The sequence below is a fragment of the Miniopterus natalensis genome, chromosome 4 (assembly GCF_054644295.1).
Source record: "Miniopterus natalensis isolate mMinNat1 chromosome 4, mMinNat1.hap1, whole genome shotgun sequence".
Classification (NCBI taxonomy): domain Eukaryota; kingdom Metazoa; phylum Chordata; class Mammalia; order Chiroptera; family Miniopteridae; genus Miniopterus; species Miniopterus natalensis.
The window spans coordinates 79,512,144-79,584,232 of record NC_142084.1 but is presented as its reverse complement, the minus strand read 5'-3'; the positions used below and the strand labels follow the sequence as shown (position 1 = coordinate 79,584,232).

General features: G+C 38.7%; 1 protein-coding gene across 2 annotated transcripts; it reads left to right on the top strand.

Annotated features, from left to right (window-relative positions):
• The first annotated feature begins 24,630 nt into the window (after positions 1-24,630).
• On the top strand, positions 24,631-66,976 carry CSNK1A1 (casein kinase 1 alpha 1). Of its 2 annotated transcripts, none has more exons than XM_016210609.2 (10): positions 24,631-25,165; positions 25,786-25,892; positions 41,043-41,169; positions 44,626-44,724; positions 50,928-51,067; positions 52,322-52,400; positions 53,627-53,701; positions 56,241-56,347; positions 57,528-57,640; positions 64,282-66,976. In XM_016210609.2, exons 1-10 carry the CDS (start codon positions 25,043-25,045, stop codon positions 64,287-64,289), a joined length of 978 nt encoding a protein of 325 aa, XP_016066095.1. In that variant the 5' UTR covers positions 24,631-25,042; the 3' UTR covers positions 64,290-66,976. The 2 variants fall into 2 exon arrangements, with proteins under 2 accessions (XP_016066095.1, XP_016066093.1); XM_016210607.2 differs by having other exon boundaries at positions 57,528-57,676.
• Positions 66,977-72,089: the final 5,113 nt, after the last annotated feature.

Genomic DNA, 72,089 nt, shown 5'->3' with positions numbered 1-72,089 from the left:
TTTAAAATATATTTTTATTGATTTCAGGGAGAGGGAGAGAGAGAGAGAAACATCAACGATGAGAGTCATTGATCAGCTGCCTCCTGCAAGCCCTCTGCTGGGGATGGAGCCCGAAACCTGGGCATGTGCCCTGAATGGGAATCCAACTGCAATCTGGATCATAGGTCAAGGCTCAACCGCTGAGCCACACCAACCAGGCAATATATAATATTTTAAAGAAATAAAATGTTTTCTTCCATTACATGGGCTATACACTAAGAGGGAACAAAATGCTGCTATGGAGAGCTTTTGCCAGGCCTGCTTGGAGGTCTAGATTGCAATTAACCTAAGTACAAATGAATGCTATTTTTCATATTTAAAAGTCCCCTATAAAGTATTATGTATGCTTTTTGTTTATTTAGCAACAATTATAAGTAGTAGCTCTCCTGAAATCCTATTAATATCTTTCTAGAGAAGCTGGGCACAGGGTGGTGAATGTCAGCGATTCAGGCCAGGGAGAGGTGAACAGACCACAGGCGGTGTTCCAGGGTCTTTTTAGGCCCTTTGCCTTCTGAACAACCTCGCTCTCCCCAAAGACTTTACATATTATCTGATCCATGGGTCAGTGTTTATGGCACAGGACAGAAACTTCTACTGCTACTAATACATCCAAAAGGACCGTCTATGTACACAAATATGTAGTATCGTGAGGCACAGAGGAGGACACAAGATGAACTGGTGCTCATCTTATCTCTAAGAGCTTAGCATCTGGCCAGGAAGATGAGGCGTAGCCTTAAATAACCGAAGTACAAGGCTGAATGGGATGCATGCCACTTTAAATATTAGGAAATATTTTAACCATCAAGAAAAGAACAAAGAACAATAAACAAATGCCTTTGCTCTTACCACCTAGCTTTGTTGAATTTTAACATTTTTGCCATATTTACTTCAGTTTTTTAAAAACAAATAAAACATCTCAGATACTCAGCAATAAAAAGGAAGGAACTATTGATACACTCAACAACTTACATGAATCTCCAGGGAATGCTGATTGAATAAAGTCAGTCCCAAAGGCTCCATACTGTGTGGTTTGTATATATGTACTGTATGATTTGCATACATTCTTGAAATGACAGGTGATAGAAATGGAGAACAGATTCCTGGTTGCCCAGGGTTAAGGATGGGATGGGGTTGGAGCCAAGGGTGAAAAGGCAACATGAGATCTTTGTGATGGAACTGTTCTGTATCTTGATTATCAGTGTCAATCTCCTGGCTATGATATTGCCTTTTTAAAAATATTTTTTTTTAATTTTTTGCCCTGACCGGTGTGGATCAGTTGGTTGGGTGTTGTCCAATGCACCGAAAGGTTGCTGGTTCGATTCCCAGTCAGGGCACATGCACCGGTTGTGGGCACAATCCCTGGTAGGGGGTATAGAACCTCACTGTACCAGCCTTACAACTTCATGTTGATCTATATAACTGTTTCAAAATAAGTTAAAAACAAACAAAATCCTATATAGCTTAAGTGATCCATTATCTTTGCAACACTCTCAGACAAATGCAGCTTAAAAGCCCAGGAAAACAGGCTGGGTGCCCTTGTTCCATTTCCTGGTCTGGCCTGATAAAGAGGCTTGTCTTGGAGAACACGCTCAGGGAAACGTGGCTTCCCTTACAGTCCAGTCCCTGCTCGGTCCTGAGACCGCCTTGATGCCCTGTGATAGCCAATTAGGAACTAAAAATCAGTCTAGCACATGGTCAGTGCTAAAAAAAAAGTGTCCACTGAATGTTCTGCAGCAACTGCTACTGACACTAAGATAGGATAAAACAGTTAATTCTCTTCTCCTCTGTCCACACTAGCACAGAAGAATTTACAACAAATATTTGGAACAGCTATGTCATGCCAAGCATTTTCCTGGATTCTGAAGATAACAAAGATGAAGACAAAAATGGCTTTACCACAAGGATGGGACATTTAAAATATCTGGCTGTTTGTTCCACGTTTCATGCCTCTGAAAGAAGAGTAACTTAATAAATGTTATGGGCATCTTGATTATTTCACCCCTTTCAAGAGAAAGGAAGTAACAGGGGAAAATAATACCCTGAACCTAATTCTGATCAAGTAGAAAAACTGAAGAAATGAAAGTAAGAAGATCTATAGGGAGAAGTGAAACTATCATCTTAAAGTTCTTTCAGAAGGTAACATGTCATGGCAAAGAAAGCTGAACATCCATCATCCTTCTACCCCAGGTTTTAGTAGGTCAATTTAAACATTTAAGAGGAAAAAAAGTAAAACCTCTGGTTTGAAACTCTAGGGATTAGGGAAGGCTGTCAAAGATAAAGTTCAAGCATCATGATAGCCAAAGATCCTGTTAAAGAACAAAGGGAGGGGCCCAGGCTGTGTGGCTCAGCGACTGAGCATCGGCCTAGGATCCAGGAGGTCACTGTTTGATTCCCGGTCAGGGCACATGCCGGGGTTGAGGGCTCCATCCCCAGCAGGGGCTGTGCAGGAGGCAGTCGATCAATGACTCTCTCATCATTGATGTTTCTCTCTCTCCCTCTCCCTTCCTCTCTCTGAAATCAATAAAAATATTTTTTTTTTTAAAAAAAAAGAAGAACAAAGGGAGGAAACACCTACAGAAACAAGACTGGCCACATAGGGATCCTGGTTTTAATGAGCCTGGTTTATAAAGATATATACACTAGCCAGAGGGCAGGGTCCTGAGTACAAAGAGCTTCCAGAACTCTCAAACCCAGAAGGATCTGGAATGGACAAAATTGTAAGAACCTCCAAAGCTCTGCCTCTACCGTGACTGCCAACTATATTTTGCGATTCATGTTCAGAAAAAGTAAAAAATGGGTATGCTTTGATGGCTTTGCTTTCCTCTTAGCCCTAAAGAGTGACTATAGGAGGTGCTGTGAAGGTTCGGAGCCCAGATCCTGGAACCGGAAAACCTGATTTCAAATTCTGATTCTGCAATCAATTGGCTGGCTTTCCTGGGATTATTATATAACCTTTCTTATAATTAAATAATCCATGTAAAGTGTCTAACAGAGTGCCTGGTATGTTGTAAGCTCTCAATAATAGTAACTGTTGTTTTTGTTATTGTTATTGTTAAACTGGAAACCATTACATTACCATAGATCAGATAGATAAAGAAGTTATCTAAGGACACTTGACCGATCGTATTGAGGCAGATGGTGAGAACAAGTAATCATGACAATAATAATAACTATACACCAGAGCCTGACTAAGAACACAGCTAACACCAAAGAAATGGAGCTGAGAGAGAGAGACCATGAGACTGAGCCCTAAAGGCATTACTCAGTCCAGCCAGGATAAAATCTGATTCCCTCTGGACTTTTTCACATTTTCATCCCCCAACCTGCTTTGACGTAATCCACGCTGAGTTGGGTTTTGGCCACTTGATTAAAACAGATGGTCTGTCAACCTTTGGAAAAGGAAACAGAGCCCTTGGAGCCAGCATAGGTTAACAACAACAACAACAAAAAACAGGTCATGCCAACCTATCCTCATTCCCTTACTTAAAATTAACTAGATCAGTAGATCAAAGGGATGCTGTAAGCTAGTGTAACTGGACCAGCAAGGTGCTGACGTCAGTCTCTTGTGACATCCTTTCAAATAAGGAATAAGATGTGGTGATGGAGGCTGAAGGTGGGCAAGGCAATCGCACAGTAATGTGGACTAAAAACTGATAAAGCCACAAATTCAAAGAGCATTGCTCAGTATCAACCTCTGGGATCTGTCCTGTCTTATTACGGATATCCATTAGTTCTTTCAGTGCTTTCCATCTCTAAGACCACCTGAGTCAAGCCTCTATCACCTTTCTCCTGGACCAGTACAATAGCCTCCTGAATGAATGCACAGCCCCAGAGTGGAGTCGTCATTCAAAACCATGAACCTGACTGCTTTACTTCCCTGCTGGAAACCCAGACAAGCCCTCCCTGACTCCCAACCCCTTCCAAAGAACCACCCCTTTTCTCCCAATAGTTTTTTTTCTTATGCTATTTGTTTTACTGGCTCATTCAATAGAGTGTAAGTTCACAAGGGCAGGGGTTATATCTCTTTTATTCATCAGCACATTACCTAGCATCTACTCTAGATCTGGCACATAGTAGGTACTCAACTAGAATTAATGAATGAATGACATGGATAAATACTGGCAGAGTAATGATCAAATTGCTGATGACACTATTACAAGTGGAGTTAGACTAATATGATCATACACAACTCTTGAAAGTCACCAAAAATTTGAGGTAAGAGACAGCAACTCTCCTTCAATTTTATATAAATGGAATTATACAGCATGTACTTTTTTTTTTTTGGCTTCTTTCAGAAAATTTATTTTGAGATTCATCCATGTTGTAGGATGTATCAATAGTTCATTACTTTTTATTGCTGTGCAGTATTCTATCATATGGATATACCACTGTTTGCTTATCCATGCACATTGGTCATGTCCTGTTTCTCTATTACAATAAAACTGGACCTAGGAATGGAATGCCTGTGTCACATGACAGATACATATTTAACTTTTTAAGAAAATGTAAAAAAAACCTTTTTTATTCCTCACTCGAGGATATGTTTTATTTATTTTAGAGAGAGAAGAAGGGAGAGGGAGAGAGAGAGAGAAACATCGATCAGTTGCCTCTGACAAACACTGACCAGAGATCAAACCTGAAACTGGGGTATGTGCTCTGACTGGAAATCAAACCTGTGACCCAGGATGGTGGTCTAACCAACTGAGCCACACGAGCCAGGGAAAAATGTAAAACTTTTTAAAGTGGTGGTACCATTTTACATTCCCACCAACAGTGTATGACTTCCAGTTCTTCTACAACCTCATTAACACTTGGTGTAGTCAATCTTTTTAATTTTAGCCATATCTAACAGGTATGAAGCAATATCTCATTGTGGTTTTAGTGTGTGTTTCTCCAATGATTAATGATCTTGAGCATCTTTTCAAGTACTTATTTGCTACCCGTATACCTTCACTGGACATGATGGGTTGTTTGTTTGTTTGTTTGTTGAAATTACAAAAGAGGCTTTCACTCATTACATAACTAGACAAACAATACAGAAATTTAAAAAAATTAAAGGTGCCCAGCTGGGCGTGGCTTAGTGGTTGAGCGTCGACCTAGGATCCAGGCGATAGGGGTTTGATTCCTGGTCAGGGCACATGCCCGGGTTGTGAGCTCAATCAATGACTCTCTCATCATTGATGTTTCTATCTCTCTCACCCTCTCCTTTCCTCTCTCTGAAATCAATAAAGATTTTTTTTTTTAATTTAAAAAAATAAAAGAATTAAAGGTCCCCCACTACTAATTCCCATCCCACAACACAGGTAAAAACCACCAGGAGCACTCACTAGGCATGCACCTTCTTGTCCCCAGCTACTTGTCCTAAGCCATATTTCCCTGGCTATAACTGCAAGGCCTAAAGTGGTAGAGAAAAGAAACAACACTGTATTTTTAAGAGCAGTTCTTTTTATAGATAGGCCTGCCCAGGCCCTGTCCTCATAATTTTGGGTCCATAGATTTTTTGAATTCTTAAGCTTGTCAATAAACAAGCAATAGACTTCGGAAAATCACGGTCAACAAATGCCATTTTGCTTCAGTTGCAGCACCCAAAGACACACACTCCCATTAGTTAAATAAAAAGCCATTTATTTGATCTAGAGCAGAATCAACCAAGGCACTGTTTACCACAGCAAGCAGCTGATCCAAGAGGAATGGGAGCCAACTGCCAGCAACTCCTGTACCCTGGCAGAAACTCAGCTGAACCTCCACTGCTGGGCAAGACTGGGTATTGACCAGATTCCCACGTATGTCTTCCTCTCTCCTTTCATTCAAAAACAAACTATACAAGTACTGACTCCATTCAAAGAGAGAAGTGAGGCCCACTAAACAGTCCTTGTTAGAATGTCTGGTAGTGTTATGGGGGGGGGTATTTGTTTGTTTTGTTTTCTCTTTTTTTAATGTCTAGTAGTTTCTACTTTCAACATTTGATCTGGGTCAAATATTAAGTGTAGTGCTTTATCCTAAACAAATGCACTCTAATTTAGATTACTACCACCAAGGTATGTGCTGCCATTTGTAAGTCATAACAGGGTTGACTTTATATTTACAGGTTTATAACTTTTTAAAGTTTGTTTTATTTGATTTTGGGTACAGCCCAATTTCCTCCAGGTCCTCACCCTTTCCAAATGGCACAGCTGTGATTCACTGGGTATGTACATCAGTACTTTTATTGAGCACTTACTAAGAGCTAGGCACCAAATTCCATGTTCATTCTTAAGTCTGACAATAGCCTGAAGTATAAAATGTCCAATCTTATCTTCATTCTACAAAGAAAACTGGGCCTCAGCGAGGATGAACTATGTGTCCAAGATCACATGGCTGGTAACACCGGGACTCTGTCTGGACTCACAGCAGAGCCTCACTCTGTAACCAGCTGTTACCCTTTAAAGGAGAAAATAAACTGGCCTGAACCTGTGCAGCTGAATGACAGCCTTTAGTCAGCAGGAATGCTTCATGTCAAACCTTAAACTATGTGCAAGGTTATTGTGAACCCCTCCGCAGGCAGGCTGTGGCTTCCCCATTCCCCTCTAAGGCCCAGGGGCTCACTGGGCAGGGAGCACTGCGGCGGGTGCCCAAGGCTCTGGCTTCCTTCCAGGCCCAGTTTGGCTCTATTTTTCTGAGGGCCCTTGACCAAGGCAGCTCACCCGACGGCCATCAGATCTCCCTTCTCTTGTCGCCTGGCTTTGACTATTTATAATCATACTTTCCTCGGCAAGAATTCCTTCGCCTTGGTTGTATGATTCCATTGTTTTCACACACGGGCGCTTACTACAAGTCGCCCCTGCAACTTCCAGTAAGAATCCCGCACCGAAGGAGGCGGGGATAAGCAGGCACCAGGCCCGATGAGCTTTCACCAGGCCGGCTTACCTCTCTTGGGCCTCGGTTCGCCACCTGTAAATCGACTCGGTTGGGTCACACGGATCAGGTGGGTCACATGGATCGGGTTGCTCGCTCTACCTTCGGCTCAAGACACAAAGCTACCTAAGCGGACAGCAACCCGGCACCGGCGTCGTCGCTCCTGCGCTCCCCACCTCCCTTCGCAGCCCTGCCAGCAGCTCCCCGCGCGGTCCCGGCCCCCGTCCCGCGGGGCAGACTCACCGCGCGCCAGGTGCCGGGCTCAGGCGCGGAGCTCGGCCGCCGGTGACCGCGCAGCCCGGGCGGCGGGCGGCGGGCGGCGGGCGGGGGGCGGGGGCCCACGCCGCTCGGGGCCTCGGAGCCGCTGCCCACGCTCTGCCCACGCTGCGCGCTCGCCGGGGCGGGGCGGCCCCGGCCCCGGCCCCGGCCCCGGCCTTTGTTAATTGTCTCGGCTGCAGGTTGTTTACCTCCTGCCGGTGCCAGCGGGGAGCCGCGCTGCAAGCGGGTGTTCGCGCCGCGCCCCAGGACACACCCACTCGTGGCTTCTCCTGAAGCAGCCTTCTGGTTCAGGCTGTCACCCTTAAAGCAGGGGCCGGCACCTAGGCCACCCCGTGGGAACGGGGACGCCGGGATCGCCAGGTATCTATACTCCGGCCCGAGTCACCAAACTTTAGGGCTGGACTTGGATTGAATTCTGCGTGTCGCCTGCTCAGTTCCTCTGGTTCTTGTCCCCGCTCTCCTGGGAGTCCTCTGCACAAGCTTGGACACATCTGCCAGCCCCCCTGCACCCCGGTTTCCTTTTCTATGCTAGGAAGGTGTTTCCCATTCTCTCACGACTGTGAGCCCTACACTGTCCCAGGCGCTAAGTGTTCAGCCGTGGGGGTGGGTCGGACATTGAGACACAATCGAAGGTGACAATTGCTGTGAAAAGTATGAGAAGTTTCATATCAGAGCAGCCAAACCTTATTTGTGGAGTCATGAATTGACTAGATTAACATTTTTAAGTCCTCCAGGTTCTAACATTTATTCTTATTCTCATTATTAGAGCTTCTATATTTATTATTCGGGACAGCAGTAGTAATATTGCCAGGTACTGTACTAAGTATTTTACTTGTTTTCTCCGTCATCTCTTTCACAGCTTCTCTAACAGCTAGGTATGCTCCTGATTATTATTATTATTTTTATTACCCTCCTTTTGCAGGAGGTGGAGAACCTTTTTTCTGCCAAGGGCCATTGGAACATCTATAACATCATTCACGGGCCACACCAAATTATCAACTTAAAAATTAACCATGAAAAAAGCTCCTAGATTTATTGAATTTTGAGTTGCCTTGGCAGGCTAAGACCAGATGATTTCGGCCCACCAGCCAGACGTTCCCCACCCCTGTTTTAGAGAGAAAATCAGGCTAGAGAAATGACAGTATCTTGCCCACTGTCACACAGTTAAGTGACAGGATCAGTAAATTCAGACTGACTGAGGCCTCAGAGTGCTTAACCTCTACTCTACATCCATAAGAATATGAAGACCAGAATGGTGGTGCTATCTTGAACATGATGGATGTGCCCTAGCCAGTTTGGCTCAGTGGTTGCAGCATCGGCCTCGGACAGAGGGTCCTGGGTTCGATTTTGGCCAAGGGCACGTACCTCAGTTGCCGGCTCAGTCCCCTGCCCCGGTTGGGGTGAGTGTGGGAGGCAACCAATTAATGTGTCTCTCTCACATCCATGTTTCTCTCTCTCCCTTCCACTCTCTCTGAAAAGCAGTGGAAAAAATATCCTTTGGTGAGGGTTGGAAAAAAAAAAAAGAATTGATGGATGAGAACAATGGAAGAGGAGGGGGTGGTTGTAGCCTGTAGAGGAGAAAAGCGAAGGAAGTTGAGAGCTTCCTTAAAGAGCTGTCCGTGGATTAGACTTGACCTTAGAGGGTACTACCATGAGGAAAACTATAGGGAGACACATTGCAAATATGTGAGAAAGAACTTCTTTAACAATCAGAGCATTTTAAAAATGGTATTAGTCCCCTGGAGAGAGTAATCATCCTTTCACTAAATGTCAGCATTCAAGCAGAGAGGCTATTGGAGATGCTTCAAAGAAAAGTCATGTAAAAGTGAAGGACTGATTTAGATCATCTCTGTGTTTCCTTCCGATTCGGAAGGAAATCTGAAGGGAAATTGAGTCCTAAAGTGGTTCAGTGACTTGTCCAGTCACCCAAGGAGTGATGATCTGACCCCAAAAGCAAGTCTGACTTCTAGATCAAACTTCCTGTTTGTGGGTGAGGGTCTTGTGTAAGCTCCTGTGAAGTGCGGTGTGTGTGACCAGTCTTTTCCTGGGTTTGTGGAAACATCTGCTTTACCTGCTTTACTGATGTGTGCCCTTCTTCCTTGACTGTGCTGAGTGTGCTGTGTTTTCAGATACAAGTGTCGGCCCTCCTGGGCAATTGCTGTATTATAGGGGTCCCAGAGATAGCAGGGTCCCTACTCCCCTGGGGAAATATTTATTTGGTAATTTAAGGAAAAGGAGACAAACTGGATAGTATTTGCATGTGAAACTGATGTTTATTTGATTCTATTTTAGGACTCTGCGTTATCTGGAATTAAATTTCTAATGCACTGGCACTAATTCTCCATCTCTCATCTGCATCACAAATACTTTGATGAGCAGCAATCTAGTTATCAATTTCAGAAGAGGGATTCTTGCCCTGGCCAGGTGGCTCAGTTGGTTAGAGTGTGTCCCTTGCACCAAAAGGTTGTAGGTTCAATCCCTGACCTAGGTTTTGGGTTCGATCCCGCATACAAGAGGTGGCCGGTCAATGTTTCTCTCTCTCTCAAATCAATTTTTTTAAAAAGAGGCATTCTTTTCAGTGCTCTAGAGAGCTACTTATTTCTTTTCTTCTAGAAACCCCTGACAAAAGAATCTAGTTGCCTTTGGGGATTTATTTCTGGAACATTTACAAAGAAATGGACATCACCTTGCCCCCAGTAATACTAAAACATTAAAGAGTTCCCTTTCACGTCTACTCTCAACAAAGAGATCAATTTTTAAATTTACTTTCGAAAATAAAATATATTTACCTGGTTCAAATTTGAAAATATATGTCAGGGCTATAGTTTATTGATCTTGGAGTCTGCTCAGTGCCTGGCATACTGCTTTGTATATATAATAGGTGCTGAATAAGTGTTTATTGAGTGAGTGTGAATTAAGAAGTTGTGGGAGACAGAGAAAGAGGTGGTTTAGGATGGGGCAGCAGACATTTTTACCTGAGGTGCATGGGTTTAAAGGAAACCCAGACAGAACTGCCAGACCAATTGCAAATTTCTTTTTGAGACTTTTTATTGATTTTTAGAGAGAGAAACATGGATGTGAAAGCAAAACATCTATTGGCTGCCTCCTGCACGCCCCCCGCCGGAGATCAAGCCAGCAACCCAGGCATGTGCCCTTACTCGGAATCGAACTGGCAACCCTTTGGTGCCTGGGACGACGCCAAACCGACTGACCACAGCGGGGGCCCAGTTGCACATTTGACCATGACTTTATCCAGCAGCATCAGACTCTTTTGGGTTGAACGTTACCTAAAGACTGTATTAGCCAGAGTCTTTTGGTTGCAAGCAACGAAAACTGAATCTGGTTAACTAAAGCAGGAAGAAATGTTTTGAAAGAGTAGTGGGAGCTCAAAGAATCAATGAAAAGGCTGGAAAGCCGGGCTAGGAATACAGGCAGGCACCAAGGGTGGCTGGGTGGCCAAACCCACAGAGGAAACCATGCCACAGGAAGGCTGCTGCTGCTGCACACTGGCAATGCCCTGGGAACTGGGTGCCATAGCTGACCCAGCTGCCATCACTGCTACTAGATACTGAATGTCACCACCACCAGAATAAATTTTACACATTGCCTGCTTTTCTTGACTCCAATCTACAGCATCACAATCCAGGAGGGATTGGCTCATCAGTCATGCTTGGGTTCCAAGCAGTCAGCAATCAGGAAAAACTGGTATCAGGGCCTTTGGCTTCCTTGTATGAGATGCAGGGCCCTGCCTCACACAATGCCCTATTCCCCAAACTTATAAAGGCAATTTGGGGACTGGGCAACCAGAAATATGACCAATGTCCACTGTGCAGTCATCTTCCAATCATTTGCAGGTCAAAAAACGGAAAGAATTAAAGGGTATAATTGGTATAAAGTGCTTCATACAGCACCTAAACTGAACTCCCAAAATGAGAAAAGGTGTCCAACTAGGTGGTTCAGTTGGTTGGAGCATTGTCAGTGGGCTTGATTCTGGTCAGGGCACATACCTAGGTTGCGTGTTCGATCCCCAGTTGGGGCACATACAAGAATCAACCAATGAATGCATCAATAAGTGGAACAACAAATTGATGTGTTTTTTCTCTCTCCCCCTCTTTCCTTTCTCTCTCTCTAAAAATCAATAAATTTAAAGAAAAAAAGATTTGGTGGGCAGGTGCAGAAAACTGCTTGTCTTACAGTCACCTAAGATAAGCCTCCTAAGTTCACTTGCTTATTAAGCCTGCCACCTACCAATCTGGAGGGATCTGCCCTTTTCTTAAGTCTCTCCCTGCCCTCTGTGCATGGGGGCTGGTTTCAGATTACACCTGGGAAGTTCTGGAAGAAGTTGCAACCCAACAACCTGTTACCACACGATTTTTTAGCCCAGTTTGGGGGAACTTCTTTGCTTTTACCATATTCCTTGTTTAGTAAGTACTTCTTCAGTCTCAGTGCCAGAAATGCAGCTCACCCAGAAACGATAATGTCCATTAGGGGACCAAAGACCATCTCTGCCTGTGTGTCTCTTCAAGAGAGCAAGCCCCCCAAAAGCTCTCCAGTAGACTCTTCCTCCTGTCCCATTGACTAGAAGAGCAGGTCTATACCTAACCATACCTAAGCCAATCACTGATTGGCCTGGATGGATGAAGACCCAACCTTGGGCCAGCCTCCTTCTGAAGCGTATGTAGCCTTAACAAAATTAGAGCCTTGTTGGAAAAGAGGAAGGACAAGGGGGAATGCTGTTGAGTAGGTGACAGAGAGTATCTGCTGCAGGAGGGAGTGGGCAATTCTACAGCTAAGTTGGGGAGCCCCTCAAATATTATTCTAAGTTCCCTGACTCCAGCCCTTTCCTGGGCACTTAACATTGACTGTTCAGATTCAATTGGGCATTTCTGGCCACTCATGATCCTAGGCCACAGTAGCGGGCTCAAGTAGTAACAGCAAATGAACATATCCACAAGATGGCAGCATTGCGTAATTATTGAAAGCCATGATGTGGCCCAGGTTCTCGAACATGCCCCTCAGTGGCCTATTCCGTGATCTATTAAGCGGATGCGTTTTTATAGCTCCACTTAATAGTGAAATACATGAGCAGTTTCCCTCCCAGGGTGTTTTACCCTTCTGAGATGCATGGACCGGAGAAATGAAAGAGCAGTTTCTTTGAGAGTCAGAAAAACCTGAGTTCCCGTACAAGATATCCCCCTGACTCATTTAGTGAACTCGGGTAAGTTAACTAAGATCTCTGGGTCTCAGTTGCCCTTTCTAAAAATTTAAAATAATGAAATTAACTTTCCCCACAAAGTTTTTTTTATGACATAAGATAATGTAGTTGCCCGGCAGGGCGGGGCCCAGCGCTTGAGCATCGACCTAGGATCCAGGAGATCTGGGTTCGATTCCCAGTCAGGGCACGTGCCCAGGTCGAGGGCTTGAAGCCCACCCAGCCGGGGGCGTGCAGGAGGCAGCCAATCAATGACGACTCTCTCATCATTGATGTTTCTCTCTCTCTTTCTCTCTCTCCCTCTCCCTTCCTCTCTCTGAAATCAATAAAGATATATTAAAAAAAAAAAAAATGTAGGTAAGAAGAATATAGTATAAAATGCTGTATAAATATTGAAAGTAATTATTACCTTAGCAAAATCAATCAGGGTAGATTCCACCTGAAAATTCAGTATCTTCAAGTTGACTGGAAGAAAGGTTCTGAGACCTTTAGAATTTCCTAGAATATTTGTTGTGTTTCCTGTGATACATCTTCAAAGCCTATGGTGGTGACCTTGTCATAAGGAATAATCTACATAATTCAGTCTGAGGTAGTATCATAGCTGTTACACTCTTAGTTGTTATACTTCTCTTATTATGGCTTTGGACAATAATTGTAAATTCCTACTTCAGATGACAGCCTTTCTCCCTCCACCAGGAAGATTAGAAAAGTCACCTTGAATTGCCTAATAATAGCTGAGCAGAGTATATTTGTACAAGGGTTATGGCTTAAACAAAGTGCTTTTAGATATCCTATTTCAACTAGGGTAGAACCTGTGGCGATCAATGGTTGTGTGGGGCAAGAAAATATAGGCTAGGAAGGTCAGTGACTGAAATTCTAAGCAATAAAATATTTAAAAATATGAGTTTCATATAGGTTACAGGGGGCTGAAAGGTAAGTAGAAAGGCCCATATGTCTGTCATTTGCCTAACCTTGACAACACAGATAAGAAGCATTCTTAGGAGTTCAGCTCAGGTTCAGAGTCCAACAGGAAGTAAAAAGGGTCTGGCAAGTCCAGTAGGTAGCTAAGGTTATTATTAAATAGATCAGTTGGCTTCAGAATCGGAAAGGAGGAGAGACAGGAGTAATTAACACTGGCCAGGCAGGAGCAAGCAACATTGTCTAGGAGGGATGGCTGGTGGGGACGGGAGGACAGAGGTAAATAACTGAGATCAGGTAGCTGGGATCAAGGAACCAGCTAGAGAGCAGGGACTGCTGGGCGTGAGACTCAGCCATGGAGGAGGTGGATGTCAGCCCTCAAATCTGTTGACTACAGAAAGTCTTTCTGTGGTGACACTGGGCTTAGCCAGGATCCTATGCAGCAGCTATTCCATTTTCTGTGATTGCTATCACTGCTTTCCAGCATTAGCATGGAGAGCGGAGAGTTAATAGGACGTGCTCTCAGGAACGGCAACTCAAGCATCTTCCAAATTTAGTCTCACAAGGAAGAATAGATTACTATAGTGAGTAATAATGAGTCACAGGGAGAACAGTTTCGTGCCCTTGCTAATGAACAATGCAGAGAAACAGAACAGGAGCTGAGAAAGAAGCGGGGGTGGGGGGTGGGGGGGCAGAAATTGCAGAAACTCCAAAGCACTAATAAAATTCTTCCAAATAAAAATAGCCAGCACAAGTGTCCCCAAATGCCATGCATGACAGTGCATTTCCAGGAATTAATGGTTCATGTGATTCAAACAGAAATTTTAAAGTACAATTTGATTATCTAAATTCTGCCTCATCAGACAGACTGACCAGAACAAGATAATAGGTTGGAGTGGGAAACACAAGGGAAATGCAGGCATTTCATCTTTTGTAGTGCTTTTCTCAAGTCCTGGCCTTAGCAAGCTTCTCAGTTGAGTGCAGGGAACAGCAATGACTGGAACTTCCTTCCTCTCCCTACACTGCAGAATGTTCACTGCAGACAAAAGAGTTAAAGCCTCAGGCATTATTTCAATGCCACTCCGGGAGGCAGGGGTGGGGCTCGTGGAAACAGTCATATAAGTGGACAAAACACTAGCTTTGCTTGATTTTAACTATCGAATCTCATCCCTTGCCAAGAATAAGGCTGTTGAAGAGTAAAATCATTTCATAATTTTCCCCTATGAGAATCTAAGCAAGGGTGGTTGTTTTTCTAAGACTAACAAGGACCATGGAGGAGATGGGAATCAGCCCTCAAAATTGTGGGAGTTCAGACACAGCTGGAAGACAGAACCTAGACCCCGACTGAGCACCAAGCTGCAGAATATGGACACTGAGAGGTCATTTTTAAGTGAGGCCCCTCCCTCACCTCCAGAGAGAGCTATACCTAAAACTAAGATACCATTATAGTTGGCCCTCTGTATCCACAGATGCCTCATCCACATTCCTGAATTCAAACATGTCAAAAATATTCGGTAGGGGGAAAGGGGGAAATGTTACGTTGTTGCTGACTTGTACTATGTAATTAGGCCTGCAATAGTTGTATGTATTGAACAAGTACTGACTCTTTTTTCTTATCATGATTCCCTAAACAATACAGTATAATGACTATTTACATAGCATTTGCATTGTATTAGGTATTATAAGTAATCTAATGTGATTTAAAGTATACGGGAGCATGTACTTAGGTTATATGCAAATATTACACCATTTCATATAAGGGAACTGAGCATCTGTGGATTTTGGTATCCTTGGGAGTCCTGGAATTGTTAGCAGCGATTGGCACCAGATGTTAGACCTTGGTCCTTGAGTTTGGCTGAGAAAAGAATTCAGAGCCAAGGAACTCAAATGCAAATGAAAGTTTATTTCGAAAGTCACAGAGGAAGAAGTGAGCCATGGAAGATGTGAGCCAGCTAGGCTGCCTGGACTCAGGAAGCAAGTTACAGAGGCAAAAGAAGGGCCCTGGGAGCTCAGGAGAAAGAAAGGCAAAGAAAATACACCTGGGGGAAGGAAAAGGAGAAAGATCCTTGATTGCTCCAGAGAGAGCTTGCCTGGGGAAAGAAGGGGGTGGGGAAAGGAGTGTGCGGGAGAGAGGGAGGGAGGGAGAGAGAGAGAAAGAGAGCTTTGCCCTGTGGACTAAAAGGGACCACATGCTAACCTGACTAGCTGAGGGAAAGCCCGCATGGCGACCTTGCAGACTCAGAGACCTAAAGTAACCACAAAGGATGGTCTGAAATTAAAATTTTTTAACTAAAAGCAGTTTATGATGGGTAGTAATGTCCTAGGCCTGTATCTTCCCTGACAATAGTCAACCTTTACTTTAACTGGGTCTGTCTGTGGTCTTTTTGCATCTACGATAACATATTGTTGGAATGTCAAAGTAATTTTCCTTTTTCCAAACCCCTCAAAGCACAGGAACTGCTCTACAGACACCACGAATCCCCTCGTTGTTATTAAGTTAATTGTTGACTATTAACTATCCTGCACTCACCTAAGTAAAAAGAAGTGTGTGTTGCCCGGCCGGGCGTGGCTCAGCAGTTGAGCATTGACCTAGGATCCAGGAGATCACGGTTGGACACCCAGTCAGCGGCATGCAGGTCATTGATGTTTCTCTCTCTCTCTCTCTCTCCCTCCCTCTCTCTGAAATCAATAAAGAGAAAAGAAAAAAAAAAGTGTCTATGATTTCACTTTTTATCCAATCTCAGAGGTCCCCCCCTTTGCCTTCTCCCACCTCCCTAATCTGTCACCAATGGATTTCATGTGACCCACTATGTCTCCTCTTTTGATTGCAGTGTATAAAACAAGGCGCAACACTGCCATTCTCCGGAGCATTATCTCAATCCACTGAGACTCTGCTTCCCGGGATTTGTCAACAGTTTGGCTCAAATAAACTCACAAAAAATTCTTCACAGGTTTGAATGTTTCTTAAGTTGACAGTTTTGAGGGTTTTTAGCTGGGGGATCTCAACAGAATATTCATCAGCTTTCCAGGTGTGTCCTTTCAGGGTTGTGGTCTCCACTGATTGGTGGGCGTCCAGGCAGGGGGTCATTAGTCATGGCAGCTGGTCCAAAGGGCAGCCATGGCATCGCCCTGCCTGGCCTTGCTGTTTTTCTGGGCCTGGAGCTGAAACACAACTGAGGTCTAGATGTTATCTCTAGGGCTTAAAAGCTTAAGGGAGTGCTGGTGCAAGGGCTTTTATGGGAGTAGTATGAGGCTATTCTCTGGCTGACCAGTGAAATGAAAGATCGGGGCTCTAAACCACATGACCAGAGGTATGCTAGGGGAGACGAGGTCACCCTGGGGGAGAGAACTCAACTTACAATTGTCCCTTGCTAGGCATGGGACCTTCCATACCTGGCTTATTGTTCCTACTCTGCTCTTGTCCGTCTAACTGCATACTACCGAACCAATTACCCAACCCACCCATGGCTACTGAGGGATGACTGTATCATCGTTCTTAAATATTTCTGATAGTTCCAAATCTTTTGTAATTTGGGAGTCCAAAGTATAGGAGTCATCTTCAGAAAATAGCATAATATTTTTAAAGCTAGATTCTGACTTTTTTTAAAATATATCTTTATTGATTTCAGAGAAAGGAAGGGAGAAGAAGAGAGAGAGAAAAACATCAATGATGAGAGAGTCATTGATCGGCTGCCTCCTTCACGCCCCCGACTGGGGATCAAGCCCACAACCTGGGCCTGTGCCCTGACTGGGAATCGAACACCGATCGCCTGGATCATAAGCCGATGCTAAACCGCTGAGCCACACCCGGCCGGGCCTGACTTCTCTTTTAAAAGATTACAACATTGACGTCTAGAAAAATATTTAAGGTAGAGTTGTTACCAGAAAGAGGACCTGACCCTTGGAGGGTCTGCCTAGGGCCAGCTGGTAGTGTGTGAGTTCTTCGTGCTGGAAAAATTTCACAACATGAGTCCAGGTGAATTTTAGAGGGCGTTTTTTAAAGCTGGGGACAGTGAGACAAGGGCGGACCGGGGAAATGAGCCTAGACTGGGCTGCTTTGGCTCACTGAGAAGTCAGAGAAAAGGGCCTTGGCGACAGGTTCAGGGGGTTGTTTGGGATAAACTGCTGCTGCCCATTGCTGCCCTGGTTGCAAGCCTCACGGGTTTAGGAGATGCATGCCGGTGGGGGAAGGAGGGAGAAGGGGGAGGTGTGGGTGTGCTCCTCGGAAGGGGACCCTATGCTGGACCTTCTTTAGAGGGCTTTAAAGGCTGGGTGTTTAGGGCAGGGCTTAGGGGAGGATCTCATTAGAATATTCATCAGCTTTATGCTGATGTGCCAAAATGGGGTTTATTTTCTTAAGTTCCTCTGTCCTTGGGTGTGGTTGGCAAATGGTACAAATTAGATTTCTGCTCTCTGTCTCCCTGAGTGATTTAAGCTATTTACCCTCTGGTTGGAGAGGATAAGTAAGTGTAAACCACTTATTCTTAATTGTCTCTGGTTTAGAGAAGAAAGGATTTACAGATGGCTGCAAACTGCTATTCAACTATCTGGTCTCAGGTTCCCGATTCCACTCATCCTGGCTTACTGGCCCGTCTCAGAGCCACAGCTAAAATTGATTTCTTGACTACTTAGGTCAGCATACATTTCCTTACGCCATTTAACCTAGCCCTTAAATACCCAAATAAAAGATAACTTGGTTTCTCTTCTTCCACTCCAAACTACTTTTAAAAAATAAATTTCCACTACACTAGTATTGTTTGCATGGGCTCTTTCTTAAAGTTAGGAAAACTTCCTGGTCCTCTACTACTATAAATGGAGATGGCAACATTTTATTTGTAAATAAAAGGTAGAAAAGGGCACATTCTTATTTAACAAAGTACACCGAAATGCCTAACTCAAAAATGTAAAAGACTGCTGTAGTCAAGCCTGGGTTAATCTCAGCTTGGAACAGTGACAAGCTGCATTCGTCCCCGTCTCTAAGACCTTGAATAAACATTTATTTCTCTGGGAGTACTTGAGCTCATACACAATATGAGAATGGGAGATCTGAACATACATGAGATTATTCCATTTTCATATTCAACTGTATTCTTGATTTTGAGGGTCCTTTCACTTCTTACAGGAAACTAATCCACCCACCCCCCCACCTACCCCCGCCCTCTTTCAACTAAATCTAAATATCTGTAAAACACAATTGTTTCACTAAGGACCAAGCCAACAAATGTGTCTTGTTAGCTGTGTCCATAAAAGGGACATTTTCAATTGCATGAGCACATTGCAAACCACAGACTTGCAAAATTCTTGAGATTTTGAAATGTGTGGGGAAAGGAATAGGGGAGTTGCAAAGAGTTCTTCTAAGTTTATTAGGTTTTACAACCATGGCTGGTCAGGAAATAAAATCTAACAACCACTTTTAAGAAACTGAAGGATTAGAATTTAAATTTAAGAAAGGAGAAGATAGGATAGCTCATAAATATGGGTTTAATCATCACAAACAGTACCAAAACAGAATCAGAAGTTGGTGTTTATCGTACAAGGGACTTTAAGAAAGAGCATTTCTAGAAATATACCCTAACCAATTAATTTTGGATGTGAGCAAAGATTTAGCTACAGGAATATTCATTAAAGTATTGTTTATACTACTAGCAAAAGTTTGAAGATAACTGGAATACTCAATTGGGATTGGTTAAATGTTGCTCCATCAATACAATACATTTAATATATAGACATTAAAAATGATATTTAGGAAGACTATTTACTCATATGAAAATGTTGTAGGGGGGCAACGGGAACAGCACCAGGTGTTAGACCCGTGGGGTTGGATAGGACGTGGGTTCAGCAGCCTCAGTACTTGGGCTCTGGCTAGGAAAGAATTCAGAGCCAAGACCCAAACTATAAGAGAACATTTATTTGGTAAATCACAGAGGTAGAAAAAGTAATTCCTAGAAGAAATGGGCTTAGGAAACAAGTTATAGAAGTAAAGGAAGGGCCCTTGGAGCTCTGGAGTGAAGAAGCTAATGATAACATACCTGGTGCTGGAGAAGAAGGGGAAAGAGAACGACACTGGCCTGCTCCCCGGAGAGAGAGCAAGATGGGTCCTCCTCCTAAGGGATTAAGGGTGAAGATTTTAGGGGCTGTCCCAGGGGAAGATCCAAAGAGAAGATGCAGCAGCTTTCCAGGTGTGTCCTGATTGATTGCTCAGCCACAGGACACGGGATCATTATACAGGCAGCTGGTCCTGAGGTCAGCTGTGGCTGGTTTTGCTGCTTTTCTGGGCTTGGAGCTGAAATACAACTGAGGCCTAGATGTTATCTTAGGGAGGAAAGGTCAGGGGGTCCAAACCATAGGACCACCGATATGCTAGGGGAGGAAAGGTCACCCTGGGGGCAAGGTCCCACTCTACAATTGTCCTTTACTAGGCACCTGGGGCTTTCCACCCTGATGACCTTCTGTACCTGTCCCATCGTCCTTTCTCTGCTTGCGTCTAACTGCCTACCACAGAAACATGTCTCCGACAAATTACAAAATGAAAAAAGCTCGTCTTAAAATGGAATGTGCACTATGACTACTTGTTGCAAGTTTTAAGAAGTAAAATTAAATATATTATACATAGATATATACTGAAAGATACACATAAAACACACATACAATATGCACAGAAATATTGTACGTTTATGTAACACAAATGTTAACATTTGTGGGGTTTTTTTTGTTTTTTTAAATATATCTTTATTGATTTCAGAGAGAGGAAAGGAGAGGGCGAGACAGAGATGGAAACATCAATGATGAGAGTCACTGATGGGCTGCAGCCTGCAACCCGGGCACGTGCCCTGACTGGGAATCCAACTCCGATCGCCTGGATCCTAGGTCGTCGCGGTTCCAGGCCCGGCCGGGCCAACATTTGTTGATTATCCCTAAGAGATATTTGTTTTCTTTTTTCTGATTTACCTAAATTTTTCAAGTGAATATTTGTCATTTTTATAAGGAAAAGAACAGTATATATTTTATATGTATATGATTATTAAAAGATCATTGAGTGGAGGGGGAGAGAGTAACCAAAGAATTTACATGCATATATGCACAACCCAAGGACACAGAGAATGGTGGGAAGGGGGCTGGGGAGGGGAGTGGGATAGGGTGGAATGGGTCATTGGGGAGATAAAGGGACATTTGTAGTATTTTAAATAATAATAAAAAAAGAATAACTACAATAAAAAAGACATTAAAAAAAAAGAGATCACTGAGTAGCATAGGCATGGAACTTATCAATAGAGTCTTGAAGCCTTATGGGTCAAAAGCACAAGTTCAAAGAATAAAATTTACTGAAATAGATTTACGGTTAATGACTACATAAAAAGTAAGAAATGTTTATGGAATATCCCAAATGTGTTTGAAGTTGCTGTCATAGATGCAGCAGTCCTTTCACAAAACCCCTCGTCAACAACAGAGGGGAGAACAGGAACTGAGACAAGAAAGGGACACAGAAATTGCTCTCCCAGTCAATGACTGGAAAACAGACTGAATGGACTATCACTCTGACTCAAAAGGACATTTCTGAAGTTCCCACCTCTTCAATCACTCTCCTAACTGGCTCATCTGGTAACTGATTATGCACAAGGCTGAGTAACAGTTAAACAGCACCTGAAACAGTGACATATTCTAAGGCATTCCATTTTTTCTACTTATTCACACCAAACAACTCTAGAGATTGGCAGGCCACCCTTGTGTTTTATTTTTATTTTCCTCCTTACAGCATCCATCCATCTATACTTCCTGTGTTTGTCCTATCATTTTACTCAAAACATATTCTGGTTACCAGTGACCTTTTCTTGGATAAACACCAGGGCTTTAAAAAAAATTTAAATTCGTCTTGACCTCTCTATGAACATAGAAGTAATCACTGTGGCATGATTGTCCCAATTTGTATCCCACCCTTTCCTGTTTCTCTTTCTTTTGGTTAGAGGTTGGGGTTCTAGTCTTTTCTTTGCCTCTAATATCTGTATGATCTTGGGCAAGCCACTTTGTCCTAGTAGGGCAACCACTCTGTAAATTGCAAAGCATTTAAATATACGATTATTGAACTAGATGTGATATCTCCTTCAAAGTCTAAAATTTTATCCTATACTTTTTTTAAATTGTTGACAGTATCACAGATGTCCCCCCATCACCCTCTTTCCCCCCCTCCACCCAGCCCCTACCCCACCCCAAGCCTATACTTTGGATTATATTTTTGTGAATTCATCTGATCCAGGAGTTAAGAATTACATTTTGACACATTTTAGAAGACTCTTTCCATTACACCAAAGCTGCTGCTGATTCTGTAAGTACAGAATGACTTGTAACTTTAAAATAGCAGCACCTAAAACAGGTAATTCCTCAATTGCTGAGGCTGAAAGTTACCACAAATGACACATAATTTTAAGGAAAAAGCTGAGTCATAGCCAACACCTAAAAACTTCATTTTCTACTTTAAAAAACTCCAACTTCTGTCCTTCTTAAATCTGACAGATTTAAATCTTAAGATGGAACCAAATGAAATCACATTTGAAATGGCTATGATCACTCAGATACCATTTTAGTACATTTTGGTGGGTATTGTCAGTGCTGGAATAGTGACTACAGCAGGCTGGAGACAAACAAGGAGACACACCAAATATATAACAAAGTCATAGAATCTCAGTCAGAAGGCCGCCTAAAAGTCATTTAAACTAGTGGGTCCCAGAGTGTGGGATTTCAAAAGCTTATAAAAGTTCAAAGAAAAAAAAAAAGAGGCAGATAATATGTCAACTTTAATTTTGCCAAATAAAGATATTAACAAAACAGCTACCCACCATTAGCATACTTTTATAAAAGGGCACTTTAATGACACATATATAGGAAGATAAAATCTCAGAATCAAGTACAATTTTAAACTAGATAAACCAAAGAATAAAAGCATTACACTGCTCTTATTTCTCTAATATCTATCTCTATGGAAACCTTTGTTAGGCTTGCCCCTGTCCATACACAGACCTTTGGAAATCCCTCATCTAGTTCACTCCATGCACCCCTCATCCCCAATCCAGCATTTGTATCCTCTCCCCAAACTCCCTTTAAATGTATACCTCTCCCCTTTTTGGAGAACTCCAAAAGCTGAGGGACCTATCAAATTTTGAATGGATTACACTTGGCTTTTTTTTTGTTTCAAACCAGAATCTAACAGCAGAAATTTTCAAGTAGGCCAAACATGCTTTAGAGTCACCAAAGGGGAATGTCTAATAGAGCTGACTTGGGAGCCAGGCAGCTGGAGGTTTGGTAGTGTCTCAAACATTAGGGGAGTCTCTTCCCCTCTGTTTTTAAATTCAAGGGTAGAGCTTTAATACAAACATTTAAATCAGAATAGAGTAACATGGAAGAATTTGTTAGGGTATCTTCCAGGATAAACTCCATTACTAATTACTTGATCAATTTTTTTTTTTTAATTAACTTTAGAGAGATGGGGTGGGCGAGAAAGAAAGAGACTTGTTGTTCCGGTTATTTATACTTTCATCGGTTGATTCTTGTTATGTGCTCTGACGATCAAACCTGCAACCTTCACATATTGGGAGGATGTTCTAACCAACTGAGCTACCTGGTCAGAGCTTGATCAGTTTTCAAAGTTGCAGTTAAGTCTACAGTTTTTCCATTTCCATTTTAATAAAATTACTTTGAGATAGATTTTTCTGTTTCAATTTTTACAACTGAAGATTTAATCATTCAGGGTTGAATTCATTCATCAGGGTTTGATTGATATTAGATAATAGCATCAACTGCGGAATTTTGTTTTGTAATCATCGTTACTAACAAAACCGATTTTCCCAGGCCAAATTTTGTAAACCAAAACGTGGTCAAGATCTGATTCTTTGACAAATGTTTAGTGTATTTTTAAAAAATATTTTTGATTGATTTTATTATTACTTTTAAAAAATATTTTATTGATTTCAGAGAGAGGAAGGGAGAGGGGGAGAGAGAAATATCAATGATGAGAGCCATTGGTGGGCTACCTCCTGCACGCCCCCTGCTAGGAATGGAGGCTGCAACCCGCTCATGTTCCCAGACCCAGAATGGAAGGGAGATCTACCCGGATCATAGGTTGATGCTTAACGAACGCTAAGCTAGGCGCCCTTGGCAGTTTTTATTGACTTTAGAAAGGGAAAGGGAGAGAAACATCAATTGGCTGCCTCCTGCACGCCCCCTCCTGGGGATGGAGCAGGCGTGTGCCCTGACCTGGAGCGGAACCAGCGACCTCCTGGTGCACCGGCTAATGCTCATGACGCTCAACCAACTGAGCCACACTGGCAGGGCTACCGTGTAAAGTTTTAAATGTTGTCAATTTTATTTTGTAATAGTTATTTCTATCCTGTTTTTTGGGTCAATGCTGCAGTTTTCAACACTACTAAGATATTATTCTTTCGAGGTCTTTTGGGGGGGGGAGAGACATAAGAACTTTTATGTGCAGGTTTTTTTCCAAGGTTATAATTTTATTTTCTGTTAATCATATCTGCCAGTAAAACTATGCATAGGACATTAGGTTCTTTCTTGGGGATGAAACGTACCAGTGAGGCAACAAGGACATAGGGCGGCAAGGTAATTCCTGCTTTCCCACTTTTCCCCTTCTGTAAAAAGAGGGTCTCCAACACTCGGCAGAGAGCAGAATTCTAATTATTAAGACTAATCAGCTAGATTTCGCAAAAATCGGGAGCCCTGAATAAACCTAGCCAGCCCAGGGCTGCTTTTCTCTTCCTCTCCACCAGAGGCGACAGCTTCTTTCAAAACAGAAATTGGGCTGGAACAGGCTGGTCGCGGGGCCGGGGGAGTGGCGGAAAGATCAAAGGTTTAAAACCGCCTCCAAGAGCAAAGGTCAATACCCAACCCCAAGACCTGAAGAGTACATCTTAGACGAAAAATGAAGGCAACTCCTCTCTAACTGCGCCGGAGGCCTGGGGCGCGCGGCTTCCAGAGGTGGGCGTGACCGAGGTCGGCAACAAACAGGTAGCAAGAGCGCAGCACCCGACGACCGGAAGTGAAATGAGCCTGGGGCGCGGGTGAGGAGAGGCCACGACCCGCCTGCGCAGTCAGCAGGGCTCCAGTGCGCATGAGCAGTTGGGCGGTGCCGAGGTGACGTTCGGAGCGTGAGCCCGGACTTTCGCGGGTCCGGTTCCGCCCTCTTCTCGCTGCCGACCCTCCCAAGCTAGTGCCTGAGATCTCTTTCCCAGACTGCTCTGCGCCGTGAAGAAGCGGCTCCCGGGGACTGGGGGCATTTTGCGTTGGCTGGAGCGGGAGTAACAAGATGGCGGCGTCGGCGGAGTGACAGGGGTCCCTCCGGGCGGGAGCCGGCGGCAGTGGTGGCAGCGGTATCACTGCCTTAACTCACCGCGCCCCTTTTCCAGCCCGCGACGTCGCCGCGAAAGCGAGGCAGTGGTGGCCGCCCGGGAACAAGTGGCCCAGCCTGGGAACTGCGAGAACCCCTCACAAACTGCAACCTGGCAAAAAGAAACCTGACTGAGCGGCGGCGATCAGGTTCCCCTTGGCGGATTCTGGGCCCGCTGACGCCAAAAGCCAACGTTTTCCGTTTCCTGCCGCCCTCCTCCGCAGCCTTGCTCAGGGGACGAGCCCAGAGGCCTCTGTCCTCTTCTCAGAGGTGTCGGGGCTTGGCCCCAGCCCCCGTCTTCGTCTCTCAGGATGGCGAGCAGCAGCGGCTCCAAGGCCGAATTCATTGTCGGAGGGAAATATAAACTGGTGCGGAAGATCGGGTCTGGCTCCTTCGGGGACATTTACCTGGCGATCAACATCACCAATGGCGAGGTAATCTCTTGGGGTGGGGTTCGCGACGACGCTTCGCCTGCCCTCACCTCCCACCCCCCGCAACCGCTCGAGCCTTTTCCCACCAAACACACGCACTGGGGGAGTCCAGAGGGAGCCAGTTTCCCTGGCTTAGGAACCTCTCCCACGCTCTTTCCCTAAAAGGGAAGGAACACGATAGAAAGCTTGGGTGAATTAGGAAGTTTCCCAGCTCGTTAAAAATGTACCAAAATCTAACTTTTTTTTTCGTCGTTTAAGGTGAAAACGGCAAAATCCTATTTCTGTGATCCCTACGTATACGTGTATATATTTAATACAACTGGGCTTCTTGTTCCAGTAAGGACGGTTTCCGATCGCCCGGTTTCTTCATAACCTCTCATTACATTTTCTGGGTGAATCATTTTTCTGCACTTTAGAGGACTAGCCGATTTCGTCACTACTCCCTGAAGAGGCCTTTGAGGCTGGAGCCTCCTTTTATAATTACAAAGAGAGCTTTCTCTTCTCAGCCTCCCACTTTCATCTTCTAGGCGCGAGTCGGAGCTTTGCTAATGTGTCCCCTCCTTTCCCAAGTGACATTGAACCCACAAGGATGTTGATGCCATTATCCCCTCTTTCCCCTGCAGGAAGTGGCAGTGAAGCTAGAATCTCAGAAGGCCAGGCATCCGCAGTTGCTGTACGAGAGCAAACTCTATAAGATTCTTCAGGGTGGGGTTGGCATCCCCCACATACGGTAAGAACCCAAAAGCACACAGGCGATCTTCTGAGGGAAGTCCGGAATGGGGGAAATGGGCCGAGGCAGGTAACAGGACCAGTTGCATCCGGGTCTTGGTGTTTGAGTTACCTGTATTGCCTTTATCCGGTGGTTTCCTTTGAACCGTAAGTCACCACAGTCACTGAGTAAATTGCAGTTTGCCAACTGAATTTAGACTTTCAGTTTGTTACACTCTGCTCCGTTTGGCTTCCGTCATTCTTCCCGAGGCTTTCATTTGCAGTTAAGTAAGTCTGCGGGTCATCTTTGATCCCTACCCGGAAGGGTTAGAGGTTGCTTTCTTTACATCGGGCACCTCTGATGTGCTTAAGTTTGTCCAGTGAAGTGGATTTGGAGGTGCCGACGTGACCCGGCTCAGTCAGTTCGGGTTGCTATTGGAGCTGGCTTGGGAAATGGCTGCTCTTTTGTTGTGTTTTTGTTCCAACATGTCTTCCTCCTCCGCTTAGAAAATGGCGGAACGACGTGACTCAACCGCATTTTCCTGCCCTTTTCTGTGCTTGAGTTCTCAAGTGAAGCTTCCTTGGTTACCCCTTTAGCAGCTCGAGTGGAATAAACCTTTGAAAAGCCAAGAATAAAGCCGCAGGCGGTGGTGGGGTTCAAGGAAGGAGATGGCATAATGACAGTCTGTGATCTCTGCAGCAGATGCAACGTGAAATTATTAAATTATACTATGCAAAGTCCTTCAGAGTCCTTTTAAAGGTGTTAATTACCCTTTCAAGAATGGCAGTGTTGGCTACATTTCATTGTGCCCTAAATATGTATGGGTAATGGCAAAGGCAGTTTGAGCACAGCACTATGTTGAAATTTACTCAGATCTCAGTTGTATTAAAAGAAAGCTTAATCACGAAAACAGTTTGATAAGTAACTTTAACCTGTTGAGTTACTTGGTCAGTTACTCATCGGTCACATCAGGGAGGCTGAGGCCTTTGGGGAGGGGCTGAAGGCAAATGGTAAATAGTAATCAATAAAAGTTAACCAAATAAAGAGACTGGATTCTTTTAAATGTTTAAAGGATTTTAGATTAGTTGGGCTTTTGAGATCAGAGTCCTTTCCTAGAATAGAGACTAAAATATAGCTTAAAGCCCAGCGATTTTCCAACTTACTCAATAACAAAGATCCAGAAATAGTTGAGAAGTGGAATTGGTATTTACTGTAGCCTCTTTTTCTATTCCGATTTCTATTCCTCCAATCTTGAATTACAGACTAGATTACATACATTCATTCTGATGTGGAAACAACAAAAATAACACTATCCTCAAACAATTTCCAATGCTGATAGACATTTTAAGTGGAGAAATTGAATGATGAAATGTTCTATTGGTTGTTAAGTGATAAAGTAAATTATTTGGAAGAAAATCCCAGGTTTATCTTTTGAGATAAAGATGAATGTGAAATCTGAAATGATCCAGATTTGAGATTTTAAATGATTCCCATACCTAAAAACAAAACAAAAACCACTCTGCATTGTGGGAAAATAAATTGGTACTGTGGAAGAATGAAAGTTTTGATTAAAATACCTAAGTTTTTCCTTCTCAAAGAAAATGTCAGTTGCATTAGCTTAAAAATTTTAAACTCTTTTTCCCTTTGCATGTAATCTCCATCCTTGGCCTCCACTGATTTGCTTTTTTTCATCACTAGCTTTTCCGAGAATTTCATGTAAATGCAGTCATATATGAGGTAAAATTTGTGTTAGATTTTATAAATTTAACAAATCAGGTTGTATTTAATATATTTGAAATCATTTTCAAAAGGCATTAAGGGGAAAAAAAGCATTAAACACCTGGCATTTTCAGTGCTAAACCCAAGTTAAATACATGCCCTTTTATCCAGTAGCTTTTATTTAATAACAACACTGGTACAGATCAACAAGGGCAATAGATAATATGCTGAATAAACAAAGAATAAAGGAAATTAACTTGTGAACAAACTAATAGGCCTCTGTTATTAGATGTGCACAGAGAGTTGTGGTAGTTATGAACTGTCTGTGGGTAGAGCTAAAGAGATTAACCTGGCTTTCAAGTTAAGGCTTTCTGAGAGAGGAGATGGGATTTCAGGATCTGGCTCTAAGGAAGAGAGCTTGGTGAACTGGTTGGGGCAGATGTCCAAGAATAGTGTGGCTTCTGGGAGTAGTCTCAGGCAGAATGTAGTAATTGGGTGAGGGTGGGGAATGAGTAAATTTGTTTTAGGAGTGGTAGTCAGTACATAGACACAAAGGTGGTTCATTGGTTGCTGAAGCAGAAAGGATAAAAAAGATTTACATAAGTCCTTATTTGGGTGGGCAGCATGTTCCCATCCCGTGCTGCTTCCCCACTATTTCCACATCACCTACTTATCATATACACGCAAATATTTACTTAGTAAATAGTGAATTAAATTGATTTTAAGGCAATCTATATCTTATCCATTGTTTAAGGCGTGTTGACACTAATTTTAAAAATTTAGATTTTGCTGCATTTATACTTTAATCATTCCATTCCCCATTCCCACTTCATCCCTCATTTTCTTTAATATACTTTGATAGATCCTTTTAAAGGGGCTGAAAACTACCTGACTTACATAGCAGACCTGATTCATCCATATTGAGAGGTTTTATAAAGTAAGATTTTACCTAGTAAGGTTCTTATTAAGGTATCTATTGTTACCTGGAGACATAGCATCCAGTGTAAAGAGCAAAAATGAGAGGATTACCAGTCTCTTAATATTTTTAAGAAACTAAAATCCTTGGACCTTGTGAATTGGCCTCTGGGAGCTCAATTAAAATTACTGTATTTCTTTTACAATCCTCCCTTTCTTTGTGGCACTCTATGAGTTAATGTGTTCTCTAAAGAAGCAATTATGGTATAACTAAGCTCTAGACCTGCCATGCAGTGATGACTGGGGTTAGTCAGTCCCTTAACCTCTTTGAGCCTATCATTTTCCTCATGTATGAAATAAAAAGGATATTACCAACTTAGTAATTTTCTTATTTTGTTGGAGTGGGAAAGGAGAGTGCTGGACAGAAAGGTTTAGGGTTTCCTACTCTTCTGAAAAAACCATTTTGCATATGAGTTTTTGGGGTAGGGATTTGTTCAAACAAGTTTCCTACTTAAAGAAAAGTCACTGCTCAGCCAGGGCTGGCTCAGCGGTTGAGCATTGACCTAGGATCCAGGAGATCTTGGTTGGATTTCCGGTCAGGGCACATGCCCGGATTGTGGGCTCCACCCCACTCTGGGCGGTGCAGGAGGCAGCCGATCGGTGACTCTCATCATTGATGTTTCTGTCTCTCTCCCTCTCCCTTCCTCTCTCTGAAATCAGTACATATATTTTTTTAAAAAGAAAATAAAAGTCACAGGCCTAGTTGATATCATAAGTTTCACCTCTGACATTTTAAGACTTGTTTTCAGATAGTAGCTAGAAAGCATTTCATCACAGTTTGATGTCATGTCTCGATCTTACCTTTGAATGTTATTTAGTAATGAGAGGTCACTAAAGATTCTTTAAAATGACATCTCCATCAGGGAAGCCATAGGTTATCATTTAGAAGGAAGTAAATTAATGGAATTTTATAAGAAAATCGTGAATAAAGAAGTTGGGAAGGGCATGGGAGAATTGTTACCTTGTTTTTTAACTTTTTTTTTTTTTTTTTTTTTTTGGCCCTCTGAATGTCAAGTATTCTAGAAGATATTTTTAAGTACTAGTTAATCCTTCCTCTTCAGTGTTTAAAAGCAGCTTAAATTTTAATCTTAGCTTTTTGGCACTGAGGATATATCTTGTAAATAAATTCTAATGCTGTTATCAGAGAACGAAGATTACATTTGTACTGAGTATGTCTTTATTAGATCACTGAATGCACGAGAAATGTGATTTTAATTCATAGGGTAACTGAATCCACAGTATACTAAGGATGCTTATATTTGGCTTATAATGGAGTCCTAGTTATGGAATGATGTAATGATGCTTAGGTAGCATTTTTGAACTGGTTGAAACCTGAGAGATATAGCCCAATACCTCATGATACAAATTAGACTATTGCCTTTCAGAGGGTACTGGAGTCACCTAACTGAATTTTCCTGTGAACCATTTTCACCTTTATGTCAAGGTCAAATCATGCCCACTCACATGCCCTACACCTTTTCATTTGATGCCTCAGAGCCATACTTTGCCTCCTTCACTTTGTGGCATTTGGCCTCATACAGAGAAACTGAAAAGCTCTCCTATAAATGTAAGTAATCTGTTGCTTGTGTTATTATTTAACTAGATGCTTATAATTCTTATTCTCCCTTTTGAGTCCATGAATTGCAGGATGAGAACTTCTGTTGGACATTGTTAATTTGTATTTTAAATTGGAATAAATACTTGTGAACCCATGTGTAGTATAGTGCATGGATCTTACTACCTTGGTTTATTTTTAGAGCTAGATCGTTTTGTTTCAAAATATATTTAAGCTGTACCTAAAGTAGCATTTAGTAAGGTTTTCTCATCTATCAGTGTTTATAGTAAGAACTTTAATGTCAAGAACAACAAAACTAGAATTCGAAGCACTTACTACAAATTGAATCTTTTACACTTGTTCTGTTTATATTAAAATTAGTCCTTGAGTTTAACAGAAGTTTTTCTGAGATTAAATGAGTACCTTAATAGCAAATGAGATATAATTTATAGAGTGAAATGCACAGATTTTAATGTGCCATTGAGTTAGTTTTAACAAATGTGTGCACTGGTGTAACGCACACTTCCTATTGAGATAAAGAATATTTTAAAGTTGGTCTTTTGGATTAGTTACATATTTTTCTTGGATTTGATGTTATTAGTCTATGCATGACTACAGGTTAGTAATCTGTTTATGGACATGAAATATACTATCAGATTTATCTAATAAAATAATCAGGTGGGGTGGTGAATACTTCGTGGCAGTTGAGCTCTTTGCCTTGTTCTCTTTTGAAGAGCTAGAATACTGCTTTTTTCTGATCTATAAGTTATCAGTTAACTATGGAGTGTGTTTTAATGAGGACTTTGGAAGTGCTGTACAAAAAGGTTTAGCTGAAGAGTGCATTCTGATCCTCAATATAGTGGGAAATGGGAAAGGTTACAATGAGAGTTATGATTCTGTCAGTGATGTCATATAGGTTTGAACCTGGAATGAAGTCTAGAATTTGTAATGTCAGCATTCATTTATAAAAGAGATTTTGTAAGACCAACAAGGTCTTAGAGGTGTTTTTTTTTTAATGCATTATGTAAATTGATGGGATGATAGGATAAAAGATGTCTCATTCTTTGATGCAGTCATGATGTGTTCTGACTTTAATGTATAGTTACCTTTTATTCATCACATTGACATATACTTTTGAAATAAATGGGTAGTTGGTTGAATTCAGTGTGGCCAACATTCCTTTTTATGTCTACATGCAAGAAAAAAATAGTTGACCATTATTCAGGCATTGTCCTGGTCTCATTGAATCATTACCGCAATCCTCTTAAGTTGGGGTTTCATATAAATTGTGTGAGTCAGAGTGGTTCATTTGCTTAAAGTCATATAGCTAATGTGTTATTTGAATAGATCTTGCTGCCTTTCCATTGTACCAATGATTCCCAAACTTTGCTGCATATTGGAGGACTTGAAAAAAGTACTGATACCTGGCTTCTAACTAACCTGAGCTGCTTATTTTGATTTAATTGGTTTGGGGTATGACTTAATCATCACATTATAAATGCTGTGTTGTTTCTGGTGTGCAGCAAAGTTTAGTAGCCACTGTACTGCACCATATTTCACAGATTAATAACAGTGCTTCCCTGTTCAGACACACCAACCCCAATCTTATAACTATAATTTGATAAGGCTGGATTCTTATTTGCCTCCTCCAATGAATTAGGAGGTTAATACAGGAAACCCTATACCAGGAAACAGTACTGGAAAGTACACTGTAATCTCATACAATCAAATGCTTTGATTTCTGAAAACCAATATGTGAAATCGTTTATTCACTTCTCAGATGCATTCCTACAAGGAAGCATTCTAGAAACTTTTTGAGGGAAAGAACCATGTCTTGCTGTTGGAAGTATCTTTTATGTGTTAGCATAGTGCTGGGTAAACAGGCATGATTCATAATATTTTATGGGGGGTGAAAAAGTAACTTTTCTCCCACTTCTAAGTTCTGGCTGAGCTGATCATCAGGTTAACATGAGACAGATTAACTGGAGAAAATGTGTATCCAGGGGTGCCATAAAAATATGATACCCAAAGATGCACTGGGCTGTTGAGGTTTTTATATGACCTTTTGGACAGAGGAGAAATGGGGGCAGGGCCTGGGATCTTAAACCCACAGTTGGCAAGCAGATGACAAGAGCAAAGGTGGTAAACAAATTCTTGTTGGCCACCCAGAAACAATGGTACACAGAAGAAAGTTCAAACACACTTTGCTAGATTTCTCCCACTGCCACATTTTATATTAGGATGCTAAGATACTGTGCCCTTCCTTTAAGCAGGTGTTTCTATCTGCATTTCTTTAGGCAGGTAAAGGGGAGGGTGAAAGGTTCATTCTGAGTCTTCTTAATAACCAGCTTAAATCAATATCCCCAAAGGCATATTTTGGGGTGGCAAAACTTTGGTTCTTAGGTGGCTTTTATGAAAAGACATGTTGAGTTTAAAGTGACAGGATATCCCAAGTTTAGCTCTTATATAGTTAAGTTAGTAGCAGAAAATACAGAATTAAACTTATGCAAGGGTTTTTTTTTAGGACCAGGGTTAGATCTCAACAAGATCAGCATAGAAGAGATAGTAGAGAAAGTAAATTGAGAATGACTGGTGGAATTCAAAGTTAAGCAAGAGGAGAGTTGGGATAATGGGCTGTGGAAGTCAAAAGAAGTCAGTTTTTAGGAAGAGGTAATATACATCCAAGAGACAGACAGGAAATGAGATTTTAAAGGGTTTGGGGTTTTGCTATGGAATGAAGCCCAGTATATAATGATGCATAGTGAATAACTGTTGACTCAAGGGCATGGTCTGAGGGCAGTCTGGTGAGGGGATAAATGTATAAAATTAAAGAATCTGATAGAAGATATGAAACTTTTCCCCTTTTTGGTAGATGGTGGGGTAGGAACATTTGTTTTCATAGCAGAGAAATGGTTCCATGAAACCATAGGTTAACTACTGGAACTGGTTAAGTATTTAGGAAACTAACACAGTAATTCAGGCATCTTTTAAAGTTTAACTCAGGTACTAACTCTTCTAGGAAATCTCCCCTTTTATCTTCTCTGAATAAATTGCTCCCTCTTCTATGTTTTGTATTTACTTTGTTGTTGCTTTCACATTGCTTTTGTCATTTATAGTTTATCTGTTCTTAGACCTTAAGATACCTAAGCACTTTTCTGCAGTATCAGACACATAATAGGTGCTTAATAAGTATTTGGAGACTGGAGGAACACAATTTTGGGAAAATTTTTACAGTTTTATTGAACAATTTATATACATAAAGCTTAACCCATTTAAAATGTACAAGTTATTGGTTTTTAGTATAGTTGCAGAGTTGTGCAACCACCATAATCTGACTTTAGAATATTTTCACCATCCCTAAAAGAAACCTTGAACTCATTAGCAATCTGTCTTCCATATTCTGCCAGCCCTATACAACCATTAATCTACTCTCTGTCTCTATATATTTGCCTATTAGAAAAGATTTGATCAAGTCTTTATAATTGGTATTGTTGAAAACTATAGGTCTATTGTCCATTTCTTAGTGGGAAAGTGTGTGTGTGTGTGTGTGTGTTTTTGAAAGCCTAATCTTAAGAATTGAAGTAGCTGAGGTGTTTTTTTGGTGTGTGTTTTTTTTTTAACTATATCTTTATTGATTTCAGAGAGAGGAAGGGAGAGGGAGAGAAACATCAATGGTGAGAGTCATTGATCGGCTGCCTCCTGCACGCCCCTGACTGGGGATTGAGGCCGCAACCCCGGGCATGTGCCCTGACCGGGAATCCAGAGATCTCCTGGATCCTAGATCGATGCTCAACTGCTGAGCCATGCCTGGCCAGGCAGGGAAAGTATATTTTAATACTTGTATCCTCCTGAAGTGACTAGTTCTCCACATTCCATCTTCCATACCACCACTGCCAATGTTAGAGCAATGACAACAAAGACTGACAAAAATCAGATTATTTGTGTCTTTGAAATAAAATTTGGGGTAGTATGATCATGATTAACCATTTTACTGGAAACCAAGAAAAAAAATAGAGAGTAAGATGGTAGATATAAAGTGGGTTTTAACAAGTTAATTGGTAAAGAAGAAAATAAGGTGATCTTGTTTCAACTATGTATCAGCCATGCTGGCTACTTTCCGTTTCTTGTGAATACCAAGCCTCAGGTAAGCTAACCCTCACCCAGCCCCTCACCTGGCCTCCTTCCATTTATGCTTCAAGAATCAACCATTCTTCATCAAAGACGCTTTCCCTAATACCTCCCTTTAAAAGATAGATTGGGTCCCCATAATTTTTCCCTCTCAGCACCAGTCTCTCCATCACAAATAAATAGATGTTATTGAGTAGTGGGTAGTGAATTTTTCAAGTTAAGGAACATTTGTGCATCTTTGAAGGCAAAGGGCAAGGAACAAGGAGACAGAAATGAGAATGTTGCAGCATAATTTAAGGATCTTAGGGATGATATTTTGAGCCAAGGATTAGGAATGACAATTAGAAGGGTTAGGATGAAGAAGGAAAATGAATCATACTAGTTGACAGAATTCTGTGTAAATCATACACAGATGATGATGCCCAGGTTTTAGGTCTGATTCTGCAGTCTATTTACCTTAAAAATTGGTTTAGAGCATGATTTCTTAATTAACCTGGTTCAGAGATAACCCCCCACTCCTACCTTCTAAGAGGTCAGTGAGTTTGGATAGGAAAAAAAGTTACATCTTTATTTTCATGAGCCTCTAGCTGAATTATTTTTATTAGAGATGTATGCAAGAAACCCCCAATCTATGGCTTTGTGTCACCAATGGAAATCACAGATATTTTTATATCACATTGTGACAGGTATCTCAAAATGTTGTTTACACTTGTCACTACTTCAAAATTACAGTACTAATTAGATCTGCCCTTATATCTTCTTAATGCATTAATAAACTACATGTATATTACTATATAAAAGTTTGTTTATTTTTAATCCTCCAGAGGACATTTTCTCCATTGATTTCTAGAGAGAGTGGAATGGGGAGAGAGAGAAATAGAAACGTCCATGTGAGAGAGACATGTCTGTTGCTTTTAAAGTAATTTTATGGCAGCTTGATTTTTACATATAATTGGTTTCTTTTATGTTTCTGTGTATTTTACTTTCTGCATTTAAAACATTCTGAGAAAGGGACCTATCTATAGGCTTCATCAGACTGCAGAAGGTGGGGGAAAAGAGAAGGGTCCATGGTACCCAAAAGATTTAGAACTCTTAGTGTAGAATAAGTTACTACAACCCCCACCCCCATGGCACAAGTTCTTAGTAATTGTGGCTAAATACATTTGATTGGTCTCACAGTTAGTGGATTCCAATATTTTCTTTTCCTTCCTAGTCTTGTTCTGTTTTAAATTACTTCCATGCTTGTTAATGTCTTCCCCAGGGGTGTGAGATTATAAAGGTGAGAAAATCAGCTAGTTAAAAAAGATTGAACAGTTCTGGGAAAGGTTTGGTGAAGGAGAAGATTGAATTAATACCTAAAATTTCATGAAGTTACCATGTTGTTAGAATTATTACTCTGAACAACATACCAACAGCTAAAACTGGCTTTTTTCCGACAGTTTGTGTCTAAATAAGTTGTCACTGTGGATAAAGAAATCAATTTAATCTGTATTTGTATTTATGGTTTTAGTTGCTTGTATTCTACAGTGTCTCTTTTCTTTATTACACCTGATTTTTTAGTTCCTGCAGTAGCCAAATAGCAGCATTGAGTGTCTTTTTCTAGTGAAAATGTTATGGATCCCAAATAATTTCAAAGGTATTTTTGCAAGTTATAAATCCAAACAGGATTATGGATGAAAAATTACATGTTACTGACCTTTTAAAATCTGAATTATATTTTAAGTGTAAAATTGCAAGAGGAGGAAATTGATGCTCTTAAATTTTTATGGCAGGAGAAATCAGTTTAGATAATTAAATTCTAGGTTCCTTATGTTCAAAATAAAATGAAGGCCACAAATCTAAGGAGCAAATATGGGAAGGGAAGCTTAAGGAGAGTGAGTTACACAGCAGTTTTGTTTACCAAGGAATAGTAGAAAACCAGGAGGTAACTCCCATTTAGGCTGGTGTCTAGTTGTCTTTCAGAAGGGCTGAAGAGTTACCGTGAATGGAAGTGGAGTTGAACCTGTCTTGCATTATGGGTTCTGTTTTGATGATGAATGCCATTAGTAAGATGGAGCTTAAGTTCGTAGATGGCTTGCAACTTTCAGGAGTAATCAACAAATGACTGCAGTACTAGAAGGATTGGTGATTTTAGAGACTCAGGAATTTAGCTTGAGAATAGATGGCCATGTGTTGTGGGTGAGGGTTCCTTACTTTTGGGATCTGGTAATTTAGGAGGGGAGGGGGGATAAGGAACTGCCTTTAATTGCTATAAATGACTTGTTAACCACAAAACACAAGCACACACGCATAAAAAAAAAAAAAAAAAAAAAGGAAAAGCCAACATGACGTCATTACAATAAGAAACTGGAAGAAAGAGTGCTATAGGAAAAGATTAGCAAGAATTGCCTGTAGGTAATTTCTTTGACTCATGGTAGTTTGGGCACTGTTTAAGAATGAGAAGAATGAGTATCCATAATTTTAGGACTGTATCTCTATCATGAATGGCCAAATTATACTGTTAAGAATGGCACACATAAATATTAATGTATAGGAGCATTAAAAGAAATACAGATAAAGGAGAGCAGGTTGGCTGGAACTGTTAGCAATAGCAGCCTAGTGGAATTGAGCTAGTCCTTAGAGTTCAACAATATTGTACTAGACCAGGTCCTTTAGATTCTCTACCCTAATAAAAAGGAAAAATTTAAGAGACAGTGTCTTGAAAATGTAGATGCTGTGAAAATGGGTACTTACGGCACTGATTCAGTGCTTATACTTTTTAATTGTTCAGTGAGGACTGACATTAATACCCTAAAGATGGGAAGATAAATGGCATAGGAAAAGACATTTGCCTATTAATACTGTCACTTTTCAACTTTTATAATTATTTGGCTTATTTGAATCAAAGATGAGTAGGTGCTTACTGTTGTCTTTAAACTTTCAGTGCTGGGAGTATTCTGCATTCCTCTTGTTTTCCTTATCTGTGACATTAAGCACTTAGCATTTTAAGGGCCTCTTATTTGGCTTTTCATTCTTTAATTCAGCAAATGTTAATTCAGCATTTCCTGTGTATAAGGCATTGTGCTGGATGCTGGGAATATAGAGTTGTGAACAAGATAGATACAGTGTCTGCTTCTGTTGTATTAGGATTTTCTAGAGAAACAAAACCAATGGGTTATATATAGATATACTGAAAGAGATTAGGAGGGATTGGCTCACACAGTTAATGGAGATAAGTCCTGTGATCTGTTGGTCTGAAAGCTGGAGGCCTAGGAAAACCAGTGTAGTTTTAGTCCAAACCTAAAGGCCCGAAAACAGTAAGTGTGGATGTCAGGAAGAGTGAATGCTCCCTTCCTCCACCTTTTTGTTAATTCAGCCCCTTCACTTGAGGGAAGATGATCTTCTTTACTTTCAAATGTTAATCTTCTTGATTCACATGCCCATTGTCACTGATACCCCAAAATAATGGTTTACTTAGTTAGCATCCCTTAGCCCAGTCAGGTTGACATAAAATTAACTATCACGCCTATCAAGATGGTAGAAGGAGAAGACCTGCATTAAACAAATGTATTTTTTTCTGTTATTATTGTCCTAATCATAGGAATGGAACTTAATTGGGTGTTTTCGGCAGAACTGCATACTAATTATACTGATTTGTTGTTCTTGGAAGACTTCAGGTCTTATAGCAAAACTTAAAATATTTTATTTTAGTAATTTCTTTTCTAAGATATTTCCATTTTTATAAAGAGAGTTCTCAAAAAAAGAAACCCCTTGCCTCAAATCTCCAACTGGAATATATATAACACTTCTAATTGGTCCCCATGTCATTGTCATTTCTTCCCCTACTTTGGATTTTCATATTGCATACTGATGCCAAGGCTAACCCTAAAATAATTATATTATGTTCCAGCCACACTTTATTGACAATTCCCCCAGTTATTTGAAGAATTTAAAAACTTTGGCCTGGCATTTAAAAGTCTATAATATAGCCTGAAACTATGCCACCTTGACTCTCCTTTCTATAGGTCTGTTTGTGCTCCTGCCTAGCACGCCCTTTTCTACCTTTCCCTTTCAGAATATTGTCCCTCCTTCAGGCTGTGACCTGTAATAGATCATTTCCATGAGGCTTCTTTGCACAAATTTAGTTCCCATGATGTTTTGGTTTTCTGAATTCTGTTAACATTTTTGTCTGCCCCAGTGACTGGTGAATGTATCATCTTACATTTGTGCTTTTATGTGTGTCTTAATTTTTAAACTAGATTTAGTTTGGATAGAGGTTGAGGGGAAAGGAGATGAGAACAGAGAAGTGGACCTTGCCTTCTCTTAGCATATTCTTCAGACCGTAAGGTACTTTTTTGGTATGCAATAGAAAGTTGGAAGCTCTCAGAGTAGAAGTGGGAAGCATAGAGGTGAAGGTAGAAACTGAGTAAGTAAGATTTGGATAAGCAGAAGACTGTTCCTGGCTTCTAATCTGTGTACAATAATGTCTGGATGAGTTAGACAGGTGGAAAGCACACATGGGGAGGATATGAGGTGTTAGCTTTAGAGAAATAAGCTGTATTACATATTCCTTGAGACCAGAAGGAAGTATGAACAATATACACAGAGCAGGAAGCTCTAATTATTTTAGAAATGCATGGTTATTCCATGGAGGAAAAAGCCTTTGAAACATTTACTTTTTAGCTATTTTTTTATGGCTGATTTATCTTCACATTGAGAATAGTGGATATGTCTGTACACTTAAGCAAGTAAGGAGAAAAATGTACCATAAAAACTATTTTTTTTAATGTGTGTTTTTAAAATTTTATTTTAAACATATCTTTATTGATTTCAGAGAGAGGAAAGGAGGGGGAGAGAGAGATAGAAACATCAATGATGAGAGAGTCATTGATTGGCTGTCTGGCCCGCAACCCGGGCGGGTGGCCTGACGGGGAATCGAACCCCAATCTCCTGGATCCTGGGTGGATGCTCAACAGCTGAGCCACGCCCAGCTGCGCTACATTTCAGGCTTGGATTTAGGCTTGGGTGGTTGCTTTATTGCAGCTTTGCCAGCAAGCCATTGGTGTAAGTCTGGTGATGTAGAGAGGAGATGTGGTCTTATCAGAGTTGATTTATGCTTTCCCTTTTGCTTTGATTTTGCTCACTGCCTTCACTCTCTCTGGATTTGTTGTTCTTGGATAGAATAAGTTCTCTTTTTTTAGAACCTGGATAAACTAGGTTTATGTTTAAATTTTGCTACAACTCTTATTGGGCTTGTATAGTTGCAAGAACTGATTTTTGAAGTTCCTGACAGCTCTTGAGCACAGATTTGCCTCTGTGATTATGTAATAGAAGAGGAAAACGAGTGGGAAAAAGAAAAGGAGAACATAACCTATTCACTATTCATCATTTACCTTTTAATATTATCATTTGTTATGTTTTATTCACCTCTTCCTATTTCACCACTGCAAGCTTTTCTTTCAAGTTAAATGTTTGAACAAATGTGAAGCGTTGAATTCCCATATGGAAAATAAGGATGGAAGAGGGAAAATTATAGAACATCCTTGTACAGCAGATTCTCAACATTTTATTCAATGTCATTTTGTTAAAACATTGATGAGATGTCATAGGAACTTACTAACTCTTGTTTATATCAAGAGTTAAAATTTGTGTCATTACGTCTTTTGGTTTTTTGGGGGCAAAGTTTTGTTTTGTTTTGTTTTGTTTTTTAACATTATGTTTTGTTTTGCTTAATTCACTTAAACTCACAGAATCTGTTCACGATATTAAGTGAGTACTTACCGTACACAGTTTTGGGTACAGTAAGGGCAGACCAACTGCCATTTCCACATCTTTTGCTTTTCTTAGGCCAGTAGGCAAGATTTCTAGAAGGTTAAACAGAAGCTTGCCCCACCAGGATACCGGTTTCTTCAAAGAGGGTGTGAAATGAATTTCTTCTTTGTGTTTGATGGCAGTTATTCGTGTATCATGTTTGTGGAGTAGTTTTAAAGTTCTTTATTTTTTTTATTGATCAGAGAGAGAAACATCAATTGGTTGCCTACAACACACGCCCTGATTCGGGACTTCCAACCAACTGAACCTGAGCCACACTGGCTAGGGCAGCAGTGTTGATTGTTAAGGAAAGTAAGAATTACAGTCATATAGAAACTTGAAATCATTTATTGCAGTGATTCCAAGTCCTTGAAGTCTCTGAGATATTCCTTGAGTTATTGGGGACAAAGTGTATATCTATCCACAGTAATACAGCATGGGATAAGGAAAACATGATCCTTATAGAAAACAAGTGTCATCTTTGTGGTAATACTGATTATTTTCTATAATCTGAAACTAAGCAAAAATGTGACTCCTTTAAAGAAAAAGGACAAGTAAATATCAATTAAATTCAACTTGGTAGGGAACGGGACAGGAGATACAATATTAGGGATCTTGGCTTTCTGAAATGTTTTGAAATGACTGATATGCATTGCGCATTGTCTTCTTCATTTCTTCAATTAGGAAGTAAGACCAGGTGAGATTAAATAATTTGCCCAAGGTCACAGGAATCAGTGGCAGATGGGTATAGACTTCAGCTGCCCTGGTAAGAGGAGTGTTAAGGCTACCAGGCAAGTCTTGTCTTAATAGGACAGTGGGGTCATGTGACAGAAGAAAAATCTCCTTACCCTTATTTTGTGTTCTGCAGTGTAGTTGGTCACTGGTTTCATCACCTGAACCAGAGAGGGAAAACTTGAAGGTTTAAGATTTTTTTAATTTGGTGATATTGATAATCAGCTTTTTATAATGCCTTTGCTTTTCCTTTTCCCCTTTTGTTTTGTTAGGTGGTATGGTCAGGAAAAAGACTACAATGTGCTAGTCATGGATCTTCTTGGACCCAGCCTCGAAGACCTCTTCAATTTCTGTTCAAGAAGGTTCACAATGAAAACTGTACTTATGTTAGCTGACCAGGTATGTGAAATTTTGATGAGAATTAAAAAACCGAAAATACAACTGTTCACCACTATTTAATGATAATTTAAATGTTTATAAACCCTTGTGTCACTGTTTAATCTTTAGGATCAGCAAACAAGGTAAAATAGTGGGGTGTATTCATTCAAGTGTACTCTTCTGATATGACTTGTACATGTTGTTCTGTGGGTATTGGAAAAAAACAGATTATACTGGTTTACCACTCACCTCTAGACTAGTAGTTTTCGAGCTGCTCTGTCAGATGAAGTGTGTTTTAGTGTTGAATGAAGCACGTTTCCTTATAAGATTGTGTTTAAAGAAAGGGTTCAAAGTATCTGCATATAAATAGAGATAAATGTATATATTGAAATTTTGGTTAAAAAAGTTGAATGCTATGTGTTATGTGTGGAACCTTATGAAAGCTATATTTTTTGAGGAAAATATGGTACTGAAATAATTTAATCAAGGAAGATTTTTTGAAGTGATGGAAACGTGGCCATTGGTAGAATTTAAGCAAAATCGGAATTTTTAGAGATGCTGTGAATTCGATCCATGCATTGGCTAGAGGTTAGATTAAATTGTTGTAAAGCCAGAGCTTAGAGTTTTGTGTTTTTTTATCTTAGAGAATAAGAAAGAAAATTTGTTTTAAAGATGTGGGAATGGGATCAGAAACAAGCCTTAAAGAAACAGATAATACAGTAAAAAATAATAGGTAAATGTCAAGAAATTTATAATTTTAAATTTTGGTCAAGATACCTTTAAGGGAACGAAAGTGGAATTGCTTCAAGTTAACTCTGTGTGTAAAAATGCTGTGGAAGCCCAGCTGGGTGTGGCTCAGTGGTTGAGCGTCCAACTGGGATCCACGAGATCCGGATTTGATTCCTGGTCAGGGCACATGCCCGGGTTGCAGGCTCAATCAATGACTCATCATTGATGTTTCTCTCTTTCTCTCTCCCTCTCCTTTCCTCTCTCTGAAATCAATAAAGATATATATATATTTTTTTTAAAGGGTAAGATTTCCTTTTTTAAAAAATGCTGTGGAAGAGAAAAACATTTTAAATATTTAGATCAGATATCATAAGAAAATTAAAATGAGATGATAAATAGAATTAGCAATTGAGGCGGAATTTTAGGAAGTATACATTGAGAGGATTAGAAAGTAGTGCTCATTTTTTGTAATCAGCGCCTGATATTCCCTAAGCTTAAACATATTAGTAAATTATAGGGTGCTATTTGTGGCATGTTACGGGCTCAAACATTAAAAGGTTCAAAAACCTTTTAATGTGTTTTTATTGACATATAGGTGAATCCTAATAAAAGTTTTATATTCTGTAGGCGCAGTAACACATAGGCATTTGTACAGTGAAATATTTATTTAGGGCTTGCTATTGTAATTAGCTTTGTGGGGAGGGGGGTATGAAGAAATATAACTAGTTCCTTCTTTCTAGGAGCTTAGAGTTTAGTAGAGAAATGGAAAAATACGATGTTCTGGGTTCTGTGTTAGAAGTCTATTCTGGGTACACTGGTTGCAAAGGATCTGAATAATTCAGGGTTGTATGAAAACATGTTTTAGGAGGTAACAGCTAAGTCCTGCTCTGTAAATGATAGGCAACACTTGAAGTATTCTGTAGTTTGTGCCATTGTCTTTTGCCCAGTGACTTAATAGTCACAGTTTAATGAAGGGTATTATTTACCTAGGACAAATGTGTACATTAAGTGAGCCAAATGTTTTGTTTTACTTCCTTAATCAATAAGGTGGTACTTGGACATTGCATACATCTACTTCCTTGAGAGTATAAATAATTTAAGCCAGAGATTACAGATTTGGCTTCAAAAGATATTTGTCAGGGTAAATGAGGAAGATTTAAAATGTATATTCATGGTAATAAAAGAGCTCAGGGGAAAATGAGGACAAATAATAATAAAAAAAAAGAATCTTGATACATACTACTGAGAAGATCAAGAACATTTGGGTAGAAAGATAATATTGGCAGTCTTTGGATATGGAAAACATTGTCAAATACAGTTTCTAACTATCTTACAGAAAAGGTAGGCATACTTGATAATTAGAAAATTTAAAACTATTTTGGAAGAGATACTATAGTTAAAAGATAAGTTTTCAAAAATGTAAATCTATTTGCATAACAAATGACAGATAAAAGATTGTTGTATACAAAGAATTTTTGAAAAATTGACAAGAAAAGAACAAGTCAGAAGAATAATCGACAAAAAAATATATTTTGACAGTTTATAGAAGAGTACATTGAAATGGTCAGTACAAATGAACAGATTTCCAAACTAAATATATTAGGGGGAATATAGAAATGTAGAAAGAACTGAAATCACTTTGCTGGTAGGAAAAAGAATACCCTCAAATACTCCTAGTCAAAAAATGAATTGCTTATGACCTGTTTTGAAACGCACCTATCAAAATTAAAGTATACATACCTTCAACCCAGCAACTCTCCCTGTAATTGTGTGGAACTTAGAGTCCGTAGAAATAAAAGCACTAAAAGGTAGGATATATTTAAGTTTATTAATAGCGTTACTGCTTACAGTGGGGCAATACTGTGGGTTGGGGATGATTTGGGAAAACATCTCCATACCATAGAATATTTGTAGCCATTAAAGAATGCTAAGACCTATACCATTTGACCTGGCAGAATTTTCAAGAAAAACTTGTCAGAATGACATGTTAACTATTCAGATTTTGAATATGATTAAATTAGTGTGGAGAAAAAATGTGGGGGAGTCCAGAAAAGGGGAAATATCCAGCATATATATGTCCTCATTTATATAAAAGTTCTATGCTTATTTTGTATGCTACCAATTTCCAGGAGTGTTTTGGATATGTAGTTAAAAAGAAATAGGCAAACAAAAGTAAAATGAATAAAATACTTTTATTTCAGTTTAAAGCAATAACAACTTACAGCTTTATCTATTGATCAACACTCCTTATTCCCAAGTACATGTATATGTCTGAGTTTGTGTGTGTATGTATGTAAGAACATGGAAATAGATCTGGGTATACCAGGCTGTTTTAACGTAGATTACCTCAGGGTGGGGCATAGATTGGAGGTGGAAAGTAATGATTTAGCTTTCACTTCATATAATTTTTTACAATGGAAACAATTCTGAATTTATTATCTTTGCAATTTAAAAATTGCAGGCTAGATGCTGCCTTGTTTATTATAATCATTAATATTGGAAGAACAAGCCAAAGGACATAGGTTTATGCTTGGATATCTACCAGTCAGGAGATAAATGGAGAGCCTGATTGCCCTTTTCATTTAATTTTGTCTTACACTGTCTTTGCGAACTCTAAAGTTATTAAAATATACTTGTGATCTTGAAAAAGAATTGAGATATTGAAATAATTGACAAATGTCTTGCTTTCTTGTATCACTTAATTCAAATTGCTTAACTCAATTTTCTCTCCCCTTTTTCTTTCCCCAGATGATCAGTAGAATTGAATATGTGCATACAAAGAACTTTATACACAGAGACATTAAACCAGATAACTTCCTAATGGGTATTGGTCGCCACTGTAATAAGGTTAGTCAAATGTACTTTGCATGAAAGAACACAGTAAAAACTCCAGGAATTGCTTTGGTAAACTTTCAATCTTTAAAAAGTTATAGTGACTTTAATTTGCTGTTGATAATTGCTTTGAAAGATTCTACTAGAAGAATATGAGCTAACATCTATTAACTTAGTAACTTGAAATAAATTTTCTCCAACTTAGCCAACCAAGGTTAGTTATCTATATGGAAATATAAAATTCCCAAGGGCTTTATAATGACATGTAATCATCTGTTACTGAACTATTGAACAGTTTTAGCTATTTTTTATTCACATGTGCTTGTGCCAGTGTGGAAACCACTGACCTATTCTGTCACCATGGTATATTACATTTGCTGACTGAGCATGGTTCATAATGAGACTTCTTCAGTCCTTGGATTTCTGTATTCAAAAGGGTAACTTTTGGGCCTGCTTCAAAAGTTGTTGACAGTTTCTCGGGTGCCAAGTTGGGTGGGTTCTCTATCCCTTCCCTCCTCCCCCTTTCAAAGGACAATATTAACAAGTGAAATGAACATTCATACAACAAAATTAGTGTTTATTGGGTCTCAGGATGGTTGAACTTTATGGGATGATTGGGTTTTAGCTAGTGACGCATGATTGCAGTTAGAAACTAATTGTGTTAATTTTTTCTGCAATGATTAGCGTATTGAGTGAATTGCTTTATTTATCGATTGATTCAATGTTGAGCTCGGGCAGACAGGCAGCATTGGCAATGCACTAAGCATATTATGATCTAATGATCTGATAGAAATTCTCAACTTCAGGACAACTTGGGGGCTTTTTGTTTTTTATGTTTTTTTGTTTTGTATGTTTTTGGAAGAAAGATTCCCATTTGTTTTATTAAACCATTAGAAAATGTTTGATGTTTTTAGGTCTAGCTATAAATGTTTACCTTTGTTTGCCTGTATGAATGCCAACTTGGAGCTATTAACCATTAGAACTGGTGTTATTTGTTAATGTGTGAGACGTTAATGTTGGTCTGACCAAGTTTTAGGAAATTAAATTTTTTTTGGTTGAAAGCTGAGCTAAATATTAAAAAAAATAAGAGTGTAACTTATCTTGCCATTCCCAAATTGTCTTTTTTTTTTTTTTTTTTTTAACATTATGTAGCTTCTCTCTTTGAAGCATCCAGGTTCTTAATTGTTACTGCAAAACCTGGTAATATAATTGAAAAGTTTACTGATCTTACAGTTTTGTCAGTTTGACCCTAATCTTCTGGCCATTTCCCAGCCCTCTCCTTCCCATTTTTCCCCCCCTACCCCGCCTAAGGTCTATTATCCTCATGTGATCCGTATTCTGTGTATTGACATTGCAGGACATGGTTTTTGCCTTAAAATTTAATGATGGCCTAGATAATTCCTCTTTGTTTCCCCTCCCCCACCCCACCCTTTAAAAATAGCTTGTTAATCACACAGTTGTGTTAGGAAGTCTAAATTGCCCAGTGATGAAAATCTTTTTAGGAATTTGTGTCCTCTTTAGAGATATTAAATAGAATACTGTGGAGCCGCTTGCTGTTACATAGATTCAGAGAGCCCCTAGGGTAGAAGCATAGTGTTTTAACTAAGACTTAATGTTCTTGAACATTTTAGACTAGTGTTTTGTTTATGTAGTTGTAGTTGGTTTTTAGTGTTTTCTGTATTGTAGTTTGAAAAATGCCAGTTGTATGAGACTGCATTCTTTGGTCAGCTTGTTCTAGTAGTTTTCATTGAAAAACAGTTTTGGGGGGCTTTTGAGGTTGACTTTTAAAGTAAAATTTCTTATTTTGAAAATTGTTCTGAATTTGATGTTTAGGAGTGGCTACTCCGATCTTAGTGAATTTGCTCATCTCTTCCAGTTATCAGCCCTGCATGCTTATGAAAATAAATTTTAAGGTGACTAAATGCCTTCTACCTCTTCCTTACTGAAGATTTCGCTCCCCCCCTCCCCCCCGTATAATTTTTGGGGGGAGAAGGGCAGATTATGGCACTAAAGATTACAGATCCAAATTCCCCATTTTTGATTAAAAAAATAAAAGAGCCAAATGTCACCATTGCTATCCCTGTTTTAGGCAGTGACACATTCTAGCGGCATTAAAAACCTGAGTATTTTCCAGAATTCAAATGTTCTTGAGCATGTGATTCTTATTTGGAAAACTGAGAAGCTCAGTGCTTGGTGGAAGAAGGATGGCATTTGGCTACCCTGTTCTTTCTCTAATGCCTCGGTGTTGCCTGTCTGCGCCGGCCATTGTTGCAATGTAAGCAATACTGTTTGATGCACTGCCACCCTCTATTGTCTGTTTAGTGTTTAGAATCTCCAGTGGGGAAGAGGAAAAGAAGCATGACTGTTAGTACTTCTCAGGACCCATCTTTCTCAGGATTAAACCAGGTCTGAAACTGTCTCCTATTCCAAACTCAATCCCAAATTCATGTGCTTTTCTTTTTTATTGTTTTATTTTGATTATTTTTGTTTTGTTTTAATTCTGGAGAATGTAGATCTTTCTCAAGCACCTCTTACGTTGGCATTATTCAGACATACTTGGCAAACATAACATTACTAAGATGTTTCTTTGTGGCTTTTGCTTAAACTTCTAAAGTTTAGAGAAAACCTAAATGAAAACAGGATTATGTTTAGCTCTCTACCATCCATATGAGAAAATGATATGTTAGTCTAGTATGGAAATTCTTTACCTGGTGATAAACTTGAGATAGACTCTTTAGTTTTTAAAAATGTTATTTGGAGTTGTAGGACTTAATGCATGAAATACATCAGTGCTGTATAGTGAATATATTATGCCTTAACTCTCTTCCCCTTCCCTAATGATCTTCAGGTAGGTCAGATTTCAGTTCTAGTGTTTCTAGAATTGATTTACCTCAGTAAGAACATTTTATGTTCTGGGAATAGAAGACATTGCATTCTAACAGTATAACAATAACATAATCAAACAATTGCCATTAGTAACACACAAATTAAATGAAAGTATTACCTGATGCTTTAGTGTTTGGCATGCTAGATAAACATCCTAATAATTTTCTAACTATTTTTAAAACCTAGGCAGAACTCTTCACAGTCTTTTACGTTTGTAGACATTAGATAGCTACTTTCTTATTGTGTGAATTTTCAGACAAACCAGAGGATATACTTGTTGTTGTTGTTTTAATCACAAAATTTAGATAGGTAAATTTCGAAGCTCTAGAGCAAATGAGTCTTTATCAATTTAGTATACACTGAGAAGGAAATATTGCCATGAAGTAATTAAAGAAAAAAATTGTATTTGATATGGGAGCATATGTTGTAGTTCCTTAATTACTACATGCATCATCTGGGTGGTTATTTAATTTTTGTCCATACTGCCCAGCATTATTCTAGGGACCACTTTATCCCAATGTTACAAAGGTTTCATAAATTTATGTTTATTTTTATTCATGGACAAAGTAGTAGTACCAACTGTGGTGACTAGGTTTTGGTTGGGGAAAGAGGGAGGGTGTTATAAGGGTGTGAGACACATTGTAAGGCAATTGTGGTGCTCCCTTTTACTTACCATTAATTCACACATTTTACTTATATTTTGTACCATAATCATTTACTAATTTCTATTAAATTGTATTGAATTGTTTATAATTCTCTATAGGTTAGCTGGGTTGTGAGGAAAAGTAACCTTGTGAATTCTTTGGAAGGGCAGGGTAATATGACCCCTGGTTAGGAGAAATTGCTGCAAATACTAAAAACTAAAATTGGCAGTAGTGTTTCTGAAGAGAATGCACCTCTACTGAATGGAGTTATCTCGGTGTATCCAACATTAACTGATTTCCACATGCCTTTGAAGAACTGGCTATATTCTTTAAGACAGGCACAAATTTTACTTAGAACATATCTTTAAAACCCACAGAAAAGCTGCTTGACTCACCAAAGAGATTAGGCCTCTCTTTGCATATACAAACCTATAAAAATACATTATCTTATGACTTAGTAAATATTGACTTCCTCGTTCTACCTTTATATATTTGCGGCTGTTTGTATCCTTGGTATCGTGCAGTTTCACGTATATACTTTCATTATATGTTTACATTCATTTTTAAATTCAAAGCATAGAGAGGTACTAAAGACACTTAACAGGTACCAGAAAATGATGAATTACCAAGGAATTTAAAAACTTTTTAAAATTTTAAGTAGTTTTTTTTTTCAATTGCTTGCTCTTAAAATAGGATACCTTTGTTTGGCAGTGACATCACTTTTCCTGACTCAGTTTTTACCAGAAGAGAAAATTTTAAATTGATTTATTTGCTTCATAGTATTTTGTTTTGATACCAATGATCGAGATGTTTAAGAAGATAGTGTTGGTATGCTTTTTGTTTTCTTCATTGGAATTCATCCTTTAGAGTTGTGGAAGGGAAAAGACCTCTAGTGAACAGTTTATAAAGCAGTCTTTTAGTTGTGAGAAGTGTCTGGTTATTGAATTGCAAATGGAGTTGCTGATTGTAAAATTAGACGTGAATAAAGCTATCACACATAATCATGTCACACGTTCCTATTTTCTTCTCCATTTTGAAGTAATAAAGGAACCAATCCCAGAAAATAGCCCTTAGAGGAGATTCTATGTCCTAATTACTTTTTATTTAAAATCCACATAATTCTTAGGTACATTTTTTAAATCCCTTGAAGCTGGGGTGTCCTTTTGTGTTTATTTTTCCCTTGATTGATTTTCAGTATGAATGTGCAGAACTTAAGTCATAATTTTTGTTTTGCCTAAGAGAAATATATTTTGCTCATTTTAATATTTGTGTACTAAGCTGATGTTCATATCAAGAGAAACAGCATGAGCTTTATTTTGTGTTTTATAACACTTTCATATTCTGTAACTGAGTTGCCTAGGGAATGAATTTCTTCTTTATAAGAGAGCTTTCTTTATTCAGTTACATTTTACTAAAAATTTAATCTTCATTGTTTTTATAGTAGTAGACCAAATAAATAGCACATTGTTAACATGCTTACAGAAGCTCAAACCTCAGTGTCTTTCCAATCAGCTTATACCTAAGACTAGGTTAATGGTGCCTGCCTGAAATAGGTGTTTTTCATCCTCGAGAAACACCTAGCCAGGTCCTTTTCACCTAAATCAATAACTTGCATTATTTTTTGACACAAACCCTAACAGACTAGGTAATTAGATTTCCCAGCATATCGCAGATTATAAACTGTGGCAGAAGGGACCCAGTGTCAGCCTAATGGAAAGAACTACAGAATTTGGGCATAACTAGTAAAGAACAATAGTCTAGGGCTGTGTTAGTGAAAAGGGCACATCAACTTGCTTTGCTTAATAATCATAATGTGATTTTATGATGAAGGCTAAACCTTTACGTAAATATTGTGGGGGGTTTTGCTTTATAAGGTAGGTAAATGTGAATACATTTTGGATTTTTTTTTTTTTTTTTTTTTTTGTCAAAAATAGTTTTGTTTGTGTTTTCTTTTAAAGGTTTTTAATCATGGGGAGTAAACCTGAATTGCTTTTGAAAATTAACTACATTATAAATTAGTATTTTACTCTCTGTGTACCACATATATGAGAGAGAACTGAACATTATTTTATTCTAAAATATTAGCTTGGTTTTTGGTTCGGTTATTTAAACTGCTAATTGTAAGCCACCTTGATATTAAGTACTTTTTAAAGATTTTAGATCAACTTGTTATAGTTTCCAGAAGTTTAACCTGATCACATGCATAAATTTATTTCACTTTGAAGTAGTAGAATGTAATGCCTGCTTGTTTAAAAAATGCTTATTTTTGTTAGTAAAAATCTTGGTTTTGTTGTCAATATCAAATTTTGAGAGCTGTCTTGTTTACCAATAGTAACCGGATACCAGGTTTCATTATGGCACACAGCACACTTGTCAACTCTGCTGTCAAGCATGTAAATATACATTCGTCCAATACTTTTCTATAACAAGTTGGGTGTGTAATGAACTGGGCCTGTGAAATTGTTCAGGTGACAGGATCAACCACTTGACCTAATTTTTTTTTTAAACTTGATTTATTGATGAGGACTAGTAAAAGCTTATTGGAGTATTAAGTTTGTTCATTATCTGTTCTACCTATGATACATTATTTTGATATATTTGAACAAAGAAAATAAATGCCATTTAATGGATAAAAAAGCAGTTTAATTGAACAAGGTTGGAAACCTAATGTTTTTTTTTTCTTTTAAGTTATTCCTTATTGATTTTGGTTTGGCCAAAAAGTACAGAGACAACAGGACAAGGCAACACATACCATACAGAGAAGATAAAAATCTCACTGGCACTGCCCGATATGCTAGCATCAATGCACATCTTGGTATTGAACAGAGGTGAGTTTGACAATTGAATGTGTTAATCAGATCCATAGCAAAAGCCATTAAGGGGCTTTTTAAATATTTCAATTAGTTTCTTACAATATCTAATGATGTCTCTTGGCTGAGGATTTGAATGGTGGTTGTTTATCCTCTTACCTGCTGCTTTAGCCAGTGCAGAGAAGCCAATTAAATGGGGCCTTCTTGTTTTCTTTGTTGAAGGTTATCTCCTGGGAAGAAAAATACTGCATGATGAAAAGTTAGATGCATAAATGCAATCTTACCGTGATGTTTACTTTTGCAGCTGGAGATAGTGCTTACTTTCTTGATGCTGATTTTGGGCGTTTTATATTTTACTGGTGCCAGTTGAGTTTGGGGGAAGAATATTGGTTATTTTTACAAAGAAAATGTTATCTGAGTACTCATGAACCAAAGGGGGTTGGTGGGTCATCTTTCTGTCCTCTTTCACTCTATAAATGAATAGCATCTACTTTGAAGTAAATCTTTGTAATCTCTGTGCTATTTTCTTGGCTTGAATTCTAGGTTTTCATGTTCCCTTCATCTTTTATAAATCATTTTTTACTCAAAACAAGCATAGAAATGACAGATGATATGCTTCTAGGTTAAGGAACCTCATACGAAGATTTTCAGCTTAGAAAATATCCATGAATATCTGAATACCCAGGGTTAAACTATGATTTCACATTTCCTGTAAGTCAAAGTATTACTAGTTCTTAAATATATGGGTCTCTCTGAATATATGTATGTGTATAGTTGACCCCTGAACAAGTCGGGATTGAATTGCTCTGGGTCAACTGAAATGTGGTCAGTTGAAGAAAGTCCATATAAATGGAGCCTTGCATTTCAAATCTGTGTTGTTCAAGGGTCAACTAAGAGAGACAGAGATCATACAGATGCTTAATTAGGTTTACAATGTTAATTGATTTCAGCATCCCTAAAGTTATTATGAGCTTCTGCAAAACTTACAATTGTCCTGCTCTTTGGTTTGGAAAGTTGTTTAGCTAAACCCTTTTCCTTCTTTAAAAATTAAGTTGCAAGACAGTGTTAGGTTTTATAATTTCAAGTTTTATGAGAAAGTTTTATTTAGAAGTAACGCATTTTGAAATTTTTTATTACATTAACTATGTACCTTCTTGCACAAGACAGCAAATTGCTCTCTCCTTGCTTGACAAAATTCTTCTGTGTACCTGGCTTTCTTTCACACGTTCTTCATAATAATTTTAGCTCATAAATTTACATTTTCTTTTCTAGTCGCCGAGATGATATGGAATCATTAGGATATGTTTTGATGTATTTTAATAGAACCAGCCTGCCATGGCAAGGACTAAAGGTAAACCAGACTCAAATTACCAGTTGTTTTTATTTTATTTGTTGAAAATATTACAGATATCTCCCTAATTTCCCTCCACAGACCCCTTCCACCTCGCCCCTGTCCCCTTCCCGCCCCTCTGCCCCCTCCCCCCTGTTTGTTTTAAGAATAAATATACATATTGGAGATGATCTTTAAGGTCCCTTTCTAATATGAGGTGTTCTCCAGTTGAATTAACAGAGAGAGGAAGGGGGGAGAGGGAGAGAAACATCAATGATGAGAAAGTCGTCATTGATTGGCTGCCTCCTGCATGCCCCTGACATGTGCCTTGACCGGGAATGGGACCACAATCTCCAGGATCGTAGGTCAATGCTCAACCTCTGAGTTACGCCCGGCCGGGCTATTTTTACTTTGTATTGGTAAAATAAAATCTGATCATTTCAGTAAGAATAAGCTAATATAGAATCCCAGAGTCACACCTAGACAACGGTTTTTGGGGAGACAGTAAGTCAAGCACCCATTGATAACCAGAAGCTTTAACTGGATAGAAGTTAACATGGGCTAAGAAATTAGATGGAGACTTTCTCATTTTGATGTGTTACCATTATGTTGAAAATACATACTTTAGTGTACAGTAAAACTGGTTTAGCCAGTATTAACTAGCTATATTAATTATCCTAACACTTCTTTTGTGAGTGTGTATTAATGATAATCTCTATGTCCTAGAATTAAATGGCTATGTTGGTATTTTATTCGTCCTGTAAAGGAAAATGGTTTCTGTATTTTTATTACCTGTGAGGCTAGAAAATTGTTTTGTGCTTGTATGTGGGTAGCTTTTTCAATATGAATATTTTTCATTGGAAAAATATTTTGACTTAACACCAGTTATTAATGCCACTAAATGATGGGCACTTTTTTGGTATTGATTTGATAATACCTTTGCCCTTATGTTGACTGTGGGTTAAGAAAAATGTCAAACTTGGCCACCCATGTTTTACTTAAATCATACATCTTCATGCTCCTATTAGATTCACCCTTTCCTCTAATAGCTAAAAATGTTCCTGAAGTAGAAACTCATGTAAAAAGTCAACAGTTAAGGGGGGAAACTTAGATATATTGTACTTTGGAGTGGTTTATTCTAGGTTATGATCTCTGGAATCTTAAGTTTATGTCCAGTATGTTAAACTAATAAGGTTCTCAATAGTACTGAGCGTGTCTGTGTAGTTTCATTCCTTTTTTTTCTACAGGCTGCAACAAAGAAACAAAAATATGAAAAGATTAGTGAAAAGAAGATGTCCACTCCTGTGGAAGTTTTATGTAAGGTAAGTGCATGATGAATTTTTTTTAATACGGATGATCCAAGAACAAAAAGAAACACTTTGCCAGCTCTGGAACTTAAACACCCTTTTAGGAGCTAGCCATTTGCCTTAAGTGTTTGTTTTATTGTTTCTGGCTTGTTTGGGCTCTGTCATCTGTTAAAAATTACAGAGGAAGTAAGAAAGCAGGTACACTTTTCTAATAGACCCTCACTAATTTATGTGAAAAATTAAACTTAAAAATATTCTCTTTATCCCTAAATTGATGCCAGAAAAGAAAGAACATCAACAATTGGTACATAAGGAATGGGAAAACAAAGGCAGGCAGATCAGAACAATATAGAATATAAAATGGCATGTCTCATGATAAAGATTTGAATCAGGCTTCTTTCTCTGAAACCTCAAACTTTGTAGAGAAGCATGGGAGTTGAGAATGGAGAGATATTTGTGTCATGATGGATCACCATGGTTTTCCACAGAAAAGACCACATGGATGTTTTTGAGACTATAAAATAACCTGAAATAATGAGAAAATAGTGTGTAAATTACATATTTGGGGGATAGAAAGTAGAAATCAGCATGAGTTGAAATAGTGTTCTGGGAGGGAGTATATGGTGATGCCTTTATGTCACCATCCACAAATTTGCTTTCCCCTTCTCTACATATGTATAGTAAAGAAGCTGATGGAGTAGGAGACTGTGATCTTTTCTGAGACTCCTTGGGATTTGTTGTTTCAAATTATGAAAAACCGTTTTAGGTTAATAAGTAAAATGTTTTTGTTATGATTCACCCAGATAACTTTAAAACCTATATACTTCAAGAGGTAAAACATATTTTCTGTAGACTATATTTCCATGGAACAGAAAGATTCATTTGGTTCGTCAGAAAAATCAACCATTTTTACAGGAAGAGAAGGGATTATTGGTCTATGTTTGTGGACTACCTCTTAATTTTGATGTAGAAATTGTGGACTATTTCTTTTTGGATTAGCCACATATAATTGATTCAGGGTGTAGTAAATATAGAAGTATTGGGTATTACTATAAAATAGTGGGAATATTTTCAGTCTTGTGGTCCAGTTGAGCTTCTTATTTCACATTGGTAATGCTTACGATATTGGTAGTTCTCTTTTGTTAAGGTTTTGCCTGTTTCCATAAGGTGGCAACACATGGAAGTATTCTATTTAACCTTCACTTTTGGTTGTTTAAAGTCTGGTTAAGAATTTAAACACAAAAATGTACAATATATTCATGGCTTTAGTTTCAGATGTTCACCCTGGAAAATAAAAATAGCATAAGAGTACTTTGTAAAACTTAAAACGATTTACATCAGGCCCGGCTGGGCATGGCTCAACCTAGGATCCAGGCGATCGGGGTTCGATTCCTGGTCAGGGCACATGCCCAGGTTGCAGGCTCAATCCCCAGTCAGGGGCGTGCAGGAGGCAGCCGGTCAATGACTCATCATTGATGTTTCTATCTCTTTCTCTCCTTTCCCCTCTCTGAAATCAATAAAGATATATTTTTTAAAAAAACACAACTATTTACATCAGTACAATCAATAAAAATACATTCTAACTCTACCTTGTTCTCCTGGATGTGAGAAATTCATTGAAATCTTAAGGTTGTGGGAAGATACTAACTTTTTCATTTTATTTATTTATTTTTCTTTATTTTTAATATATCTTTATTGACTTCAGAGAGAGGAAGGGAGAGAGTTGAAACATCAATGATGAGTGAGTTGTCATTGATCGGCTGCATCCTGAATGCCCCCAACTGGGGATCAAGCGTGCAACCCGGGCATGTGCCCTGACTGGGAATCGAACCTCCGTCTCCTGGATTCTAGGTTGATGCTCAACAGCTGAGTCTTGCCCCGCCGGTCGATACTATTTTAATTTACCTCCTTTCATACTTATATTTACATAGAGAGGAGGTGTAGGGATTTTTGTTATGTTAATGCTTTGCACATTTACATTTGTCCTGGCAAAATACTTCTGATGACTAATATCTGCAGCCTTAAAGTATTTATAAACATCTTTGAGAATCTTTCCTAGGAAATTGAACATGGAAAAAGTTTATGCCCACAGATGTGGTTTTTAGTATTGTTTATAATAGAGAAAAGTTGGTCTCCCCTAAATGTCTACTTATAGGGGACAAGTTAATTATGATGTATTCATAAGGTCAGCTCATGGAGCCACTTCAGAAGTTTATGAAGGGGTTGGAAAAAACAGAAGGATGCTTGCAATGTAATGTTAATGGGAAAAAAAGCAGAATATATTATTTAACAACACACTATTGCAGCAAAAAAATAGATTTTTCTCTACTAGTATTAAATGATACAGTAATACTAAGATGGTCAAGACAGTGAAATTTTGTTAAATTTATGAGGATACCAAGTCAGTTATTTTACTTTCAGATCTTATAATAAAGTAGTAGATACCCTCCTCAAATACATATTTTGCTTGTATTTGAATAGGTTTATTTTTCTATATTGAAATGAGCCGTTTTGTTTTTGTTTTTTTCTTTGTGTTTTACTCTTGAACTTACAGGGGTTTCCTGCAGAATTTGCCATGTACTTAAACTATTGTCGTGGGCTGCGCTTTGAGGAAGCCCCGGATTACATGTATCTGAGGCAGCTATTCCGCATTCTTTTCAGGTTAGTTTTTAAGGTGTTTTAAGACTATTAACTCCAGTGAGGGTAATTAGTTAAATTTATTCAACATATCTAATCTGACAAGTGGGAAATTAAAGTGATCCTAGCCAATATGAGTAAAATTTTAAGAAACTAATTTTGTTTGGCTTTTTTCCCTTTGTAGTGTAAATGTGCTTGAAATCATTTTAATTTGGGATGGAAAAACAGTTGGATCTGGCTCACAGTAGAATCTAACTTTTCCACAATAATTGCATTTTACATTAGATCTAAGTGACATTGGTGGCCCTTGGAAGTCTCCAACTCTGGTATAGAACCTTATTCAATACCAAAGTGAAAAGCGATTAAAATATCAGTCATGGAGTTTTTGTTTTGTTTTTTAATATATCTTTATTGATTTCAGAGAGAGGAAGGGAGAGGGAGAGGGAGAGATAGAAACATCAGTGATGAGAGTCATTGATTGGCTGCCTCCTGCATGCCCCCTGCTGGGGACTGAGCCTGTAACCTGGCCATGTGCCCTGACCGGGAATCGAACCACGATCTCCTGGATCTTAAGTCGATGCTCAACCACTGAGCCACGCCAGCCAGGCAGTCATGGAGTCTTTGATAGTATGGAGGCAGGCCCAAACTCTAGGGTTCCCTAGGTGTAACCCCAAATTGGTCTTGAAGTGGGAAGGATGGAATAGAGTACACAGAAAAGAATAAGAATTGGAGATCATCCTTTAACACCAGAAAAGTGTTCTCAAGCCAACCAGCATAGATACCTTCCTTAGAAGCTTAGAGTCCCATTCCTACTCTGATTTGTTTTTAGGAGTGCCTCCTATTATGATGATCCCCACAAGGTAATTGACAGTGTTTTGCTGTTCATGCTGCCTTTCATTCCCACACTCTTGTCCTTTTAAGAAAGTTTAAAGGGAACTTTTTTTTTTTTAAGGGGAGAGGATTTATTCTTATCAAATACAGCAGATCAAAAGTGGTGATGTCCTTTTCCTGCAATCATAACATGTAAAAAGTGAGAATTAATTGAATGGTTTAAAATATCAATAGGGAAATAAATCTTTTAGAAGCTATCACACTTAAGAGAAAATACTCATTTCCTTAAAAAATGCCCTCACTGTCTTGAAAGTTCAGTAGTGTATTAAACTAATCTAATTGAAGGATTAACATATAATTTTATGTTTTCCAGGACCCTGAACCACCAATATGACTACACATTTGATTGGACAATGTTAAAACAGAAAGCAGCACAGCAGGCAGCCACTTCAAGTGGGCAGGGTCAGCAGGCCCAAACCCCCACAGGCAAGCAAACTGACAAAACCAAGAGTAACATGAAAGGTTAGTAGCCAAGAACCAAGTGACGTTACAGGGGAAAAAAATTGAACACAAAATTGGGTAATTCATTCATTTCTAACAGTGTTAGATCGAGGAGGTGGTTTTAAAATACATAATTTGGCTCTGTTTTAAAAAAAAGACGTCCTTGGAAAATTTGACTACTAACTTTAAACCCAAATGTCCTTGTTCATATATATGTATATGGATTTGTATATACATATATGTGTGTATATTATATCATTTCTCTTGGGATTTTGGGTCCTTTTGTAACAACTGCATCTTTTTTACTCATTCATTAACTCTTTCCAAAATAAACATTTGGTGTTGGGAATATGGTATAGTCAGTCAATCCAAAATCCTAGACCTAACACTTGTTGATTTTTAATAATGAAGCTGGTTAGCCATGATGTCTTGACTTTCTTTCAGACTAACTGTTAAGAATTGTTTCCTGCATGTTAATGCTTTAGCATTTAAAATGGAATATTGTGAACATGATCTAATTTCAGGAGGTGAGCCTGGCATTGCCCCCAAAGTGTCTATCTTCTCAGTTGTAGAGCATCTAGTTTAAGCTCTTAAATGCTCAAATAACTGAAAAGCTGGACACATCTTTCCTAGTCAAAAATAAATCTCTTGGTTGATACTTAACTACATATGTTCTTAATTTCAAAATGATTTTTTTGTTTTTGGCTTTATTTTTAAAAATCTTGCTAATATTAAGCATCCAGGAGTCCAATTTGGAATTGAATCTTGCAGTTGGGCTGTGCAAATTTGAAAAAAAACTGGGGCAAATGCCATTGAACTACTAGTCTGTTTCCTTTCCGTCTTTCTCTGGCACTCTTGGTGTGCTATAGGAATAGAACTGTTAGAGCACAGCTCCATTTTTTTATCCCTGTTGCCATACAGTGCAACTCCTGTCTTTCATGTTTTTGGTTGTTTTCTTCCCCCTTTCTTGGGCTTACCTCCTAATACCTGCCTACTTTCTGGAAGTAGTGGGCAGGTAAGGTTTGGTTTTTGCTTTTTAATTATTTAATTTCTGAATGACTGCTCTAGTCTGAACTTGGTCTTCTTTGATTCATATTTTTCATGTTGTGTTTAAACTATTTTGTAATATAAAAATAGGCTCTAATCTGAGGAAACTTTACAAGAAGTATAATTAACTGATGTCATCCTCATCCCAGCAGCTCATCTATTAGGAATGAGGTTGAGATGCTTCCTTACTAGGAAGGAGTCACAGTTGAAGATTTAATATAGTGAGGGTTCTTGATGAAATTTCATCTAGTGATGAAATTTCAGCTCAGGATAGCAAACACTAATGCTTGCCCAGTGCTCTGCCTGTGCATCTCAGGTGGGACTTAATTGCCCCTGTTGGGGGGCTTAATCATTGTTTAACTAATCATAGTACCAAGAAGGTAGAAGAAATGCTACTATTAGGTAAGACGACCTAGAGTTTCTAAACTGAGGCCTTGTTACACCTGACACCTATAATAATATATTTGCTTTTTCTCTCAGAATGAAATCAATTTTTGGCTAAAGCTAGCTGGGATAATAGGATCATCAGGAATTGCAGTTTCTAGAACTAAAATTAGATCAAAATCTCAGCTGACCTAGAACATTTCACTTCAGGCATTCAGCAGCCTTCAGAAAGAATTATTATATGTTATTTTGAGCTAGTTTTATTGTTAGTTTACTATGTGTTTCTTACTCAATAAACAAGTAAAATTTTTGTCCTGCCCTGCCCTATCCAGGTCTTAAAGATGAGCAGTTGGATCCACTGAGTTAGTATGTTTCCTTGGGGAAAAAATTAAACTTAAGTTTAATCCTTACTTTGTACGTAGCTATTTTTTATAAAATCAACTTAAACTCTTACAACAGTCTCATAGCATTATTAGACACAGGGGTACACTAATTATTACATTAAAATGGCCTTTATTAAAGCACATCACATATCATTGACTACTTTCAGAGATGAAGGTCCACACGGTATAATTTGGGTCCAAGGAAAATACTGCTTGTGACTAAAGCGGTTCACTCCACAGAATACAAACAACAAAATTCTTTTTGATCTTTGACTTCTTGACATCTTTTATTTTGGATAAAAACTTAGTGTCCCAAGCAAATTTTACATGAAACCCCTATATATAAAGCCATGAAGGTTTTTAGCGAGTTTCAGGGTGGCATGAAATGAGTATGGGGAGCCAGTTCCCCTAACCTTACCCCAACCCCATCTTCTGGGTCATCCATCTATTAAGAAGTCTTTGAAATCTGGAGTTTGAAAGCGGGTCTGGATTACTTATTCCTGATTCCAGTCTCTCAGTAGTAAGGGGGCGGGAGTGGGGAAGAGAACATCAATGTGAGAGAGAAACTGAGCAGCTGCCTCCACACGCTTCCCAACCGGGGGCTGAACCTGCAACCTAGGTTATGTGCTCTGACCCAGAATCAAACACTCGACCCTTCCGTGTACCCGACGATGCTCCAACCAACTGAGCCACACCTGCTAGGGCTAGAAGGTGCTTTTCAAATACATCATATCACTTGTTATGTACAGTTATATTTTCAGAGTTTTTCACATCAGAGAATTCAGCTTCTTAAATGAATCTTCAGCAAGTAGAACTCTGTATCACAGTAATATCCATTCCTGGAAAAATGCTCCAGATGGTGGCATTCACTAGTGTATTTTATGTGACTATTTTTAGTTTTGAAAAAGCTATATCTAATGTTTCTAAATGGAAAGCTATAAGTTTTAGCAATTCACTAAAAAATATACAAAGACTTTAAAAAGTCTGCCTTAATTCCCCTAAGAAAGGTTATTATATGTAATAGGCTCCTACTCTAATTACTTTTCTAAAGAAAACATCTGAAATGTTCAGTTCCAAAGCCCATCAAAAGAACGGTAATAAGAAACAACGTGTTTCTCCTAATGCCCACTGTGCTCTGTACTAGTTTTCAGTGCTCAGGCACCACATGATTATTACTACTGCTTTTATACATGTTAAAGAGCAGAAGAAAAGGTTCACATCTGATATTCTCCAAATTCATTTCACTTCCTTTCAACTATATGTGATTATCAGAAAAGTACTTTTCAGGACTTAAAAAGTACAGGAAAAGGAAATATTTTTAGGACACTCACAATCCAATTAAGTTAATCATTTCTTTAGTTAAGGGCAGAGATGGGAGAATTTCAGAAGGTAGTAAAACCAAAAGCTGATCCTCACATAAGTCTGCTGTTCTCATCAGCTTATCCCATCTATCAGTTCACTCCATTCATCAGTACTAAGCATAGTTTTGTCATAAGTACCTGGATGTCAAATTGTTGGCATTCGTGAGATCAGAAATAGTTTTCCATCACATTATCCTATCATGTCCATGGTCTTCCTTGAATTACCTTCCAGTATTTGCTGGGCTTCACCTACCATTTATGTCTAGCTTAACTTTTTCTGACTTCACCAATTGCTGCTAGGAACGTGGCTGGTCACTTAGCAACGTAACCCAAATCACAGGGGAAGACCTAGAAATATCTGGAGCGACTGATCTGCTCTGAATACACTCAATTCAAAGAAGTACCAGGGAGCTGCATCTGCTTGATGAAATTTTTGTCAACTTTTTTCACTGCGGACAATGAAGCTGGAGGGGAAAGAAATTACCCAACAGGAAATGAAGATGAGTGCGCAAGCGCTAACTTGTGATGCTAGAGGCGCACATCTTCAAGGCTTCTGGACCTGTCGGACTGCAGCTTGTCAGACTGTCTGGGTGACACAACTGTCCAGAAGACCCAGAACAGGACAGTGTTGCTGGGACTCAGCGGTGTATAATGCAGACCATCTACCATTTGGGGAAGGAATCAGTTGTAACAGGTATTTTAAAATTCAGCAACCTCAGAAATCTGTAGAAGAATAAATTCTGTGACGGGGGAGACAAGAAATGAGATCATCAGTGTGTTTTTTAACGCAGTGTGTAGGGATGATGTGTACCTACTATACCTAACTTGTCATTTATCTTGTTTGATGTGTACCTACTATACCTAACTTGTCATTTATCTTGATATAGTGATTAAAATCTATATGCTTTATCTTTCCTAATATAATACTTTTCTGTAGAGAAGGAAGAATTATTATAGGTTCTTTGTTTTTCTTTAACTTTTATACTGCCAATCTGCTTCAAAATTCTATGTGACCAAAAGAACCACACAGCATGCTGTAGGAAAAGTTAATATAAATGGCATTGCATAGTGATGAATATGAATATTATAGCTAAAATTACATTATAGAAAGTTGTCTTATACTGTGAAAGGATTTTACATTTCAAAAGCCCATCATAAACCTTCAAGCCTTACTAAAATTACATAAATATTCCTTTAAACTAGTTTGTAATTCTATCAAAAAAAATTCAGGGATATCTGAATTTAACTCACGAATACGAGCAGATATGTACTCTTCGGATTGAGAGGTAGAAGCTCCTGGTTAGTTACATAAAAATAAACATTTTTTTCCTTTGCAGATTTGAAAAGAAACTTAAATGTAGCTAGCTATTAACTCTTTAATCTGCCACATTAACTCTGCAATCCTGTTTTAATTTTTCACCCTCTTTTAGGAACAAAGGAATCCACTTTAGCTGTTGTTGCAGCGAAGATGGGTTTTTGAACTAGAAGCCAGTGGACGCCACCTAAACTACAAGATCAAAACCAAGCACTACTGCACGCTGGGGAAAAGAATGCTTAGTACTTGAAGACAGAATAGTTGGATACCTCCTGGATGCTCATACTGAGATTTTTTTTTTTCTGAACAAACTTCAGTAACACTCTAGGACAATTCACTGGAGAAACATTAATCCCTGGGCGGAATGTTCTACCTACCACCGTCTAATCTGAAGAGTTAAATCTGGATTTAACTGCTGTGTTATACCAGGAATATTGTTAGGCTGGCCTTTAACTAATCCATAAAAACAATTGTAATTGACCCAGCAATTCTTCAAATCAGATTAAAAGATGAACAGATAAAATTCTTACCTAGATATAATTTTTATCCCTCTTACAGATGAGTTTTTTCATATTTTGACTCCAATGTAACTCAAAATTCCTTCTTAGTTTGTTAGTGACGATGGTTTCCATTTAAAGCTGTTTGGATATTGAACATAGTAATTATTCAATATAATTATATAAGCAAGCTATGTTAAAACCAACTATTTTAGTAGTTGTGAAAATCTTTTTTATGGTATTTAATAATTGCAGTACTTGAAACCAAATGCTCATCAGGAAAAAGTTCATTTCTATTTAGCTAATCATAGTTTTAGTTTGCTTTAAAATACTCTATTTTAAAATTGGAATTAGATTACATAACTTGGTCAGGTTTTGAAAACTTAATTCAGGTTTGACAGCCATTTCTTTTTATGGCTTACCCTGCTAATCCTATTTAATAATATATACCAAATAGATGATACCCCTTGTGGTGAGTACATTTTCAGAAAGTTTTCTTTCATTTTTGGCATTTGCTTTGTGAACATGTAGTACTTGGGACAGGCAGCAAAGGTCTGTTCTATCTATTCTTGTGTTAGGCACTATGGAGAGACAACAAAGTGCCGCACTGACATCTTGTCCTCAGGGCTTAGCACAATATATTTATTAAATGAAGGAAGGTGACTTTCTGCCCCCAGATGAAAAAACTCCTAGTTAACAAGTGAGAGAATATTTACCAAGAAACAATATGTAAATGTTTGGCACTATCTTTAGGAGAAGACACATGTGTATGAACATTAAGTTATAGAAGTATTTTATTTATCCCACAAAGCTCATTGGACAAATGTTTGAGACATACAAAAAACATGGTTCATGCTAAGGAAGTGAGATCAGAGTGGGCTAGAATATGGTATTAATAGAGCCATTAAGGGTTTGGAGCGGGGGTGGTCAAGAGGCATTGACACCTTAAAGGAAAGAAGGCATTGATAGTTGTGGATGAGGGAGGGGAGTGTTTGCAGGATGGGGAAGGCAGGAGAAGTAAATAAAGCCAAGAAAGCAACTGATTTACATTTTCAAAGCAGCGACAAAACCTGTTCTTTTTAATGTAACTGATGGAAATAAAGAATTTTTAAAGGTCTAAGGTTTCTATAGAAAAAGTTTTCTGTTGAGTGGAATAACTCAGATAATTATGCCTTGAATATATTTATTAAAACTGTTCCTTATTTGTATCAGAAATAATGTGCAGAAAGTTCCTATTCATAGTATGATTAAAACTATACTTTCCGTTTGTTAGAGCAATCTATTTTTCATCCATTTGACAGAATAGTTGAAAACTTATTATGTCCTGGGTACTAGAAACACATAAGTAAACAACAGGCTTATTAGAATTACCATTATTTCTCTAGTTTGAGAATTATACGCTGACTGAGAAGCTTTAAGTCACTGTGCATTACTATCTAGAAGTATCCAGAACAGAAAAGTTTCTTGTCTATTTTTTAAAAAATGAGTTTGTGATCTTCAAATAGATAAGAATCACGAGTCATAATCCTAAAATAATCATTAGCTCAACTACCTAATTTCCTTATTTTGGGTGTGGTTTTAAAAACTTTTAGTTTGTAATTTTAACCTTTTTTCCCCTGTTTTTTATTTTTTTGAACAGGTTTCTAAGCATGAATCAAGGAACAGAAGAAGCAGTGCAGATGATCGGAGCAGCATTTGTTTCTCCCCAAATCTAGAAATTTTAGTTCATATGTACACTAGCCAGTGGTTGTGGACAACCATTTACTTGGTGTAAAGAACTTAATTTCAGTATAAACTGGCTCTGGGCAGCATTGGTGATGCTGTGTCCCGAGTTGTAGCCGCTGTAATTGTGAATATTAACTGAGATAGTGAAACATGGTGTCCAGTTTTCTATTGCATTTTTTTCAAGTGAAAAAGTTAACTAAATGGTTGACACACACAAATTGGTGGAGAAATTGTGCATATGCCAATTTTTTGTTAAAATCTTTTTCTTTGAACTATACTGCTTTGAGATCTCATTTCAGAAGAACGGCATGAACAGTCTTCAGCCACAGTTGTGATGGTTGTAAATGCTCACAATTGTGCATTCTTAGGGTTTATCCATCCCTGGGGTTTGCAAGTTGTTCACTTAAAACATTCTTAAAATGGTTGGCTTCTTGTTTGCAAGCCAGCTGATATGGTAGCAACCAAAGATTCCAGTGTTTGAGCATATGAAAGACTGCCTGCTTACCTGTGCTAGAAATAACAGCATCTAAAGTGAAGACTTAAGAAAAACTTAGTGACTACTAGATTATCCTTAGGACTCTGCATTAACTCTATAATGTTCTTGGTATTAAAAAAAAAAAAAAAAAGCATATTTGTCACAGAAATTTAGTTAACATCTTAAAACTGAACATGTATGTATGTTGCTTAGATAAATGTAATCACTGTAAACATCTATATGATCTGGGATTTTGTTTTTATTTTGAAATGGGAGCTTTTTTGTTTACAAGTTCATTAAAAACTAAAAACTTTCTGTAAGGAAATGAGATTTTTTTTTTAACAACAAAAATGCCTTGCTGACTCACTATAAAATCAAGATCTCCCCAATTTTTTGATAGACTACTTCAAGCCATTTGTTACATAATACTCCTTTGCAAATCATTTTAGGTTTTGTGGTATAATTGTCCTCAAATTAAGTTTTTTTGGTCTGGAGGAGAAAGGCATTTCATTTTTCTTAATGACTTGCAGGCACACATACCTAGTGCTGGGACTTGGTATTGTAACTCCTGCAGCCTCAGACTAGCAGCTGGACTGATTTTGTACAAGAATGAAAGCGTTAAAGGGTTTAACTACAGAATGAAGTCTGCCTTTAAATTTTTTTGTTAATTGGCTCTGAGTGTTGACTCTTAACCTTGGAAAACATCACACCATGTGAGGTTCATGTGATCCGCTGACCCTCCCTAGCCCACCATTTCTGTAAGTTTTCTGCGCTTCCTCTCAATCTTATGTGCCACTCTTCTTTTTCTGACCCAAGAGAAAGATTTATTGACAGTTATTTTTCAAAAACTAATTTATTTATAGCATGTCAGTTTAAATTTTAAAAAGAACTTTCATCTGAAAATGCTGCCAGGAGCCAATTGTGTAAAAATGTAGGTATTTTGTAAAATAATCTTGAAACTGTAAATTGACACTAGTTTGGTCAGATTGCATCAAGCTTAATTTTTCTTTTTTTTTCCTTCCTTTTTTTTTTTCATTTGAAAACTAGCAATAATTAATTCTGTGATTCCTACATTCTGCCGCTAAAGGATATACTAGCTCCATCATACTGCAGAAATGAGTATGAACTTTTGGGGTAGACAGCTTTGTTTCTTTTCTGTCCACTCATGTCAGTTAAGGTATTTGTTTTCTTGACTAATAAACCCTTTGATACTTTTAGCCAGAAATCAGTCTCATAAAGCTATTTTTGAGTATAGTTTGTGTAAAATAAAAATGTTTAGCTTTGGCAATAACTTTTCCAAGCTGAACTCCCTCTAGCAAGATATTTTTCAGTGCTTTTATTTACTATGCACTTAGACTATGCACTTTTTCTGAAATATTTTTGTAACACTTAACTTTTTTGTATTTTTGCCATTTGAAAAGGTTGTGGTGTAGTTGGTCTGTAATTAAGTTGCAGATTTATAACTGCTGTTAGCTTTGTAAATCAAAAATATAGGTGTTTTTGTCCTGGTATATCGTCATTCCATCTGCAGCTGGAGCTGGAATCCCATTGATCTTCTAGCTACCATTCATTTCTTCACAGTTCACAAAAGAAGAATGTGAAATTCAGTGAATGCTGTTTACTAATCCTGTTGGGAGATGAATCTCATTTCACCAAAATTAAATTATGTTTTTCCACTAAAATGATGATACAAGTTGAAGACACATCACTGAAATTGGAAGACCTCACCACTTAAGGCTCCACAGTGGCTCACTCAGCTGAACTCTAGGTTACTACTATTTACTTTGTTCACCCATTGGGGGGGTACAGTTTTTTTAAATGTTGGGAGATGGCCATTCTAACTACTGTTGAATGTCTCTGTTTTGGGAAGGTATAACAAGAAAATAAAAAAATATATATGACGGGAGAGACTGGTTATCTCCTCCCATATGGTTGTGCTCATGCTCCTAAGGCCTACAAATGGGACTTTGGGGGTTTGCTTTTATTGTGTTTCATGGACAAATATTAAGAGACTTTTTATTTCTACCAGTCCTTGCAGTACTACTATTAAATATTTTAAGCAGAGTATACTGTAATAATTATAAACTTAATTTCATTATAATAAAAAACAACAATAAGGATTTTTAGACCTCAAGCTAATGAGCTAGTTTTCCCTAATGTTTGCTGAACTATCTATCAAGAATAGGTTCTTATAACTTTATTAGTGAACCATGGGAATTCTAAGAAGGAGTGGCCTAGACATTTTCAGCTCCTGCAAATTCAGCAGTCCCAGGTAGTTGACTCTGAGCTGATGTGTAGCAGTATTTTAGACTTTCTTTTAGTTTTTAAATAGTAATAACCATGTGACCCAGATGTATGTCGATCTATGTGAGATAAATTGTTAAAAACATAAAAGAATTTTATATATCGCTGATGTGCTTCCCCTTTAAAGTAGACTGTGAGACTATTCTTTAAATCACACTACTATTGCTCAACATTTTGAAGGTTTCTCACGCCCAGCCCGCAAAAAATTTTCCACTTCCTCCTCAGAATACATGTAATAATGACAAACTTTAGTCTACTTCTCATCTTCTGAAAAGGCCAGAGAAGGGATCAAGGATAAGTTTATTCCGTCAGGTTCTGCATTCTGTATTTAATCATCAACCAATATATAATTGAAGTAGAATGATTTGTTTTCTGAAATGACTTGTTAGACCACTTTGGGGATAGTGTGTATGCAAAAATGTAATGAAAATGTTGAGCAACATCGGGGCTATTAGAGCAACTAACTGTTTAAGATACCTTTCAAGTAGGTCAAATGCATTGTTTGTTGATTGAGGCTGTGGACCCACAGTGGCTAGAATTCTGTGATCCTGCAGATTCAACAAGTTAGAGACCTGAGAATTGACACTTAATTTTTTTGGTCTCTTCTCCTTTTCAGCCTAGTGCTGTGAATTGGTTTATTCTACCTTTACTTTTGTCTAACCAGGTCCCTTTAAGAGGTTTTTTGAAGCAACCCTACTGTTGTTAACCATGTACAGTCAAAATTACGAAGAAATGTTTGTAATATTAATGATTGCTTTAAGTATTGGGAGCAGTGATGAGTTAATTGGCGTCAGTACTACCCAAGACCTGAGTCAGAGCACCTGCCATGTTGAGTGCTTTCTGAATGAATGGAAGAGTAAAATGGGGGTGGGGAAAGGCTTTAAAAGACCAGTATGTCCATGTTCATAGTGAGGTGGCCAACTAGAGTGTGTAAGTCATAGCTATTTAAGTACAGGGTTTTCTGTTGTACTTAGTCATTTACCACTCCAAGCATGTGCATTTTTCATAGGGAGATACATGTGGAAAAGTTTGAAGAAATGACCTGAGCTACTTTGGCATCACAGTGTACTTTTAGACTGTCAGGAGCTGTGCCAGCTATAGGGAATTCAGAAGCGAACAGGACAATGCCATCTTAACAGTTTACCGTGTGAAAGAACAGTTTTATACTACAGGGTAACCATTGCGAAAGAGGAAGTATTTGGGTTCTATGGGAGCACCTAGCAGGGAGAGCCACCTCAGTCTTGAAGTTGCTTAAGGCTTTTGGAAAGAGTACGTTAGACATCTAGACAGATGTGGGAGCAGATAAATTAGATGGAGAGCAACAGATGAAAAACCTGAACTAAGGCTAAGAAAGAATAAAATTAGCCACAGAACCGTTAAAGGGATGGACAAAATTGGAAGTGCTCTTTGGAAGGATTACAAAGTTTTAGGCAGGAAACCCACTTAAGCTATTGCAGGAGAGATTAGAGCACATTGGAAGATAGACAAAAGCTGTGGGAGAGGATTGGTAGTGAAAAGACGGGGTGGAATCTGCAGATTATGCCTTATTCTGTCAAAATCATGAAAAATACTGAAGTATCTTATTTCCTGAAGGTGACAAGAATTGTGGTTGGGTTTTAAAGGGACTTGGGTCTTTGTCTCAGTTTAACTTCATCATGTAGCATCTAGGGGAAGCCTTAAGAGCTTGTTCCCTGTTTGGTGAAATTGAACAACTGTATGGAACTATTTTCAGTTACCCTCAAAAACTCTGCCGGTAGCAAAATTTAGATATTTCTATCTACATTTCTTCTAATGCCATTTTAAATGTTAAAGACTGTTTTAACTTCATTATTTATTAGTTAAGATAAAAGTTTTTGTGTCTTTGAAGAAACAGTAAATTGCCCATTTGTCTACTAACTAATAAGTGTGATCATGGATCAGACTTTCACAAGACAAGCAAGGGCTTCATACTCGGTCATCTCCGTGGCCTGAGTCGGTGCCCTTAGAAATGACTTGTGGTTTATAGTCCTGTTTACAAGTTGCTTTTTAGCTTTTTCATTTTGTAACTTTATTTTGATATTAAGAACAAAAATTGCAAGAATAGAACTGTGGTTCCCCCTTATGCTATTTAATGAACATTTTGCCCCATTTGCTGTGTAAACATACTTTTTAATCATTTTAAAGTAGGTTACAGATCTTCCCCCTTTACACCTAATATTTTTAGTGTGGGTAGTATAATTACTAAAATCAGAACATTTTAAAAAATGTTTTTATTGATTTTTTAATTTTTATTTTATTTTTGAGAGAGAGAAACACTGATGAGAGAGAAACATCATCAGCTGCCTCCTCCACGCCCCTACTGGGGATGAAGCCTGGAACCCAGGCATGTGCCCTGACCGTGACCACTTGGTTCCTGGGTCGACGCTCAACCAGTGAGCCACACTTGGCTGGGCAAAATCAGAACATTTTAATATTCACACATTTGTAGTCCAGTCTGTTTAATCCGTTACCCCAATGTCTTTCATAACTCCCCTCCCACCCACCCCACCCCAAACTGTCCAGGATCCAAAGCAAGGATCATGTGTTGTGCTCAGTTGTCAGGTCTGTGTAGTGTCCTTTAATTTGTCCTTTCTGACATTACAATTATGTGTGTAATGTTTTTATTTCCCAGCTGTGTTCACTGAGGGCCTAGTACCTGTAGTAACTGCAGCAGCAGTGAGTACACCTAGTACCCAGATCTTGACTTCTAAATAAAGGAACCATGCTCCTTGGAGAAATGTCTGACTTTAGGACCCGGGCAGAGAAAGTACAGATGAACCTGTAACATTCTGTTGTACCAGGAAGGAAGGAAATCTCAAAAAAAATGATGGGTATGTGTCAAAAGGGCATGGGAAACACTTGAAGGGTTCTTACTAGCCAAACCTGTATCAATACATTATTGAAATATTGGTAGCAACATAACTCACTGACAATCCAAGATTCTCATATTGATCTAAAAAAATGGGGAGAAGGAAAAGCTCTTAGTGTCAGCTAATACAGGGGAATGTAATAATGCATTAGAAAAGCATTTTGCTAAAAGCAAGTGTGACTTCGATGAGCAGAACATTTTACATTGTCTTAAAAGTATCTACACATTACTTACTGAGGGACCTTTTTTTAAAGTATTGATTTTTAGAGGAAGGGAGAGAAGCATCGATCTGTTCCACTTTTCGTGCACTCATTGGTTCCTTGCATGTGCCCTGACCAGATCAAACCAGCCTTGGTGCATCTGGACAGTATAACCAACTGAACTACCCGTCCAGGACTATTGAGGGACTTTCTTAAAAATATTTGGCCTGAACACTTAAAATACTAACATTTTTTGATCCTCAGTTGGAGAGGTGGTGTGATCGTACTCACCTTAAAGATTGCAATACTAAGTTTCATAGAATGTCTTGCAGAATGAAGAACATCTCAATCATCATAATTATAAGAAACAACTTATTCCCATTAGATAACTGAGAAGCTAAACAGATGGGTTGGTAAATTTTTCAGAGCCAGGATCAAAACCCGATTTCCTTCAGTTTTCATACAGTTAAACCATGATGTCCTTTTTTATTACCATTTAAATTTTTACATGGACACTTAGTGCTATATCCCCAGGCTCCATGTGAGTCCTGGCGCATTTTTCGTTTGGGGATACTGAAGCACAGGATTGGAGGCGGTACTGAAGTTCTCTTGGTGTCTGAAATGAAAATGTAACTTTGGCTCTTTGAAAATACATTATCTGAAATGAGTAGCAGCTAGGATGATGCGATGGAAGGTGGTTATAAGTTGTCCACTCCAATGATTAGCTGTCAGGATCTACGTTTAGGACCAAATGCTAGAGCTTGTTTTCTTGGACCTTTTGGAGATCAGTTGGTGAAGTTAAAGCCCAAAAAGATATATAAGTGTGTAAAGGTTCCCACACCCAGGACTTTAACCAGGGCCAAGTAGTACTGTTCACATTTTTTTAAAAATGTTTTTAGTGGCCCTCCCATTAAGCCAGAGCAGTTCTTTCATATGTTGCATTTGTCTGCCAATGTTTGCCTAGTTATCACCAAGTACCTCATCAGCTGATAGCAAAAACAAAAAGTTTTGCTTCTGAACAGTCTTCAATAAGAATGGAAATTAGGGTTTTTAGAAATCAGTTTAAAACTGTTGATGAAAATTGTTAGTATAGGATGAATTTAAGATACATTATTATAATCGGGAGTAGGCTGCATTAATAAAATTTGCATTCTGCTAGATAAGTTTGGTCCAAGTTATTTTTACTTGTGAATGTTTCATTTCTACTTTTGGAGCATTTCCATGTAACCAGGGTGATACAGGTTATTCTAATAGACTGGTATATTTACTGAAAGGTTTGTCTCCCCCAGTACTAAAGTACTTTTCTGGCCCGATGATGTCAGTTATGGGGTAGAATGTCTAGGTAGAAAAATACAGCCTGTCTTAACATTACCATATTAAGTCTGCAATATTACTGATTCTGAGAAATAAAATAGTTTGAATAACCATTGGAAACAATTTCTGGGATGTCAGGCAGTCATCCGTTGGTTGTCTGCCAATGGGCAGTGGCACAAATAGTGGTGATAAAGTACTGCATTAGATATTTAGGATTGGAAGAAGGGGATGGTGGATATTTTTAGAAATTGCTCTGGACAGTTGCTAAGTAAATATTTAATTGCAAAACTGGTTTGCACTGTGCTAACATGCAGCTCCATTAAGAGTAATGTTTTAGTCTAGATTTAGACAGAAAAACTAGTAAATTAGTCTACATTGTGTGTGACCCTGCCAAATGGTGAAGTATGTGTTACTGCTTTATCTTGAACTTTGTATGGCAGGAGAATTCTCTTTTTTTGGCCTATGTACAAAAGTGAAAGTTCTGCACAAACAGTAGTAGAGATTGATTTTACTCACAAATAGATTAGTAATTAAGGAGCATT

What these genes read in the sequence shown, in the direction of transcription:
- CSNK1A1 (XM_016210607.2), top strand. Translation starts at nt 25,043, where the DNA reads ATGGCGAGCAGCAGCGGCTCCAAGGCCGAATTCATTGTCGGAGGGAAA. An exon ending in GTTGGCATCCCCCACATACG is followed by an intron (nt 25,893 to 41,042) that starts GTAAGAACCCAA and finishes TTGTTTTGTTAG; the next exon opens with GTGGTATGGTCAGGAAAAAG. An exon ending in CATCTTGGTATTGAACAGAG is followed by an intron (nt 51,068 to 52,321) that starts GTGAGTTTGACA and finishes TTTCTTTTCTAG; the next exon opens with TCGCCGAGATGATATGGAAT.